At 45.0% G+C, this 72,089-nt stretch overlaps 1 protein-coding gene, 1 long non-coding RNA gene and 2 pseudogenes across 2 annotated transcripts; all 4 read right to left on the bottom strand.

Annotated features, from left to right (window-relative positions):
- Nucleotides 1–14,178: 14,178 nt before the first annotated feature.
- Nucleotides 14,179–18,412, bottom strand: LOC123059302 (disease resistance protein RGA5-like; annotated as a pseudogene).
- Nucleotides 18,413–21,733: 3,321 nt separating this feature from the next.
- On the bottom strand, nucleotides 21,734–24,703 carry LOC123183139 (phenylacetaldehyde reductase). The gene is made up of 6 exons (XM_044595879.1): nucleotides 24,405–24,703; nucleotides 24,139–24,308; nucleotides 23,829–24,014; nucleotides 23,261–23,423; nucleotides 22,505–22,694; nucleotides 21,734–22,392 (listed from the first exon to the last, which is right to left on the bottom strand). The coding sequence occupies exons 1-6, from the start codon at nucleotides 24,514–24,516 to the stop codon at nucleotides 22,188–22,190; spliced, it is 1,026 nt and encodes a 341-aa protein (XP_044451814.1). The 5' UTR covers nucleotides 24,517–24,703; the 3' UTR covers nucleotides 21,734–22,187.
- Nucleotides 24,704–26,072: 1,369 nt separating this feature from the next.
- LOC123183144 (cinnamoyl-CoA reductase 1-like) lies at nucleotides 26,073–29,969 on the bottom strand (annotated as a pseudogene).
- Nucleotides 29,970–30,768: 799 nt separating this feature from the next.
- On the bottom strand, nucleotides 30,769–31,429 carry LOC123183149 (uncharacterized). The gene is made up of 3 exons (XR_006492457.1): nucleotides 31,276–31,429; nucleotides 31,155–31,197; nucleotides 30,769–30,833 (listed from the first exon to the last, which is right to left on the bottom strand). It is a non-coding gene; the product is annotated as an uncharacterized lncRNA (long non-coding RNA).
- Between the last annotated feature and the right edge of the window lie 40,660 nt (nucleotides 31,430–72,089).

The following is a 72,089-nucleotide window of genomic DNA, read 5'->3' on the forward strand; positions in this document are numbered from 1 at the left end:
AGTGTCGTAGCTTCCGGGATGCCATGAATACCGCATATGCAATTTTTTGCTAATGTGGGTACCGTGATTTGCATGGGGTGAGGACCGTGGACACATAGTAAACCGGCTTTTGAAGGGGGAATTTGTGTCCGTCCGTTTCCCGCTCGACGACGAGTACTGCGCTGACAACTTGATGGGTTGCTGCAATGTACAACAGCATTGGTTCGCCGATGTTTGGCGCGGCCAGGACAGGGTTTGTGGCCAATATGGCTTTTATTTCCTCGAGTCCGGCCGTGGCGGCATCCGTCCACTCGAAGTGTTCGGTGCGTCGAAGGAGGCGGTAGAGGGGTAGCGCCTTTTCTCCCAAATGGGAGATAAAGCGGCTAAGAGCCGCCACGCATCCGGTTAATTTTTGTATTTGTTTGAGGTCCTTTGGGATATCCAATTGTGACAAAGCTCAGATCTTGGATGGATTTGCTTCGATTCCTCTACCGGATACAATGAAGCCCAAGAGCTTTTCGGCTAGAACACCGAAAACGCATTTTTCCGGATTTAGCTTGATGTCATATGCTCGGAGGTTGTCAAATGTAAGCCTCAAGTCATCTATTAGAGATTCGACAGGTCTTGTTTTTACGACCACATCATCCACGTATGCCTCTACTGTTTTGCCGATCTGGTTTGCCAGACATGTCTGAATCATGCGCTGATATGTTGCGCCGGCGTTTTTGAGCCCGAAAGGCATTGTGTTTAAGCAAAATGGGCCGTATGGGGTGATGAATGTCGTTGTGGCTTGGTGTGACTCGGCCATCTTGATTTGATGGTAACCGGAGTATGCATCGAGGAAGCACAACGAATCGTGTCCTGCAGTGGCGTCGATAATTTGATCGATGCGGGGGAGGGGGAAGGGATCCTTTGGGCAAGCCTTGTTAAGGTCTTTGAAGTCAACGCACAGGCGCCAGGATTTGTCCTTATTTGGTACCATCACCAAGTTTGCTAGCCAGTCCGGATGTTTTATGTCTCTGATGAATCCGGCCTCCAATAGTTTGGCTAGCTCCTCTCCCATTGCATGTCTCTTGGGCTCAGAGAAACGCTGAAGGGCTTGTTTGACAGGGTTGAATCCTTTTAGGATATTTAAGCTGTGTTCGGCCAGCCTGCGTGGGATTCATGGCATGTCTGAAGGGTGCCAGGCAAAAATGTCCCAGTTCTCCCGTAGGAATTCTCGCAGTGCGGCGTCTACATCGGGGTTTAATCGTGCCCCGATGGAAGCTGTTTTATTGGGGTCCGTTGGATTGACCTGGAATTTGACTATTTCATCTGCTGGTTTAAAGGAGGTGGACTTGGATCTTTTGTCGAGTATCACATCATCCCTGTTTACCGTCGAGCGCAGCGTAGTCAGTTCCTCAGCCGCTAGGGCTTTGGACAGTGCCTCAAGGGCCAATGTGGCTGTCTTGTTTTCGGCGCGGAGTGCTATGTCCGAATCACTAGCGAGAGTGATGATTCCGTTCGGCCCGGGCATCTTGAGCTTCATGTACCCGTAATGGGGTATTGCTTGGAAGATTGTAAACGCTTCCCGCCCCAGCAGAGCGTGGTGTCCGCTACTGAACGGGGCCACTTGGAATGTGACCTCTTCGGATCTATAATTATCCGGCGTGCCGAACACCACATCTAGTGTGATTTTTCCTGTACAGCGCGCTTCCCGACTAGGGATTATTCCTCTAAAGGTTGTGCTGCTTCGCTCAATGCGGTTCCAGTCTATTTCCATTTTTGAAGGGTTTCCTCATAAATGAGGTTCAATCCGCTGCCTCCGTCCACGAGTACCTTGGTGAGGCGAAAGTCGTCCACTATAGGACTGAGTACCAATGCGGCTGGTGCTCGAGCTGTTCAGAATTTAGGTTCATCACTGGCATTAAAAGTAATAGCCGTGTCACTCCATGGGTTTATTATTGCTACTTGATGGACTTCGGCGAGGCTGCAGAGTGTTCTTTTTCGCATATTATTTGATGCGAAAGTCTCGAAGACTGTTAAGACTATACTGGAGTCCCTGAGGCGGCTTTCTGCTACCTCCGGAATTAGGAGATCTTCGCCCCTTTTGGCCACCTGCCAGAGTATCCAACATGCTCTAAGGCTATGAGTTGGTGTGGCGTCCTCTGTACTATGAATTTTACAGGGTCCATTAAGCCATTCCTCCAGTACGGTTCCATGCCCTGTAGAGGGTTTTGGTTTTTTGATTTTTAACCCGGGTGTCTGATGATAATGCACCCTTTTATTTCGGACGAGGTTTCTATTCAGGGCCGGATTGTCCCAAAATTTAGTTTTGGTTTTCCGGGCGCTTTCCATCACACAGTACTTTTGTACTATGGTTGCCAAGTCAGCGAAGCGTGTAAGATCACGACGACCTGTGGCGTTGAGGATTCCCTGGTCCGTGCAATTATTGCAGAAGATTGAGATTGCGTCTTCCTCGTGGCAGTCCTTTATCCTGTTCATAACCAGGAGGAACCTTGCCCAGTAATGGTGTACTGTTTCTTCGGGCTTTTGCCTGATTTGGGATAGATCGCTTATGTTCGGGTGGGTGGGTGGAATTAAATCCGGAACTTCACCCAATCTAAGACTTAGAGGCCAAGAAGTTTCCGAACTCTGAAGTTTGGATTCTTGGATGTTGTCCAGTGAATCTAGCCCGTTGCCTGATTCTAAATTCAGGTCTTGAGTTATATACTCCCCTCCGCGGGTATCCGACTTGGAGGGATCAGGAATCCGGACGTAGCTAGTCCTTAAGATAGATGAAGGGACGCCGCACTGTGCCTCTACCACGGCAACGTGATGGGTGACTTGGGGAGAATTAATTTCTCTTAGATCGGGTTTAAGCCCAACCTGGTCATAATCCGTAGTGACCCCCAAGGCGGCGATGCGATCCAAGAGCTCGTTTACGGAAGAGAGCTCCATTGGATCTAACTGCTCGACGAGTTCCGAACTGACGTGAAGATTGTTTTTGATGACCCGAGAGGTCACCGTCGGCGCAACGGCCGAACAGGCGGTCATGAGAAAACCGCCTAGCCGGAGAGTTTGGCCGACAGCCAAGGCTCCCTTAGTAACGGCGCCGTCTTTAAAGACGGGAAGAGGCATCCTTCCTGATTGCGACGGCACAGAGGAACTCTCAATGAAAACACCAATGTCGGTGTCAAAACCGGCGGATCTCGGGTAGGGGGCCCCGAATTGTGCGTCTAGGCCGGATGGTAACAGGAGGCAAGGAACACGATGTTTTACCCAGGTTCGGGCCCTCTTTATGGAGGTAAAACCCTACGTCCTGCTTAATTAATATTGATGATATGGGTAGTACAAGAGTAGATCTACCACGAGATCAAGGAGGCTAAACCCTAGAAGCTAGCCTATGATATGATTGTTGTATGATGAAGTTGTCCTATGGACTAAAACCCCTCCGATTTATATAGACACCGGAGAGGGTTAGGGTTACACAAAGTCGGTTATAATGGTAGGAGATCTTGAATATCCGTATCGCCAAGCTTGCCTTCCATGTCAAGGAAAGTTTCATTCGTACACGGAACGAAGTCTTCAATCTTGTATCTTCATAATCCTGAAGTCCGGCTCAAGGTATAGTCCGGCTACCCGAACACCCTCTAATACAGGACTCCCTCAGTGGGCCTTGAGGTTGAGGCGGAGCTGCCCCGGACACCATTTTCTTGGGTGGTGGCTGTCAGTGTTGCGGCAATACATGTGTGGTCTCTGCGGTGCCACCTGCATTATGTATTTCAGTGCCAAGTCAGTATGAGACGGCATGGTCGGCCGTGCCGGTAAGCGGAATGCCGGTCCGCTCACCTGGGGCTCACTGCTTTCGGCCATGTGCGGATGTGCCCATGCCCTTCTCGGCGCGCAGCCGGATGCACGCCTAAATGGATAGGCATGATAGGGCTGCACCGCACGGAACGCCGTCGCCATGCATCGTGGTGATCGACATGTACGCCATGCGCACCGCGCTCAGCCACGCCCAGGGAGGTGCTCGACGAACGTCATGGCACGAGGGAGGGACTCATCGAAGCGAGATCGCACGGAGTCAGACGCCAGGGCTGCGTCGTCGTCGACATAAATATGCTCAGCATTGCCAGAAGCGTGGACAAGCTAGGCGGTGGAGCTCGTCGCCGCGGTGCCGGTCCGGGTCCTTGGAGCACGATGCTGCACTCACCTGGGGCCCGCCGCTCTTGGCCCATGTTAAGCGTGTGATGCTAAGGATGTCCGACCGACGTGGTCGTCGGCGAAACCGATTGGTGACTACGTACGTGCTCCGAGGGCCTGGTCGAACATGTACGCAACCGAGGGTTGGCACGGCAAAGGCAGGGTACATCCTCGCCGGCCGACATCGTCGGTGCGGTTGGCGAGTTCCAGCCAGATGATCAAGTTGTCGCCAACAGAATAATATGCTATGCAGTTCGACTCATAGGACACGGCCACTTTTGGGAAAAAAATAGCTACAGAGGTATATTCAGACAATTCAGTTACAGAGATGTATGTATCTGACCAGTCATCCTTTCTGTCGTCAGTTCGTACTAGCATCAGTATCACAGTTGGTCTTGTTAGATTTTAAAAAATATATAACCTTTTTAACAACAAATTACAAAAATATATGACATAATTTGTAAATTGCAAATATATGACCCGGTCGGTTTCTTGTAGGCCGAAGAGGTTGTCTTCGGGCTTCTGTAGGCCGAAGAGACCATTTCAGCCGCGCATGGGCCGAAGAGACACTCTTTACCGAAGTTACTATCTTCAGCTCTTATCTGGCCGAAGAGTGCGTGGAGTGTCGAGAGGTATCACTGCAAATGCATGCATGCACAAATGCGAGACGAGACACTCCATAAAAGTGCGTGGAGTACAAGCTAGCTAGTCATGGCTGATCGATGAGCCTGTCTAGATCTCTCTCTCTCTCTCTCTCTCTCTCTCTCTCTCTCTCTCTCTCTCTCTCTCTCTCTCTCTCTCTCTCTCTCTCTCTCTCTCTCTCTCTCTCTCTCTCTCTCTCTCTCTCTCTCTCTCTCTCTCTCTCTCTCTCTCTCTCTCTCTCTCTCTCTCTCTCTCTCTCTCTCTCTCTCTGGTAAATCCGTGCGTAAACGTTTTTAGAACAACTTTTTCACCACTCCTCTCCAGAACATGAAGGCCGTGCGATCAGCTGGTGAGCACTGTTAAAAATAAATAATCCTGGCAGTTATTACGGGATAATCCATAACTAGCTAGCTTGTACTACATGTGCACGGCCGTCGACCAAACAAATTTATGGAGTGTCTCGTCTCGGGTTTGTGCTTGCATGCATGAACAGGACACTCCACGCACTCTCCGGCCAGATAAAAGCCGAAGATAGTAACTTCGGCCTGAGAGTGGCGTTACTGGTAGGGGTGGCATCTGAACATGTTATCCTGGCCATAGGTCCATCTCTAGGGATTTGGACTTGTGGGTCCATCTTTAGGATATACGGGTGTAAGAAAATGCAGTCATCTGACGTTATACTATGAGGAACAGTGATGTACGATAGCCCGCGGGCTCGTTTATTGAAATCCAGGTTACCTTGACGAACTGAGCCGTGGCTCGCCTCCGTAACGAAAAGTTGTGCGGGGATCAGAAACGTATGCGCGCCGTTTGCTACAAAAACATCGCCGTCAAGGTTCAGTAAACGCTGACGGCGGATGAAGCGTGGGGCAGCAAAAATATCTCGGACAGCTTTAAGAAAAAAAAAGAGACACCTCGGTTCCCATCTACTCAGTTGAGTCCTTCCCCCTAGCTCGACGGCGGAGGGCAAATAAATGGCGGCGGCGAGCAATATGGCGGAGTTTGCGGACCTACGCCACAATGGGCTCGGATATCTGCTGGATCTGATTGACAGGTAATTTCTTCACCGTATTATTCTTTTCGATTCGATCTGAAGATGCGTGAGCAGAAATAGTCAATGACTGGTCTTCGGTTTGTTGAACATGCCATAGGCTCCCGCTCAGAGAGGTCACTGCGGATGTTGAGCAGCCAGATCCATTGGTGTTGACGTCTGTTGAGCCGTCCGCACCGGCAAACGCTGACTCGTCGTGCGCGGGTGTGGTTGGACTACTTGGCGGCGTTGCTGAGCAGAACGATCCCGCTGGCAGGAGGAAGCAATAGCAAACCTAGCCCGTGAGTCGACCGGGAAGGTGAACCCAGAGGCACCTGGGTGAACCAGATGGTATACATAAAATTCAATGTTCTTTCTCTCTGGATTCATGTTTTTTTAGTGCCTATGTTGATAGATGTCCAGGGACATTACTACTACTGTCAACTAGCTGACCCCCTGATTTTGGTCGTCATCCTCATCCATGCGCGTAATTAGCATACATAGCGGTTTGTGGACAGATCATTACGTCCCAATGTGCTGATGCACAAAAATCACGGCCCCACTGTTTATATGTGAAAGGATTGCATCATCTCAAAACTGTGAATTCAATTTCAGATTAAGACTTAAGAGTAGGACGTGACCCTCCGGACAGGGCACCCTATCCAGGTATAGTCACTCCATTAGAAGAAACAATCAGGAGGTACGCTGATAAACTCTCAGACAATGTAGTGAAGCCAGAGATTGGGATGAGTTTTGACTCACTCGGGGAAGCATAAGATTTCTATAACCTGTATTCTTGGGAGCTTGGATTTGATATACGATATGGCAAGGGATGGCTGAACATCGAGCAAACAAAGTGTATGCAGGAGATTGTTTATGGATGCTCGGTTAGCACTTAAGAGTTAAGAGCCGAGAAGAAAAGATTTGGCAGTTTTTTAACATATTGATTGCACGGGAATTCATTTTTAAAATTTGACACGGAGAAAACATTTTTTTGCAGGGGAAGTCTGAGCAGCAAAATAACCGATCTTGCCGGTGCGAGTGCCCTGCAATGATGAGATTACTTACAGATGCAGACAATGATGGCTCATTGCTGAACACTGGTCAAGCCACAACCATTCATTGTCTCTTACTTGCGGTGAGAAAGTTCATTGGCCATCCACAAACACATAAATGTGTACAATGTGAACTTGAACAAGGCACAACATGTTGGCAGCTTCTTTGGTTCAACCCAGAATGTGCCTTCAACAAAACAGACGCTGCGCAATCTGTGTGGCTGGATAAGTCAAGACCAGACTGACGATGATGGAAATAAGACACTAGCTGTGTTCAAAGGGATACAACGGAATGATCCAGAATTTACCTACCGAGTACAAGGTGATGAGGAAAGAAGGATCAAGCGAGATACCTCACGAGCTGAAGATGTTCTTCCTCCCCTGCCTCCCTCGAACACTGGAGCTGTTGTTCGGTCGCCGTCCACATCCGAAAGGCCCCCATCAAGATCCTCCAAGAACGAAGGACTCCAAGAGAAAAGCCTCATCAAGATCCTCACCAAGGTATTCCCATCAGAATTATGGAAGCGTTCAAATGCTAACGACCTCAAAAAATTTCAATTACACATGCTTTAGCATCTCAAAAGGCACTCAAAAATGTAACATGTACATGCTTTAGCAAATACATATCTTTTTTCAAGTACCATTACATGCTTAAGAATTACTCTGAACTTCTGTAGTGTGAATTGCATATGTAGTGTCTGTTTTCAGAAAACAACCTTGTTTATGTGATGGTTCAGTGGTCAAATGATATTATTCTTGGCTAATTTGTTTTCTAGAAACAAACGATTCTGCAGTCACAAGTCCTAGAAAAATCAACAAGGCAGTATTGGTGATTTGTGAGAACTGAACCATTGAATCCAGTGAGAACCAGGATGCTGGTATTTTGAGTCCAGTGAGAACTGAACCTTTGAATCCTTTTTTCAGGGCACTGCTCAGATTCTTTTGATAGGGTCTAGTTAGTGCTAAAAGCATACAAGGTACTTGTCATAAAGTTCCTGTCATCCCACTCCATTCAAAAAACAATTGTAGATTTATACAGCTGTTTAGACAGTAAACTTTGCTAATTGTTCGCGGATGGACAACTTGACAGCTTGCTCTTTCCTTAATCATTTCATTGCAATTGCTCGGGAACTTGCACAACATACAGTAGATTTCTATCTCGTATCTTACTCAAGTTTTCTGTATGACTTCTTAAAGCTGCTGGGAAATTGTCAAACTGATAGCTAACTTAGAAAATAGTAAGATTGGAATCAGTACTTGCTAATGCCCGACACTTGAGGGGGAGGCCAGTGTTCTGAACTTAATTGCTTTTCGCACCTAACAGGTAAATATGTGAGAAGTTTAACTGTCCATATCAATCCTAGTCATACTTGTAGAAGTCTTTTTCAGGTAGTAGCCATATTAAGCCACACATCCTTTTCTCTTCAAGAATAAGTGCAAACCTTTCAAATTATACAGCAATCGATCTAAAAAAAAGATATACACGAGTTAAAATATAAGATCCTAGTACACTTTATTCAAAACTCTTCTGCTAATTAAACTGCCTTTTGTGAAGACATAGTATAGTCGAGCATTCATATGGTGATTTCCAAGTACAGAATTATCTCTAAATTCACATCCTAGAAGAGAAACAATCTCCAAGCCTCATGCTCGAATTAAATTTGGTTTGCACAAATAATTATTTACCATCTGGATTCAAATATGTGAGCATGACCATCTGCCTACAATATTTTCGATCATGCCAATAACCATCTGCCAATGCATCAGTTCTCTTGTTCATCTCACTGACAATCAACCTATTTCCATTTTGTGCCAGGCCAAGTCTTCCAAGCAAAACAGCAGGAAGCAAGAAACTAAGCAGTAGTTTGTAATCCTGTTGAGTTTACTGATTGGGCATCCTGTTTACAATGCTGATTTTACTGAATGGGCATCATGTTTCAGAATAATTTTGAAGGTTCTCTGGCTGTACACTGAATCTTATGTCTTGTTTCTTTCTGTACACTTTTTGAATGAGCAAGAAACCAAGCAAAACATTGAGTTTACTGAATCCTGTGTCCTTTTGTACACTTCTAGTAATCATCGGCTAATACACACTGCTGTAGTTTGTGTCTTTCTGTTAGACAAGCATCGTCGGCCGCGCTAATTCTAGTGTTGTGCACTAGTTTGGTTGATTCACTAATTTGGCTGCACTTGTTCCCTGTCAAATTGGCCTACGTGGGTGTATGTGGCCTGTGCGCACGATGAAGAACAACCGGCAGGTAGCGGCGGCGGCAGGGATGGATTTTTCTCGAGTGTGGAGGGGTGGGGACTGGGACCTACGATTACTTATCCACCCCACCGGCTGGTAGGTTGCCGTTCGCTGCGTCCGTCAACACGCAGTGTCGCACCGGAACAGGGAGGCGCAGGAAGAAACCTGATCCATCCACGAGTATCCTGTACCGGTCTGACGGAGTGGCTGAGCAGCAAATTAATGTGTGGGCCCTGCCCTGGAATACTATGGCAATACGTTTGTCGCATACAGTGTGGAATACAGAGAACGCATGCATCCCCAGAAGAGCCATCGAACGTGATTTCAGGATCAGCTGTGCTCAGGACCAGATGCGAATTTTCCCTTCGGCCTGGTAAAAACCGAAGAGTGTCTCTTCGGCTCAGGCGGGCTGGTCTTCGGCCCATCATGCCTGGCCGAAATGAGCTTTTCAGCCTATAGAAGCCCGAAGTCGACCTCTTCGGCCTACACGAAGCCCAAGGGGTTATATATTTGCAATTTACAATTATGTCATATATTTTTGGAATTCGTTATTAAAAAGATTGTATTTCAAAAAAAAAATCGTCTTGTCATTCCTGTGACACAATGCGGATAATGCTTCTGCACTGAAGTACAACATTACGATGATGATCTTGCTACCATTATGATCACAAATATTAGTACAAAGCAGCTCCAGAGCTACATTTCCACTTTCTCAAGGAACATATATACTCCCAAGTCTGGAAGTGTTTCCTCTTTTTTTCTTTGGAAGAGTAGGTTGAAACCCCGGCCTTTGCATGACACAATTATTTTTGTTAGTTATTAAGCAGGGTACAAAACAAATGTGATCATGATCAAACCATTACAAGATATGAAAAACATATACGTCTAAGTCCACTTTGTCCGTAGCAACGCCTTTAAGAAGAGATAATCGTCCTTGTGCCATCGTCCGGCCAGAGACCGACAAGACAATGATTTTCATCCTGGTTGTCGAGACCGGCCAATGAAGACCAGCACAACAGCGAAGCAAGTAGACAACGCCTTCAACAAGGTAACGACACAGGTTCATCGCTGTTCAGATCGTCGGCACGGCACGGCACGGGACAGCCTCATCGAGATCGTCGGGGTGGTGCACGAGCTCTGAGGCGATTGAAATGCTGTATGTAACCTGGCTTGACAGGAATGCAGAGTCTCAAGCTTGACGGTGGGTCATTAGTCTGCGTTCTTCTTCAGGTTCAGGCTGCGGTCTGAGTCAAAACCATCACCTTCATGCTCATTTATACCAAGAAACAGACACAAGACTGAACAATATGAGAGATCATATACCGTCAGCATGCCGGGTCTTCAATCCAGATGTTCTCACGGACAGAATAAGATGCAGTTCGACTCATGGGACAGGGAGACTTTGGGGGAAAATGTGCACTGTTAGCAGCAGCAGCGGCAGCTTGTTTCTTCTGTTCAGCTGCTACAGTCTTTGCGTCGGCTTCGTCTGCTTCCTTCTCTACCTCATTTTGCCTCTGCAGATCCTGCTCTCTTCTCTGAAGCCTCTGCTTAGCTACAGAGACATTCAGAAAATTCAGTTACAGGTCTATTCCTGAACATGCAGAAAACTATATCAAAGAGGTGGGTTACTTATCTTGCTTGCACTGATCAATGTCAGGCTTTCACATGTGCATTCCATTCCTGGAGATATCAAACCAATTAGGAGTACTAAACATACATCTCGAGTAGTATATCATACCGATTACTAATACTCCCTCTGTACCTAAATACTTGTAGTTGGGGAGAACTAACTACAAGTATTTAGGTACAGAGGGAGTACTCAACATGCATGAACTGGGCTAAGCGTTCCATTGTCAAGATTGTGTCACAGGTTTCAGACAGAGACATATATATTGCTTCAGAGATATACCAAACCATGCACACTCACAGCAAGAAATTTCTGCTGTGATTTCATAACCGAAAGATCAACAAGGATCACGTATACAAGACTCGACAATATGAGCAAAGCCTCAGGTTATGAACAACTGACAGATCAACAATAGGAACAAAGCCCCAGGTTATGAACAACCGACAGATCAACAAAGATCACAGGCACAAGAATCAACAATATAATCGGGGAAAGCCAGAAAAGCAAACCGATGGAAAATCCAGTAATACCGTGTCAGATCATATCAGGATGCCTGTAAAGACATCTTCAGGAAGACTCATAGTCATAGGTATACAACCTGCAGACTGCACTTGTCAGCAAAACCGTCACTGTGTTGCCCGAACTTCACCTTCCACAAAGAAAACCTCCAAATTAAATGGGTTTCCCAGCAATAAATAAATGAGAAAAGGGAGACGCACTCGGATATATATGAACAAGAGAGATACAAATATAGAGACTCAAACACAAGACCAGACAACATACTATCTGAACATGTCCCAGGTTTCAACAATCAGTCCGCACGGAGATCATGGGGCGGACTCAATAACCAAGCCCCTATATCCGGGGATGATTTTGCCCCCATGTTTCACCACTTGGGTGAAAGTGACCTAAGAACCTATGTATGGGTGACACGTGCATTACTTTGGGACATGGAGAGGTAGGATGTGGTGCGTGGACATAGTGTTTAGATGCAAATTTTCTCAACGTTCTTTCCATCAGCGTGTACAATTACGGGTGTGCGTTGCAATTTTTGTTCACCCTATTTCTCACTAAATTTTTTGTTTGAGATTTTTTTTTTACTTTTTTCACAGCCTATTAACCGCCGTTTGTTTTTTTTCTCTTTCTTATTTCTTTCTCGCGCATTTGCGTTGGTAGGCCGGCCTGTTCCTCTTGCATGTTTTGGTGATCTGCTCTGAGGTTGTCATGAGGGGCGAACCAACCTGTAGTTGAGATGGTTAGATGGACAGTGGTATCCCCAACCCATCAGGGTTCAAATCCTGGCTGGAATAATTCCAGAATTTCCGGTGATGCGTTTTCAGTGGGAGGAGACGTTCCCGTCGACGACGAGACGTCTACGGTGACTTCGTAAATCTCAAGATGATATGTCGGCTCAGTCTTTCGAAGGTGCTCATAGGGGTAGGGTGTGCGTGTGTGCGTTCATAGGAATAAGTGTATGCGCGTTTATATGAGCGCTTATGTCTGTACTGATGCAAAAAAAAAAGAGGTTGCCACAAGGGTGACCGATCACTACTTGGCTTCGTTCTACAGCACGTGCACCCTCGTGATCGGCTTCGCATATATAGGCGGTCACCGCTTTGGTCGAGGCTTCTGGGCATTTCGGTCCCAGGTGGTTGTGCTCCAATTGGTTCTTTGTTGTTCTTTGTGTTTCGGTTTGGGCTACTTGCTCATTAGTGCCCGTACTTATTGATGGCTCGTCGTAGTTGGTACCACTGCCATCACTATCCCCCTCCCCCTCCCCCCCTCTCGCCCCCATCGCGCCCTGCTGCCACACCGCATCGGCCGCCGACATACCACCTGGACAGCCAAGCGCCACCGCCATCGGCACCGACATCTCGTCACCCTGCCGTCATGGCGGCGATCTTCATGTAGGTACCACTTCCGACGGCAGGGCCGCGCGCCGCCGCATTTCCCCTGCCTGCGCACGCGCTCCCTGCACACGGCCGCCCATGCGCCGCGGCCTGGCTCCCGACGTGTCGGTTCACCTGAAGGTCAAATCACATCGTCTTCCATCTCTGCAGCTTCTCGCCGCTCAGATGTCATGCCTCACCTCGAACCTCCTCCAGCTTGTTTCCTACTTCCAACTGGTCGCTTACACCATTGACGGATGCCCAAGGCTACCAGGACCATGCGGGCGAGCACCGGCATGGTGAGCCTCTCACTGGTCACTGCTCCTTCCTGAACTTTTTGTTTCTCTTTGTACATGGGTTTCTCTTTGTACATGGTTGGCTGGATGGTCCTCTGTCGCCAAAGTCCTAATTTTCTGAGTTTAGATGATGATCTATTTCAATGTGTTTTACAGGTTTGCGCAGCGCGGAGGCCAGGCCAGTGGACCTGCCGCCGCCGCTGCCGCTGTGGCCTCCTTCGTCTCCTCAACCCTTCCGACTCGATCAGGCGTCGGTTGCTGCCAGGGTCCTCTCCTCGCTCCGACATCGGTGAGAAAACGCTGATGCTTCTCTCATGTGGCTGGGTTCATACTTTTATAGCAATCGATTGATTGATCCACATTGTGCATCCATGTCTTGGCACTGCACCTGCAGTCACGCATCGATATGTGACCAATGTACTTGGAGCCGAGTGTTCGTGGTACTGCGAGATGACCTCGCGTTTGGACGGGCACCGTGGCGGCTGCGTCGGAGGAGGAGAGATCAAGAGCGCCAGGGCTTCTGTTCTGCAGGGAGAGGCAGCGAACCAGCAGCCGGTACTTCTGCTTTTGCACAGTATGCGCGACCGGCGCTCTCCTTGCTCGCGTGCAGGTGAGCCTTTGGATTTGAATTTTTAATCTTCTGACCATTTTTCGTTCTGGTTGTTTCATGGTGTCAAAGTAAACCAATGAATTTTTGGATGGGGAAGATACAGAGTAAATTTTTCGTCTAAATGTACTGATTTTATACATAAAGTTATATCTGGTGCGACACTATTCCTGTATGATGTTGAGCAAAGCTAGATTCATGTGTGATATGAATGTTCACATGTGAGGGCATCTCTTTCCAACTTATCTTCTTATGTCCACGGTCTTACCTACATGATTCTGTTAGCTTAGATATTAATGACAATTACAATAAATGTTAAACACACTTCATATTAACAATTACAATACATGATTCTTTTAGCTTATGATTCTGTCGCTGCAACCGCCTGACCGGTAACGCTAGTATAGATTAGTAGAATGTAGCCAAAAGGTTTATACACACGACTGAATCTTAGAAGCAGCAATAAATATGGCAGGGCTTGTGAATAATAACTATCCAAAACATTACAACGAGCATCAATCACCACTGTCCAGCACCGTAGACTTGGCATCCATCGACTGACTGCAGGACCGCCCGAAAAGCAGCCAGGGTAGGTTGCATCGAGCGCTGTAGGACCAAGCTCAACCAGAGCCGAGGTTCATTGGAGCCTTCCTTCTGATGGCAGCTTCTCTGTCAAGAAGTAAAAAAAGAACAGAAGAACAAACTTGAAGATATATCATTCATTCATCATCACGCAAGCATAAAAGATTGTGGCATTTTACATTCCAAGCAATGTTCGGGGCAGCAACTATGGCCAGGACAAAACCAACATCAGGTTAATGATTGCTGCATATTCACAAACGTTATTTCTCTATTCTAATTCAGATCCATGACTAGCAACAAGAGTTTATTAGGAAAAGAGGCGAAAGATGATTATACGAAGTTCACTAGTACATCTCAAACTGTAATTCTTGAAACATAACTGGAAGTTAAGCATCAAACATGAATAAAATGGTATTGCTAATGAAGAAAGATAACTGTAACATAACTGGGCCATTACCTGCTTCAGGAAATATGCAAAGTGAGCCTTCCACAAAACTCAGGATTTTCTTTACATTCCTTTCACATCAGTCTCCATACTTTGGCAGCCAGCTGAAGAAACAATCACACTCTTCCTACAATGATGCTAACTAGCTCCCTGCTGGTGCTCTACAAGGTCATGCAACTCACAGCATATCCATCACTAATAAAAGGCTATTGAGCAGCTCATTGTTGGTAAAACAGATTGGTCGCACAACCTGATAAATTCCAACTGTTTGTGACTATTATATTCAACGGAAGGGTGGTTGGGGTGTAATGATAAGGCATCCCTGAACGCAGAAAGTATGGTTGCATCATGGGAGCCAACCCCACTAATAAGATAGATCTTCCGTAGGCGTAGCAAGTATAGCCCATTCTTTAGAGATATGTGACGGACTGAATATGAGTTTAACGAGGGAGGGAAGCTCTCCAAGAAGACGAACCTCGTCAGTTGAGGTCTCCTCCACACGCAGGTAAAGGATGTGAAGGCAATGGAGAGTGGAGACCACCCATCCATATAGGAACTCTAGGGAAATTCAACATGAACACATGCAATTTCTCCATGTGTTGGAAAGGATTGCATAATGAGTCCATCTGGCTATGGATTTCAAAATAACGCCCATCGAATTGAAGATACTTTAGGTTACAGAGCTTTCCGATGGAGCAGACCAAAGCATCAAGTGCTGGCTTCTCCAAAGACCACAAATTGATTGTTAGGTCCCTGAGATTGGCTAGCTCACTGAGACTTATAATACCGTTCTTCCCATTCAATTCCCTTTGACCGGTCCCCATGCCTACCGGTATTCTCAGACTGTTCAGTGATTTCATATTACCAATCCATTCAGAGAGTAGTCCATGGTTGCAATAAAGAATATAAAGATAGGACAAGCGGGACAAGTGGACTATATCTAAGGGGATGCTCTTCAGCTCTGAATGTATGTGCAACGTCTCCAAGTAAAAAGGGTCCTTGAAGTTCAGCGAGCTGTACGGCATTTGGTCCCAAAACATACAAATACCTCAATTGAAATAATTGGCTAATACTGGTGAGGTCAAGGGTGTCCACGTTTACCCAGGCGCTGCCATCAATCCTGAGCACCCGCAGATACTTGAACAACACGAGAGGAGGCATGGAGTTCCCCAACAGTGTAAAGGACCGAACTTGTGATAGCTTAACATCAATATATAGTTGGTCCATATGTTGCTCCACCACCAGCCATCGAGCTCAACGATAATCGACGGACCTTATACTTGCAGCCATGCAGTCTTGCCATGCCTTCATAACTGTATGCCACACTTAAAAAGTTATTTCTATCACACTTGCTTAGGATCAAATCAAGCATGATATCATGTACGCTACAAGACAACACCTCTCCATAATGTGTTTCACAAGGCCGAATCATGCTTCTATTGATAAGTTCATTGAAATAATTTCTACCAACAGCCTCCAAATCTTGCACGTGCAAACTACCAACAAGCAAGCCTTCAGCTATCCATTGCCGGACCAGATCATCCCTTAAGATCTCGCGATCCTCAAGATACATACCAAGGTACAATAAACATGCCCGTAGCCGAGCAGGAAGATGCATGTAGCTAAGGTTTAATATACTCTTCATCTCTCTCAAGGAGGGATTTGCAGAAGTCTGTGTGCCCAAAAAACCCCTTATACTCTCCCAGGCGTTCCTTGATCTTTCTTCACTGGCTAATAGGCTAGCTATTGTGATAACTGCAAGTGGCAATCCATGACACTTCTTCAAAATCTCAGCCACAACTTCTTCAAGTTGGAATGGACAATCATGTTCGGATCCAAATATTCTATTAAGTAATAGCATTCTTGAGTTTTGTTCATTGAGGGGTTTCAGTTTATAAATGCCTTCACAATCATTCTGGCAGGCTGCACCAGCCACACGTTCCACTCGTGTTGTAACTATTACTCTACTTCCATTATCATCTTCTCGGAAAGCACAACTAATAGTATTCCATGCTGATTGATCCCACACATCGTCAGCAACAATAAGGTACCTATTCAAATGTTTGCAGAGGTCAAATACATTATAATATAATTAATTAATTATAGACAAGATCATCATAATTTTCACAAAATAAGTTCCATAATAAATAGGAAATTTTCTGAAAAGCTATGAATTATCATATTGAATGGAAAAGTAATATGAAAACATATAACCATTTAGCACATAAGGATCACATAGGCATTCCAAAGTCTTTCTTTTAAAAGAGCTCTCTTTTTACTAAAGGCATAGAGCAGTGCCAACATTGTTTCTAAGACAACCTAGCAATTTTTACGCTAGATGGAAAATATACCAAAACTTCAACCAATCATTCTAATGATTGTATCTCTGCTACATTTTTTTCTCTATAAGTATCCATGTGTATCCCAAAGACCCAAAATAAGAAAACAATCACAAATCTCAAATGCACGGACAAAAATCAGTACTGTGCATGTGAATGTGACCTCATAAATCAATCTTTAGGTTAACAACTTTCACCAGAAAAAAGGAACATAGGGGTATGTTTAACCCTAAATGTACAAACTCTATCAAAACTTCAGACCGCTTTAGCACATATGGGCCAAAAAGATATTTGAAGGCCTTTCTTTTGAAAAAGCACTTCTCACTAATGTCCTATACTCCCTCCGTCCCATAATATTAGAACATTTTTCAAGATAAAACAACTTCGAAAACTTTCTTATATTATGGGACGGAGCGAGTAGCAAATATGACACTAGATGGAAAACATACCGATGCTTTAACCGATTTTTCGAAAGATATATGTTTTCCACATTTATTTTCTTTCTGATTTTCAATTTCTGTCTTAAAAACACAAAGAACAAAACAATCAACGTGCGGCTTGGATGGACAAAATTCAGCATCAAATATATATACGCTAACCATTTACTTAGCTCACATTTAACACGAGTAGCTCATGCAAGTGACTATCGACAAGTAATACCTTTTCTTTTTCAGATGTTCCCTTAGCTCTTCAATGATGTCGTCAACCTTGCGAGTACGAGATGAATCAGGATCCTTCATCTTAAGCTTCAGTTGTAAATTGTTGAGTAGCTCAGTCATATCAGGCCTTTGTGAAACTGAAAAGAATGCTTTGCAATCGAATTGTGAGCTAATCTTGTCATACACCTGTTTGGCGAGTGTAGTTTTACCAAGACCACCGAACCCAAAAATGGATACCACCTTGAATTTCTTCCGACTATCCAGCAACCGAGTGGCGACCTCTTCTCTTGGGCCATCAATGCCCACGAGAGTTTCTGCCTCCTTGTAGACCGCTTTCAGCCGAGGGTCAACACGCACGGGACCAGAGGCAGGCTTCCAGTCATCAATCTTATACCTCTCGCGCCGAGCATTTGCCTCTATTGCAAGGGTCTTGAGCTCTTCCATCCGGTGGGCTATGCGAAGGCGTTGTCGCAGTCGCAGCTTCTTGATGCGTCGAGCAGTAATCTTAATGAAGCCCGCCTTGGCATCATCGACCCGACAGTGGCGCATGAAGGCATCGATGCAATTCTCCATGTCGTAGGCCATCTGCCTGACATCGTCTCTCCATTCCTTGACCGACGGATCGAGCTTGACATTTGAGCTCGAGCTCATCATCCATGAGGTCGAGCTTGTGGAGGGCGGCGTTCATGGCGCTGAGTTCCTTCTTGAGGAAGGAGGCCTGCTTCTTGACCCCTTTGAACTTGTTGTACTCGTCGCCCATGAGTGTGGTGAGCTCGCCGATGAGGGGGTTCATCACCCCGCTCGCCACGGTCACGATTCCGCCGGCCATCTTGCATGCTCTCTTGGCTTGGCGGCTGACTGGCTACAGACAGAGTGAAGCAGAGGTTAGTTGGTGTCATAAATAAAGAGATCAAAAAAAGAAATTAACTGGTGCATGGCGAGGGGTTGGGATCCTCTGCAGTGGCGATTGGTCTGTTACCTTGATATGGTGAAGAAATGAGATGTACGGGGAGGTCGCAGATTGCGCGGCAGCGAGCCGGAGGCGGTCGGGGGAGAAGGAATGTGGCGGGGAGGACACGGATCCGGCATCCGGGTGCTCTATCTGTGTGAAGCAAGAGTTAGTTGGAAGCAGCGTTTTGGGTCATACTACTATATGATCCCATTATCCAGACCATAGATTCAGCTGTTTGAATGTGTCATGTCGCCATGTAATGATGCATGTGCGAGCGACAGATATTGGGGTATTCGGCTTTTCTGCGTATGCGTAGAAGTACGCAGAAGGTCGATACGTAGGGTGGGTAGACGCAATAAAGCACCCACATGGCAGGCCCAGGCACCTGGTTATTTGATGAGACGGATGGTCTGTCGGTACGGGAGATGCCTCATAGCAGGACCAGGTACAGACCATTTGTAAACTGCAACCGGCAATGTTTACACAACACAGGCCATAGATTGATTACAGATTATTATTATTTTGCGGGGAGATTGATTAAAGATTAATAATACAAAAATCTGCATGATAGTAATACAAAAACTATCAAAAAATCATGTAGGCAAATTGGGGTATTCTTTATTGTAACAAAAGTTTCAAAAAAAAATTGTATGCTGTATGATAACAAGAAGCAGGGGTTAAAAAAAGCTAATTCAAATCTATACAAAACAGGACCCGATTTCTTGAGAAAAGGGAAAATAATCGAAAATTGGAAAGAAAAAAGAATCAGGAAAGAAAAGGAGAAAGGAACGGGAAAAAATAGAAACAGAATAAAGAGAAAAAAATCAAATGGGCCGGTCCAGTGTTGGGCATCCTGTGCGAAGCTCCAGCTATTTGATGCTTCGTGCGGCAAATAGGCTTTCGCAGCTGCCTGGGCAGATAAACAGGTGGGTTGGCTTGGCCGGGCCAGAGCGTGCGCGGTCCCTGTACGAAGATTCTTTTTTCTTTTATAGCAGACGAATGTACAAAAATTGAGTATCATCTTGGATAGAAAAAAAACTTTACGTCGGTGAACGGATAAAAAAATCGGAGAAACGCAACTTGCTTTATTTTTTTGAGCATCAGTACAGACACAAGCGCTCATATACACGCGCATACACTCACCCTACCCCTATGAGCATCTCCGAGAGACTGAGCCGGCATATTATCTTGAGATTTACGAAGTCACCGTAGGCACACCGCATCGGCGGAAATCCTGAAATAAATCCAAGAATAATGCGAGCACCAGGATTTGAACCCTGGTGGGTTGGGGATACGACTGTCCACCTAACCAACTCAACCACAGGTTGATTCGCCACAACTTGTTTTATTAGTAGGTATAGATATAGATATAGATATAGATATAGATACGTACTTATACTCCTACATTTTTTCCCAATTATATGGAGCTCAGATGTACATGTACATGTACATCGATGCAAGAAAAGAACATAGATGTAAATCCGTCAGCACTTTGCCGTACGTACGTGTAATGGACACCCTGCCACTCTCGTCATGTACATGACTAGTAGAAAAAGGATCTGTAGTCCCGGTTCGTAAGAGCTTTTTGTCCCGGTTCTGGATTGAACCGGGACTAAAGGGACAGAAAGTCCTGAGACTAAGTTTGTACCGTCTGTAGCTTCTTCCTATTGCTTCTTGCACTGAAAAAAAGAAGAGAATACTCTGAATAAGCTTCTTCCTATTGCTTCTTGCACTGAAAAAAAGAAGAGAATACTCTGAATAAAACAAACATTCAAACCATAGTCAACCTCAATGCAATGCATGCGTGTCTCAACGAAGGTAAGTTTCAGAGTAATATAAAGTACTGAAACAGAGAAATAATTGCCCTGGTAAGAACAACCATGTGAGACCATTTTGCTTCCTCAAGACATAATTGATTTTAGCAATGAGGGGTATCTTAATTAGCAAGTCATCGAAGAAAATCATAGAAGATGATCGCTCTGCTTGAATATTCTGTTCATGCTCAATGAATTCTTCAGTTCCCAGCTCTTTGAAATTGTCAGTTAACATCTCACATAAGAAGCACAATGATAAAACTACTTCTGCCCTTGTGAGTTAAGTTATCACATCAGAAACATACTGAATAAAAAGTACGCGCGTGAGTTCACATCTAACATTTTTTTCAGGAAAGGAGTTCACATCTAAAATGAGTAACTTAGCAAGATATATTCTTATTCGGAAGAGGATGCCTAACCAAAGTGATGACGGCGAGCAGACCAGTAGCGCACAAACTACGGGCAGCAGTGGGCAAAAGTCACTGAGATATAGTCATGGACACAATCAGCAAGGGCGACCTGGTGGCAGTGTGCACCATGGCCCCGTCAACTGGGAGCGCCCGCGGTACTGGAAGAGTGATCAAATGACGATTCAGTTGATTCGATAGATTAAGGGATAGTTGGAGAACTACTACCAGCGTCCATGAAGCCCATCCTCCACTGTCGACTAAAGCCCATCCTCTGCATCGGTATACAGGATGCGTGGATGCGCCGATGGTACTGTGTGGCATCGCGGCGGCCTCCCAATTCATATGAGAAGCACCCGGCCGCCCGGTTGCCCGATGTCCCACTTCAAAAATCATAAAGCTAGGTTGTCAGAGAAGGCAGATTCCAGCTGCCAGACCTGAGGCAGCGCGGGCTCGATGCCTCATCTTACATGGAGTCTTCAAGATTTCGATTGGAGGGAAGATGGGGCGTTTCCATCTGCGATGTAGTAGGGCCTTGTTCTTCATCTTATTGGTGCGTGTAGCTTGGCGACGGCATGTCGTAGGTCGGGCCGAGTTGACGCTTGAACGCCGTCCATGAAGATAGCGAGGTTGCGGCTGTAGATCTCCCAAAAATTGAAAAGATGCTTGAGCACATACTCGAGAGAGATGGGACAACACGATTCGCCTGTTCGGCAGCGGCTCGATATCAGGCCCATGTTGCAGCAGAAGTGAAAAATGGCCACACCGGAGAGAAATAAAAGATTTGACATGGTATTCTCAAAAGAAAGAAGGAAAATCGACATCGGTGCCAATTGATCAGTGTTGGGCTAATTTGGTCACACACACGCTGAGATTGCCCTAGGTGCCCTAAGTAGCAGTCGGCAGTGACCACAGTGATGATGAGAGATGAGACTCGCCTTCTTATAAAACATTTGGAATACATTTTGCTTCAATACTGAAATCGGAAATCGGGGATCTACTCTTTTATTATCGACGAGGGTAAATGTTCTTAACAACATCTTCATAATCATCCTTGAGACCTCGACACAACACAGCAGAAAATAAGAAGATACAATCCGGAACCGAAAAGTTATCTACGGTAGGCAATGAGCAGCTTCACTCTCTAGCCTCTTATCATCTGCCCTTGAGATTGAAAGCATCAACATATCATTTATTATTTCACATAACATTCAGCAATTCACAACCACAATGACTTATGTACTCCCGCCGTTCCTAAATATAAGACTTTCTAGAGATTCCAATATGGACTACATACGGAGCAAAATTGAGTGAATCTACACTCTAGAACACGTCTATATACATCCGTACGTAGTCTGCATTGAAAACTCTAAAAAGCCTTATATTTAGAAACAGAGGGAATAGAAAGCACTGAGCACTGCCACCCTCCACTCACTCTTCGGCAGCTTGATAATGGCGGAAAATATCAGGAAGGCGGTAGGTCTGTCCCTCGACATCCTGCAGAATTCCCATCTTTCGGTAGTATTCGATGCTGTCCAGGAGCGTCTCCTCCAATGCCCTCGGATTCCAGCCCAGATTACTCAATTTTGCCGACGAAATCGGCGTGACAGGAGAGTTTTGATGTGCATCGGCCTTGCTGCAGAAAGCAGAGTGAGAGAGTTATTCAAACCAAATAAACAAGCACGGGGTTCAGGGCAAATGTGCCATTTGATACATACAAGGAACACATGATAAGATAAGAGACCCACCATTTTACATAGTTGTAGTCAGGGTACGTCTTCTTTAGCAGCTCCAGCAAAGCCTTTGTGCTAATGTAATTTGGTGCGCAGATATATCTCCCGGATGATTCTGGTTTCTCATATATCAGAAGCAAAGCATCGGCCACATCACGGACATCGACTATTTGCAACGGCGTGTCATTCAACACATTAGGACCCCCTATAATAAAATTTTCATCACTCCCAGCCGTCAACAATACATAACAAGTAGATCTCTAGCATGCAATTAATTGGATGAGGTAAAAAATAATTGTGCACAAACAGAAGAAGCGATACAAGACACTATTAAGAGTCACATTAGTCCAATCATATTTAAGAACCATCTTCAACAGCACAAATGAATTGTGTAGTTCTTACATAAGGGCCTGAATTGGAAATTAAGGGCATTTTGGAGCACAAGATTACAAAATGGTAATGCCAAAAAAAATTGTATGTTCTGGCTTCTCGAATCATGAAGCGATAAAGGGAATTTCTATAGGAATTTTACAGGAATTCAAGAAGAGAGAAGGTCGAGAGGAAATTTTCCATAAGGTCTAAGCTCATGGAAGAAATTGGATTCAGTTATTATATAGAACGTCCAAAAGAATCCATAACAAATTCCTAAACCCTACATTACCAAGAGAGCCTTGCAAGTGATTACTGCATTTTTTCCACCCAGAGACATGAACTTTTTTTGTGAGGTAAATGATAATCCCAGGGCAAAAAAAAAAAAAAAAACGAGGGCACCTTTTATGACGTAGATGAGGAGTTCGCTGGTGGTGTTGACAACAGGTTGCAATTGTGGCCCAAAAACAATACAAGGACATAAAGTAACCACATTGAGCTCATTCTTCTCTGCATATTCCCATGCTGCCTCTTCAGCAACAGTTTTAGCAAGACTATACCAGGCCTGCCAACAAAAATTGTAGGTTTGAACTCAGTGCTCAGATGTTGCAACCATTTTTAGTTTCTGAGTAATTACCGATTAATGATGAAGTGAACTACTAATATGTTAGGAATCAACAAAGAAAATCAACATGTTAAATCTTGATGCAAATAAATTAAAGTATATGCTTAGCAAGTTAGCATCCGCAAGTACGTTGCGACTGAATTCCATTGTTCTATCACCTCACAGTTCTAGTTTACTCCCTCCGTTCCTAAATATAAGTCTTTTTAGATTCCAATACGAACTACATACGGATGTATACAGACATATTTTGAAATGTAGATTCACTCATTTTGCTTCGTATGTAGTCCGCATTGGAATCTCTAAAAGACTTATATTTAGCAACGGAGGGAGTATAACTTTACTAACCTCCTTCTCCATGCATATTTTTCTGTCGGACCAGCAACTCTCGTCTTTGGGTTTACCCTGAGGCCAGTTGGGGTTAGAATGAACAGCAGCAGTGGATGACACCACCACAACCTTCTGAACCTTCAGAGATGAACAAACTTCAAGAATATTTAGGGTGCCCTTCACGGCAGGCACCATGATTTCTGACTGCAGGGTTATATTTAGCACAACATTAGTAACAGACCATCAAGAATCTGCATTTTCAAATACTGAGATTTCAACGAGATTCTGAACTTTTGTGGACCAAGTGAATCGACAGATGTGTACTAGCCTCAGGGTCGACGGTCTTATCCGCGGGAACAGGGGAGGCGACATGGAAGACGCCCTGGCAGCCCTCGACGGCGGCGGCCAGCGCGGCGCGGTCGAGCACGTCGGCCTTGAACAAGCTCAGGCTCTCCGCCGCGCCGTCCAGCTGCATCAGATGCGCGTTCTTCTGGTCACCTGAAACGGCATCCCGACATTAATCACCAACCGGCGAAGCAGGCAGCAACAGCAAGAAGAGAGGAGGAGCGGCCGGATCAGGCGCGCCGTGCATACATGGGTCGCGGACGGTGGCGTGGACGGCGTAGCCCCGGGAGAGGAGCAGCTTGACGAGCCACGAGGCGATGTACCCGCCGCCGCCGGTCACGCACACCCGCGGTGGTGCCATCCTCCTCCTCCTCGCTTACGGGCTGGCTCGCAGCTTGCTCGGCTTTAACAATTTCTCCACCCACTCGCCGGTAGAGACTCCACGGCGCAGATCGACATCCCCTTGCTCTTTATGCCGCGGTAGCTACGCGGGCACACAGCCGCTGAGGCCATCTGCCGCTCACTCTCCAGTTCATCAGGCCCTCTCTATTAATGGCACATAAATTTTAGCCGGTTGGCATCTCCAACGCCGACCTGCCCGTCTGTACCATACTGGCTGCATCGCCGAAGTCACGGTTCTGTATCGATCCAGATTCGAATATGATTTTTCCTGTAAACCGGAAACAAATATGAGATGTTTGCGGGAGTCCTCCGCCCCCTAGCCCATCCAAAAGGAAGGCAGAGTTCGTGCTTTTGTAGCATTTCGCATTGTTTTCGTGCCAAAATCTCTCACTTTTTTATTTCACTCTCCGTCCCTCTCAATTCAATTCCCGCTCTTTTCTCCCATCCTCTCTTTCCCTCTACCGTCGACGTATGGAACCGTTAGAGAATATGTTGCAGATGGAGCCGGCGGAGGTGCTTGGGGACTCGAGCATCACGCTCGCCCGGAAGATCAACTCGGAGACGCGGCAAAATCGTCGCGTCAAAGCAGGCCGCAAAGGAGGAAAAGGTGAAGAAGCGGCTGGCTGGTGGTGGTGGCGATGGGCATGGAAGGCGTGGCGGACGCCACTAGACGGGCGTGCCCAGACGGCATCGTGACCGGAACCTTACAAGCCTCTGTACTAGTATGCCACCAAGCAGCTCGCAACCCCCGCTGATATGGTTCCTTACATCGTGGACGTTAACCCTGCATCGCTCTTCTCCTTGAAAAAGGTCGCGCTCGAGAAAAAGAGGGTGATAATACAGACAGTCCTTGCAGACATGGAGCGTGTGAAAGAGCATATTCTCAATTTCAATAGATCGATCAAGGGTCATCGAGTGCTCAATCGGGACAGGGTATGGGGCCATTTGACACTGACGGATGACTACTTTGCCCCCATTGCTCTATTCGCTAACAATTTTCGCTCGCGCTTTCGGATGCGAAAAAATGTCTTTGATCGCCTGTACCATGACGTTGGGTCCTTTGATGACTACTTCATCTTGCAGAAGGTGGCCATAGAAAGGATTGGATTTGTTGGTTACCATAAATGCCAAATTTCATGGCGTTTGGACGTTTGAGGAGCCCGTGGCAAAAAATAACAAATCTGGCTTCTCAAAGAAACTTTCAAAAGGTGCACACCGTAGACCCGATTTTGTTAATTTTACCCCAAGCTTCTCAAATGTCCAAACACCTTGAAATTTGGCACGCTTCTAGAAAACATTATAAACTGTTATGTGTAAAACTTTCATATTTTTTGAAATTGTTTGCTATTTTTTTGTATTTACTGTTCATCAGATGCAGATGAGCCCGGGGACTGAATTGAATTTTCGATCATATTCAAAAATGTTCTGCTTAGTTTAACGTTCAGCTATTTTTATTTATCGTTTGTGATCTCAAGTTGTAGATTAAAAAATAAGTTCCGCACAACACAGCTCAACAACCTCAAACATAACCTCAATTGTTCGGCTAAGAAATCAAACAGACACACAAGTTGCATCTGCATGCATCCATCCTGGATGACCCATGGGACCTGATCCCCTCCTTATTTTTCCAAAACACATTCAGTGATGTCTCAAGAAAAAATAAAAATCAATGACTAAATGGTGCTGGCTCATTCCACCAAAGGTGGCATGCGGTAGAAGAAGGGAAGCCGGCAGGGTTCGCCATCTGAAACATGAAGAAGCCCTGCCTTTTCATACGACTCAACGCTGTCTGCCAGTGTATCCTCTAATTTCCTTGGTTTCCACCCCAAATTCTTCAGCTTATCCGAAGTCAGTGCACCCTTGTAATCCACGTCGACCATCCTGCAAACACCAAAAAGTGGTGGTTAAAATCCTTCGTAAATCGACTCTAAGGCAAGCTATGGCATGACGTTTGATACAATGGCACTTACTTGTCTGCATAACTGTAGCTAGGGTACATGCTCTTCATTATCTCCAGCAATTCCTTCAAGTCCATTTGGTCTAACGAGCATATGTACCTCTCATGTGGCCCTGCCTTGTTGTACAACAGGAGCAACGCGCCGGCTACGTCGCGGACGTCTACTATGGGCCAGAACTTGTTGTTCATCGTATCAGGGCCTCCTGCATCCAAGCAGTAAATCATATGCTCAGCATGTTGAACTTTGTTGGGCTGTGTGTTCTCAAGTTACACAGCAACAAATTGAAATTAAGACAAATCCCTAGCTTTTGTTTCAGTAGTACTGAATCTACCATGCACTTCCCAAAATATTGTTACCCTAGTGATAAATGCCAAGAACAACAGAGTTACAGAAAGCAAGAAAGAAATGCTGCATATTGCACTTGAATTAGGATTGCAACCTTTTATCATGTAGAGGAGGACCTTGCTGCTAGTGTTGAGCACCACATGCTGCAACAGAGGGCCGAAGACCAGACCAGGGCAGAATGTGATGACATGCAATCCGTTCTTGTCACCGTATTCCAGGGCTATCTCTTCAGCTTCGGTCTTCGCAAGCGAATACCAGCTCTGCCAACACAAACAAGTGTACATATTGTCGAGTTAGCGCTACCTCTCAGCTATCATCTCATCTTCAATTTAGAGCTCACTAGCTAGTGCAATGATTAAGAAGATGTCCCTTTCTTTGCATAATAGGTACTCCCTCCGTTCCGAATTACTTGTCGCAACTCGCAAGTATGGATGTATCTAAATGTATTTTAGTTCTAGATACATCCATTTTTACGACAAGTAATTTGGAACGGAGGGAGTAGATTTTAATCTCTTTGGAAACTTGGTGGTGGATGTACTATTGATCAGCAATTCCGAGTGCTCACCTTATTCTCTTTGCAGAACTCTTTGTCTGACCAACAGCTTTCATCTTTGACTTTATCTTCTGGCCAATCTGGATTGAAGCAAATACTGGCGGCAGATGAAACCAGAATGAGTTTCTCAACGTTCATAGCTGAGCAGGCCTTGAGTACATTCATGGTTCCCTTGACAGTAGGATTCATCATCTCTTTCTGCACAGTTGAGCAAGTTTATGAGTAACAGCAGAACAGCTAGCTTCTTAGTGAAAATAGAAGAACAAACAAACTAGTATTTTTTTACTTTTGGGGGTAAACAAACTAGTATTACATGCACATGTATTTTTTTAAGAGATTTCTCTCAGTTGTACTAATTAACACCAATTCTCTACACCCTACCAAACAACATACTCCCTCCATTCACTTTTGTAAGACGTTTTAGACATTTAAGACAACACCCAAAATAGTTCAATTTCAGTTGTCTAAAACGTCTTACAAAAATGAACAGAGGGAGTAGTTCATTTCCATTTACGCCACTCCGTTAATTTTTCATTCAAATATCTCCTTTAATTGTATATGAAGACTACTTGTAATGCAATTTCTACCATACCATGCAAAATATATACTAGTTCCACTTCCATCTTACCACTAAAACCTTTGGAACTTAAATTTCAGCTACTATAAAAAACGTTGGACAACAAAAATAGGACATGTTCAGGCCTTATGCAATAGTCATTTCGAACTCATTTTCTGGGCATCAAAATCCACTACACACAATTAATGTTAGGAAAAAACTGTAACGCAATTTGATGTAAATTTACTATTTACCAACTATCATATATCACAACCATAAACATTTCTATGGTGTTGTGGACGAGAAACTTAGGTCCGGATGGCAGCAAAGCCTAAGTAGAAGTGACAAGAATGCCGAAAGAAGTGATCAAGAATGAAGGCCCGATAAGCCCAAATCCAGATCATTTTTCTCTAGAGTTGATCAAACTTAAACACATTTGGCTTGGGACAAATTCAGAACTTCAATTAGGAGTATTTTGGAACGGATGTAGTACCTATAAAATTAGTCAACCGTAGCGCACGCTACATACATCCGGTTTGGATGACGGTCCAATAATAAGATATGTGTGCAGACATGTTTTTCTATTTTTGCCGATTGTGGCATTCTGTCCTGTAATTTTTACCTCTACTTTTTTCGGATCTTTATTCTACTCCTATAAAAATCTGAGTTGGTGATAATGGTGTGCCTGCCATCTTTCAACAGTAGCCGTTGGATCTAGATCTGACGCATACAAAGCAAACTGCTACAGTTTTGCAAAAAGATGCCCGACACTTGTTTTCATATTTACAAACAACTCCTTGTCTCTCACAATCAGCCTTATCTCTTCCCCACCACATCCAGAAGGCCACGGAACAATCTGTTGTGATGGCCGCTGCCATCCACCCTCAATCTTGGTGCTCCGTGCAATGCACGGGCATCTTAGACTACTCACAATGGGAGTAACATAGATAGTAACATCACATATATCTAGATAAAATAGATGATGTGGCAACCAATAAATGAAGAAAGAGAGAAAAGTAGTAACATAGCTCGTTACTAGTACTATGAGTAACATCACACATATCAATGCAAAATGTGTCTATAGCCTAATAAATTAATTGGTGTATGTTATCACACATATGTTACTCCCCACTGTAGAGGTAGTAACATAGACTAGTAACATGTTTATGTTACTAGTCAATATTACTACCCATTGTGGCTAGTCTTACTAGTTTGAAACTTGAATATTCGGTTTGCATTAATAAATAGATGTGCACATCATGTGATGCAGAGGCCCGGGTACTCATCCATTTTGTAAAAAAAAATTGACTTAGAATAAGCCGAACTTGTAGATCTCATAACTGAACAATTAACTCGTCCAATGCACTTCTTTCCGTCTAAGTTAATTTTTGTTCTTCAGATCTGCTTGAGTCGCTCGCATTAGTCCTCTTTGGAAGGGGAGGCTAGAAGTCCAGAACTACCTCCCACATTACTCCACTCCAGTGAGTGATAAAAGTACGACTAGGAGAAATCCTACACTGACAAGCTGGCCCAGGAGATGGATGAACACTTGCCTCGGGGTCAACCATCTCCTGCTCGGGCACCGGAGTGGCGATGTGGAAGACGCCCTCGCAGCCGGCGAGCGCGGGCGTCACCGCGCCGTAGTCGAGCATGTCGGCCTTGAACACCCGCAGGTTCTCCCGAGCCCCATCCAGCTGCTCGAGGCACGCATTCTTCGGATCGCCTGGAAGACGAGCAAGAAGCAGGAGGTGAGCGTGCAGCCGTTACAGTGGCTACTAAGCTAGTGGCTACGTACGTGGGTCGCGGACGGTGGCGTGGAGAGGAGCAGCTTGACGAGCCACGAGGCGATGTACCCGCCGCCGCCGGTCACGCACACGCGCGGCAGTGGCGGCGACGACGCCATCCCCGGTTGCCCTGTTGATATGTGGATGAAGAGCTTAAGAGCGAGAGGCACTGCATACAAGGTTCAGACAAGGTCAATAGGAGATGGAAGACGGGAGACGGGGGGAGTACAGCTCAAGATTCCTCATTGCTTTAAGGTTGCGGTAGATTCCTCAAAAAGAAAAAAAGTTGCGGTAGGTGGAAGCATCTATGCACTTGACGCGGCTCACTCCACCCAGCCCGCCCGCTGACAAGGATGGCCCACTCCTCCACGTGCAAGAGCAAGCACGCCCATCGAGATCGCCATGGATTAGATTAAACCAAGGTGATGAATTAAGTATACATACACTAGACTGCAAGATGCAGAGACTGACCATGCTCTAGCAAAAGACCAGTTAATTGACAATGCCTTCAATCACAGACAGGTCTGACCCAAGGGCGGTGCTAGCAGTAAGAGCAAAGATAATAGCACAGCCGGCTGCTGGCTATATAGCAATGCCACGTCATCATAAAGCCTTCTCTCATATAGTAGTATGGCGTTTTGGCTGGCTATTAGCATGGCTCCATTTAATATGAAGTATTTATTGCTTGCAGGTGCATATGATCTGCTGTGATCTACAGTAAACAACATCTTTGTGGCCATTTCAAAGAGCATACATATACATGCCATCCATGCAACCAGGAAATAGGAAGATTGACTGGCATTTAGGCAACAAACATATGTCATACAGCATCATAGTACTCCAAACATGTCACATCAGCATCATACTACTCCATAGCATCATGAGTAATTACTTAAGATTACATAAGTCTTTAAGAAAGCATTCAGCAAACATAATAGATAACATCTCCGGCAAACAAGCCGTTCACGACCACAAGCAACAATCATAGTTTTGATCTGGACGATCACAAAAGTCATAAAGCATGGAGGGTACTTCGCTGGAAAGGAGCAACCACTCATTTGCATCAATAACCTTCAACCACTGTATGGAAAAGGAACCGGGTCAAGCTTAAAAATTTAGCCAATGCAAACTTACAGCATGTGACATCAAGAAGTAACACTGAGTAGTAATGCTGGAGAAAATCACTTCTATAAATCCTGTATAGCTACACAGGTTCAGTAAAAACAAATACTGTAACAATACGAAGAAGAACAAGCTATAAAGAAGACCTCACTCTCTATACAAGCATGTTGGCAGATCAAAGAAATTTCTTAAGCAATAATACATTCACACTGACTAAACTATAGAGTACAGAACTATTTGGTTAACGAAAAGAACAATTTAAGATCAGAGAAAGTATACCTATAAGTAACAGCTGCCGCAATCACCACATCACAGCTCACTCCTGAAATAAAAATGCATGTAACATATCAAGGTTACAGTAAAAAAAAGGAATATGAACATGCAGATATCAATATCCCACCATGATTAATTATGATGGCTGTTTTGAAACTTATGCCAGATATGCTCGACTAAATCACTTTTAAGTTGGGCATGCTGTGGACGAGCACGAATAGTAGCTTTTCTACGCAACACATCTGCGAAACATAGATTACCACCAACATTCACTTCGGGAGGTAGAGTAAATGAAGCCCCCGGAATCTCATTCAAGTCAATATGAATTTTTGCCTGCTCTCTCTCATCTTCGATTATCATATTGTGGAGAATCACACAAGCCCTCATGATCCTTCCAACACTCTTTCTCTTCCATAGACGTGCAGGCCGACGGACAATGGTAAAACGGGACTGTAATACCCCAAAAGCGCGCTCGACATCTTTCCTTGCCCCTTCTTGCTTCTGGGCAAACAACTTGTGCTTCTCTATTTGGGGAAGTGGTATAGTCTTCATGAAGGCAGCCCATTCTGGGTATATACCATCAGCAAGGTAGTAACCTGTGGTATACTCATTCCCATTGACAGAAAATTGGACTTGAGGGGCTTCTCCTTTCAGTGCATCAAAAAACAGTGGGGATTGATTGAGCACATTCAGATCATTATTTGACCCAGCAACTCCAAAAAAAGCATGCCAAATACGAAGGTCCTGGGAAGCAACGGCTTCTAGGATCATCGTTGGTACTCCATAATCGCCGCGGGTGAATTGCCCCCTCCATGCAAGAGGACACTTCTCCCATCGCCAATGCATGCAATCAATACTTCCTAGCATTCCAGGGAAACCTCGAGACTCGTTAACCTGAAGAAGACGCTCAACATCCTCCCATGTGGGGCGTCGCAAGTACTCCCCACCAAAAACCTGAATCACCCCCTTTGCAAACTTGTCCAAACACTCTAATGCAGTGCACTTCCCAATCTTCAAGTACTCATCAAGTGCGTCTGCAGGGGTGCCATAGGCTAGCATGCGCATGGCTGCTGTACACTTTTGCAATGGCGAGAGCCCTATTCTACCAGAACAATCTGCCCTATAAGTGAAATAGGGGGACCACTCACCTAGGGCATTCACAATGCAGAGGAAGAGACCTCTATTCATACGGAATCTTGTACGAAACATACTCTCGGGGTAGAGTGGATCTGCAGCAAAGTAATCCTCCACCAGACGCTCGTGAGCACCTTCATGATCCCTCCGAATGACCTTCCTTGGACCGTATCGTCGCTGCAATGATCCATATCCGAGCCTAGCCTTTATTTTTATCATGAGCTTCTCAGCAAAGGAGTCTAGGACGTTTTGCTCAGCAACATAGGCTTCCATGATTTTGGATGGGGCTAGCTCATCAGAATCATCTGTGTATGATGATGAATCGGACATGGTGGGTGAGGAAGATGGGTCGGTAGGCTTGGTAGGAAGATGAGAAGTAGAGGAAGGAAGATGGGTTTGGGTGGAAGAGTTTGAAGAGGAGATGGAGCATTATATGGATGTGTCTTGTTTACCTGGGCGTATAATTACTATGGACTGCATAGAAGTTAAGTGTAATTTGACTATTGACTACATGAGTTTTTCCACTCCATGGTTATCTGGAATGCATAGAAGTTAAGTATAATTTGACTATTGACTAGATGAGTTTTTCCACTATTGCATGGTTATCTGGACTGCATTGACTACAATGTAACTAGAGTACTGGACCATTGACTACAATTTAAGTACATGGCCACTTTTAATTAAGACAACGGACAGTAGGAAATACCTTAGACCATTTTGCCAAATAGTTTCTCCCTTAAACACTTCAATGCCAACACATGCTCAGATCTCACATCTTCAGGCATCCCGGTTGTGTCTTGCATCACCAATGAGCGATATGTTTCTAGCATGACCGACTCTTTGTGATCTTTTGCCGCAAGGTGAGCAAGCTTCCGTGCTTCAAGATTCTCAGCAGAAACACGCCTTTGGGTCTCTAACATCTCTTTGCGGCCTTCATTTGCTGCATTCTGGGCATCTACAAACTTTTGAAGCCCATCTTCAAGATCTATTATACAAACTTCATCCTTTCTTTTTCGTTTCTGCTTCTCCTTAGCTTGCTTGCCACCCGGTGGACGTTCATCTTCATCATCATCATCATCTATAGTGGAATGCTTCCCTACTTCATCATCAACACTAAACTTCCTCTTGTCCGGCTCCAGATCTTCTAGGCGTTCCAAATATGCGTCCCATTTTGGTTCCTTTTTAAGAATCTCCCAGCAATGCTCAAACATAAACGGACCATCTTTTTTGTGATCTTCCTCATAAGTTTGCATTGCCCTCTTCTTTAAATCTGCATCAGATTCACCACTAGCATACAAAGCACTAGCCTCCTTATAACTCGCACAAAACCATGCAACCCTTTTCTTAATTCTCCCAAAGCGATCTTTCACTTGCTTGACTAGTCGTTCCCTGTTTTTTGGGGTGGTACTATTGTAGACAGCAGTAACATCTTTCCAATATTGTTCATTCTTCTTGTAGTTTGATTGGATTGGGTCATTGGAATTATTCAACCAAGCACTAACCTACAATATTATCAGAAGGGGTTAATTGAATTTGCTAGTAATGAAACACATGGAGCCAGCATGAATGCAAAAAGAGACATACCAATCGAAGATCTTCTTGTTTTGTCCATAGCAAGCGTTTTTCGGTCCTTCCACAATCACCACCATTTGTGTCATCGCCAGCATTGACTGGTTGTGGTGAACTCCCATTGTGCATAGGTTGTGTGGGGCCTGCCGTGTTCTGAAAGTAACTAAGGTAACCACCAGGTGGGTGAGAATCCACTCCCCTGCTCAACGACATAAAGAAACGAAGAGCGATCAGCACCGAACTACATGCAAGTATATACTCAAATTTGTAAAATCTGAATACAATACATTTGAGATGCATACTAGTTGATCACAGCAACTATTTAAAGGAAAAATAATCTGAATTGATCACAACAACTATTTAAAAGAAAAATCTGAATTGATCACAGCAAGTATTTAAAGGAAAAATCTGAATTGATCACAACAACTATTTAAAGGAAAAATAGTTTATGCAGTCATATATCATACACACTATCATGTGGAAACTGAAAAGTTACACTACACTGCAATCCAAGATTCAGCAAACGAGAAGTCACGTGCTCCTGTACATCAAAGAAAGATCATCTAGCAGAAGAAACTTTTCTTTTTCTATCATTATTAAGCTACTAAAAATGAACTCTGAAAATAGACAGTAGAGTAGTAGATAGATTTTTGATGTTGTATCATCTAACTAGCATATCATACAAGTGTGTCAGCAGCTCTAAGAAATGACACCACGATCAGAGTTGAGATAAGCAATGGAGAAAATTCATACCATACTTGTGGATCAGAGTAGTCCATATTGCCAGCCATGTACCAAGGTGATGTAGAGTCACCGATGCAGGCAGGCGGTGCCCAACAAGGACCTTGAGCCGTAGGACCCGATTCACTTGGTTGCTGCAGACTAGCCGCCAGAGACTCTTGTGGTCTTGGGGGGATCCAAGTGCTTGTTCTCTGCTTTGAAGGGAAGGCCGATGGGATCCCCGGCGGCGGGGCGGACTTAGGCGCCGGCGAGACCAGGAGATGCGCCGGCGGCGGGACCAGGAGATGCGCTGGCGGTGGGGTGAGCAGAGGCGCTGGTGGAGGGGCTTCACGAGGTGCCGACGCGCGCGTCCGTTTGGACTGCTGACCCATCTCCTTGATGTGCGCCGGCGACAGTTCTAGGGTTCGGGAGAGGTGGCGATTTGGGAAATTTTGGAAGGCTTGATTTGGCGCGAGGAAGCTATTTGGGGCGACGGCACGGGCTGATTTTTGCGCGCGAAGGAGGAAGGAGAAGCGCGGGAGGCGGGAGAGGCGCAGGGGATCGAGAGCGCCGGCTCTAGCGCTCGCCACGGGCTGCAAGCGGGCGCAAAGCTCTCGTATCTTGTGCCGCAGCCCGGCGCTTGACGAAGCACCCGTTCGCTTCTCTCTCCCTCTTTCTCTCCCCTCCAGATGTGATTTGGCTGACGTGGAAGGGCTTATAGCCAGCTGAGTCAGCCTTATTATACTTGCTCTAATACTCCCTCCCTCTCATAATATACTAGTGTCGAAAATGTTCTTATATCATGAGACAGAGAAAGTACTTAGTACTACAACCGTTCATTTCTAACACGATTTTCAATGCCATCAAACAACACGACGAGGAATCTTTCGGTATGGAATCTTATAGTAGAACGAACCTTGGCGCGATGTTCGATTGCATTGTTGGAGTGGACGTTGGATCTAAAGCCGAACTGATGTGTAAAAACTTAGAGAATGAAAACAGGCTAAACTCGAGCGTTGAAAAAAATGGTGCTCCAAAACTCAATATTTTTCTCGGTTCATTTTTCTTTTGCTTTACTTTTTTTAGAAAAAATTTCGACCTATTCATTTTCAATCATGGCAGTACAATAAATACCAGAAATAATAAAAATTACAGTCAGGCCCGTAGACCGTCTAGCAACGACTACAAGCACTGAAGCGAGCCGAAGGTGCGTTGCCATCATCACCCCTCCGTCGCCGGAGTCGGGCACAACTTGTTGTAGTAAACAGTCGGGAAGTCGTCGTGCTAAGGCCTTATAGGACCAGCGCACCAACAACCGCCGCAGATGAAGAATAACATAGATCAGAAAGATCCAACCCGAAAACACACGAACGTAGACGAACAATGACGAGATCCGAGCAAATCCATCAAAGATAGATCCACCGGAGACACATCTCCACGGGCCCACCAACAGTGCTAGACGCACCGCTGGAACGGGAGCTAGGCGGACAGACCTTTATTTCATCTTTAGAGAGCCGCCGTCATCTCGTCTTCCTGAACAGGACACAAACCCTAGCAAAACTGAAAGAAACAATTAAAAACGGAGCCCTGCCGCGGACCCTTGCCGAGATCCACCGCGCCCCCATGGCCCTAGAGCCACCAGAGAAGAGGCGGATCTGCGGCAGCACCGGCAGGAGGTAAAAACCCTAGCTCTTTTTGTGGACAAGGAGGAGGCGGCGATTTTTTTATTTGCTTTACTAGTAACTGAAATGCATGTTTAGGAATTAGGAGTGGTGGCGTGGCTCCATTAGTTCATAGGTTGATGTCAATTAATCTTACATAGACAACGGTGTATTTTGATGAAGGTTGAATATCAATGGTGTTTTTACTGTGAAGTATATGTATGGAAACAGTGTTAATATTCAACCTATTTTTCATAGACAACACACACGGAAAAAAAAGGCTGCTGTCAAAAACAAAACAAAACTGGCAGGCTAGTAAAAATATTGCTTTTGTTATCATCAGGAAGTAATTCATCATTTCTCTTTGTCTTGCCCGTTTGCAACTTTGATTTGGCGCACATTTACAACTTTAATTTGGCACAAGATTTATGTTGTATATAATTTGCCTCAACCAAGTATATCAAAAAAAATTGTAAACTACTGTAATTGGGTGTTATTCACCCAGAACTGAAGGGACTAGGATATTAGATTTGTTGTGTTGTGCTAAAGATGAAATTAGTTACTGATGGTTAAACGATTAGGATGTTATGCATCATCCACTATTTGTCGGATTTTGGGTTCCGGTAAAACCCTTGAGGTTCGAACTCTGGGGTGCGCACGAAGATCTCCCCTCCCCCCCTCTAGCTCACGCTCTCATCGCAATCTTAGAGCTAAGCGTGTCAAATTCGTAGAACAAAGGGACACAAGATTTATACTGGTTCGGGCCACCGATATGGTGTAATATCCCACTCCAGTATGGTGTGGTGGATTGCCTCTTGGGCTGAGGATGAACAGTTACAAGGGAAGAACAGCCTCCTGAGGAGAGGTGCTTTTGTGCTTGGTGAGTTTGTGTGGATGATGACGATCTGAATGGCCTCGATTCAGTTTGGATCCTCCTTCCTACTGTGGTGGCTAGCCCTATTTATAAAGGCCCTGGTCCTCTTCCCAAGTGCTGGCGGAAAGGGATGCCACAACGGCCAAATTTGAAGGGAGACAACTAGTACAAGTTATCCTGACTAAGGATGGTCTTTGCCCGCCAAAGGCTCTGGTGGTGACGCCGTCCTGGGCTCCACGGTGACCTCCGTCCTGCCATCCTGCTGGTCTTGGTCTTGTTGCACCGATATGAAAACCTTTGACTGATGCCTCAGGACTCCTCGCCTACGTCTGTCCCTTTAGCACCAAATAAAAGTGATATGTTGCAAAAATAATATCACTGAAAACAAATACTAATTCAATGAAATATTTTTCGATGACATGCATTAACATTTTTGCTAACCAAATATGTGGCCAAACTTTGACTCAAAATACAATAAGGACTAATAAACAAGTAGCAAAATCATTTTTCTGTAAAAGAGGATTACCCTCGGCCTCTGCATCTGAACAATGCATGCAACCATTTTATTAGTTATTCACAAAGACCTTATAAAGTAGTACATCAGGTAGTCTGAAACCACCATCTTAGCAACAATTGTCGCTACTCCTATCCACTTGATGAAGGGGTGCCGATAGTCCGAACCTGATACCAAATAGACATCGCACCAAAGCCTAACATCTAAAGCCGGAGACCCCAACCAAGCCAAATACTGGGTTTTGGGTACAAACTGATCCGATGCACTCTCATGTGTTGTCGCCCCCGCCTTCCACCAATCCATCTTCAGAGCAGAAACTAAAGCACCGACCTGGCCATGCCTTTTTATCATCGACGGCACCATGACGCCAGACAGCGTCCTCCTCCTGTGCGAATCTATCTCCGTACATCGGACGCCGAGTCTCCACTGCGCCATGCCGCCAAGATCCGCCGCCATCAACGAGTAAGATGAAACACCGCTCCACCAAAGAAGCCGTCCATTGGTCCCTCGAGCACGTGTACACCTCCAAGAATGGCGCCCTCAAGGGGGAAACGACATCAGAGCGCCACCGTCATCTGATCTACTAATCTAGGGTTTCCCTGGGAGGTAGCGGATAGAGGTCTGGAGCTTTTCCACGGCGATGCCTTCAATAAGGTAATGACACAAAAGAGCGCCGCCATCACCGGTCTTCGCAACAAGCGGAGAATGAGGTTTTCACCCAGATCCGCTCGATGAACCTCCACCTCGCATCATGCACACGGACCACCACCGGTCTCTCGCACACCACAAAGACATGGGACGAAACCCTAGTGCCTCCGGAACTCTACTCTAGATGATGGTGGTATGAGCTTGTATGACGAGTGGATCAGCTGAGAGCGTGGACGTCAGAGTTGAAGAGGGCACCTCTAGTATGGTGTCGTAGTGGTGTGCGGTGGTGGCGTGTGTTGGATGGAGCCATGACGCCGAATTAAAATTTATGAGTGGACGAATTCAAACTTTATGAGTGGATTTGGGCTTCCTTGTTGTGGCCAAGGTCGACAACCAAGCGTGGGAAGCTTGGAGGCCAACGCAGTGGTTCTGGAGATGGTCATGGAGGTGACATTTCGAGAGCAGGGTGGCAGGACCCTTACAACATTGTGGATCTATGCTGACATGCTTGTATTAGCACATGAAAGCAATAACAACGACTCTGTGATGTGGTGGCTTTGGTTCAATGTTTATCTGTTGGGGAACGTAGTAATTTCAAAAAAAATTCCTACGCACACGCAAGATCATGGTGATGCATAGCAACGAGAGGGGAGAGTGTTGTCTACGTACCCTCGTAGACCGACAGCGGGAGCGTTATGACAACGCGGTTGATGTAGTCGTACGTCTTCACGGTCCGACTGATCAAGCATCGAAACTACGGCACCTCCGAGTTTTAGCACACGTTCAGCTCGATGACGATCCCCGGACTCTGATCCAGTAAAGTGTCGGGGAAGAGTTCCGTCAGCACGACGGCGTGGTGACGATCTTAATGTTCTACCGTCGCAGGGCTTCGCCTAAGCACCGCTACAATATTATCGAGGATTATGGTGGAGGGGGCCACCGCACACGGCTAAGAGAACGATCATGAAGATCAACTTGTGTGTCTAGAGGTGCCCCCCTGCCCCCGTATATAAAGGAGTGGAGGAGGGGAGGGCCGACCCTCTCTATGGCGCGCCCTAGGGGAGTCCTACTCCCACCGGGAGTAGGATTCCCCTTTTCCTAGTCCAACTAGGAGTCCTTCCATGTAGTAGGAGTAGGAAACAAGGAAGGGGAAGAGGGAAGAGAAGGAAGGAGGGGGCGCCGCCCCTCCCCTAGTCCAATTCGGACTAGCTAATGGGGGGGGGGGCGCGGCCTGCTTCTCCCTCTCCCCTAAAGCCCAATAAGGCCCATATACTTCTTCCCCCGTATTCTCGTAACTCCCCGGTACTCCGAAGAATATCCGAACCACTCGGAACCTTTCCGATGTCCGAATATAGTCGTCCAATATATCGATCTTTACGTCTCGACCATTTCGAGACTCCTCGTCATGTCCCCGATCTCATCCGGGACTCCGAACTTCCTTCGGTACATCAAAACTCATAAACTCATAATATAACTGTCATCGAAACCTTAAGCGTGCGGACCCTACGGGTTCGAGAACAATGTAGACATGACCGAGACACGTCTCCGGTCAATAACCAATAGCGGAACCTGGATGCTCATATTGGCTCCTACATATTCTACGAAGATCTTTATCAGTCAGACCGCATAACAACATACGTTGTTCCCTTTGTCATCGGTATGTTATTTGCCCGAGATTCGATCAACGGTATCTCAATACCTAGTTCAATCTTGTTACCGGCAAGTCTCTTTACTCATTTCGTAATACATCATCTTGCAACTAACTCATTAGTTGCAATGCTTGCAAGGCTTTATGTGATGTGCATTACCGAGAGGGCCCAGAGATACCTCTCCGACAATCGGAGTGACAAATCCTAATCTCGAAATACGCCAACCCAACATGTACCTTTGGAGACACGTGTAGAGCTCCTTTATAATCACCCAGTTACGTTGTGACGTTTGGTAGCACACAAAGTGTTCCTCCGGTAAACGGGAGTTGCATAATCTCATAGTCATAGGAACATGTATAAGTCATGAAGAAAGCAATAGCAACATACTAAACGATCGAGTGCTAAGCTAACGGAATGGGTCAAGTCAATCACATCATTCTCCTAATGATGTGATCCCGTTAATCAAATAGCAACTCTTTGTCTATGGTTAGGAAACATAACCATCTTTGATTAATGAGCTAGTCAAGTAGAGGCATACTAGTGACACTTTGTTTGTCTATGTATTCACACATGTATTATGTTTCCGGTTAATACAATTCTAGCATGAATAACAAACATTTATCATGAAATAAGGAAATAAATAATAACTTTATTATTGCCTCTAGGGCATATTTCCTTCAGTCTCCCACTTGCACTAGAGTCAATAATCTAGTTCACATTGCCATGTGATTTGACACCAATAGTTCACATCATTATGTGACCAACACTCAAAGGGTTTACTAGAGTCAGTAATCTAGTTCACATCGCTATGTGATTAACACCCAAAGAGTACTAAGGTGTGATCATGTTTTGCCTGTGAGAGAAGTTTAGTCAACGGGTCTGCCATATTCAGATCCGTATGTATTTTGCAAATTTCTATGTCAACAATGCTCTGCACGGAGCTACTCTAGCTAATTGCTCCCACTTTCAATATGCATCCAGATTGAAACTTAGAATCATCTGGATCAGTGTCAAAGTTTGCATCGACATAACCCTTTACGACGAACCTTTTATCACCTCCATAATCGAGAAACATATCCTTATTCCACTAAGGATAATTTTGACCGATGTCCATGATCTACTCCTAGATCACTATTGTACTCCCTTGCCAACATCAGTGTAGGGTATACAATAGATCTGGTATACAGCATGGCATACTTTATAGAACCTATGGCTGAGGCATAGGGAATGACTTTCATTCTCTCTCTATCTTCTGCCGTGGTCGGGTTTTGAGTCTTACTCAACTTCACACCTTGTAACACAGGCGAGAACTCCTTTTTGATATTCCATTTTGAACTACTTCAAAATCTTGTCAAGGTATGTACTCATTGAAAAAACTTATCAAGCGTCTTAATCTATCTCTATAGATCTTGATGCTCAATATGTAAGCAACTTCACCGAGGTCTTTCTTTGAAAAACTCCTTTCAAACATTCATTTATGCTTTGTAGAATAATTCTACATTATCTCCGATCAACAATATGTCATTCACATATACTTATCAGAAATGCTGTAGTGCTCCCACTCACTTTCTTGTAAATACAGGCTTCACCGCAAGTCTGTATAAAACTATATGCTTTGATCAACTTATCAAAGCGTATATTCCAACTCCGAGATGCTTGCACCAGTCCATAGATGGATCGCTGAAGCTTGCATATTTTTTTAGTACCTTTAGGATTGACAAAACCTTCTGGTTGCATCATATACAACTCTTCTTTAATAAATCCATTAAGGAATGCAGTTTTGTATATCCATTTGCCAGATTTCATAAAACGCGGCAATTGCTAACATGATTCGGACAGACTTAAGCATAGATACGAGTGAGAAACTCTCATCGTAGTCAACACCTTAAACTTGTCGAAAACCTTTTTGCGACAATTCTAGCTTTGTAGATAGTAACACTACTATCAGCGTCCGTCTTCCTCTTTAAGATCCATTTAATCTCAATGGCTCGCCGATCAATAGACAAGTCAATCAAAGTCCATACTTTGTTCTCATACATGGATCTCATCTTAGATTTCATGGCCTCAAGCCATTTCACGGAATCTGGGTTCATCATCGCTTCCTCATAGTTCGTAGGATCGTCATGGTCAAGTAACATGACCTCCAGAACAGGATTACCGTACCACTCTGGTGCGGATATCACTCTGGTTTACCTACGAGGTTTCGGTAGTAACTTGATCTGAAGTTCCATGATCATCATCATTAACTTCCTCACTAATTGGTGTAGGCGTCACAGAAACCGGTTTCTGTGATGAACTACTTTCCAATAGAGAAGTAGGTATAGTTACCTCATCAAGTTCCACTTTCCTCACACTCACTTCTTTTGAGAGAAACTCCTTCTCTAGAAAGGATCCATTCTCAGCAATGAATAACTTGCCTTCGGATCTGTGATAGAAGGTGTACCCAACAGTCTCCTTTGGGTATCCTATGAAGACATATTTCTCCGATTTGGGTTTGAGCTTATCAGGATGAAACTTTTTCATATAAGCATCACAACCCCAAACTTTAAGAAACGACAACTTTGGTTTCTTGCCAAACCACAGTTCAGATTGTGTCGTTTCAACGGACTTAAATGGTGACTTAGATGGTGCCCTTTTAAACGTGAATGCAGCTGTCTTTGATGCATAACCCCAAAACGATGTTGGTAAATCTGTAAGAAACATCATAGATTGCACTATATCCAATAAAGTACGATTATGACGTTCGGACACACAATTATGCTGTGGTGTTCCAGATGGCACGAATTTGTGAAACTATTCCACATAGTTTTAATTGAAGACCAAACTCGTAACTCAAATATTTGTCTCTGCGATCAGATCGTAGAAACCATATTTTTCTTTTTACGATGATTTTCCACTTCACTCTGAAATTCTTTGAACTTTTCAAATGTTTTAGACTTATGTTTCATCAAGTAGATATACCCATATCTGCTCAAATCATATGTGAAGGTCAGAAAATAACGATACCTGCCACGAGTCTCAATATTCATCGGACCACATACATTAATATGTATGATTTCCAACAAATCTGTTGCTCGCTCTATTGTTCCGGAGAACGGAGTCTTAGTCATCTTGCCCATGAGGCATGGTTCGCAAGCATCAACTGATTCATAATCAAGTGATTCCAAGAGCCCATCAGTATGGATTTTCTTCATGCGCTTTACACCAATATGACCTAAACGACAGTGCCACAAATAAGTTGCACTATCATTATTAACTTTGCATCTTTTGGTTTCAATATTATGAACATGTGTATCACTACGATCGAGATCCAATGAACCAATTTCATTGGGTGTGTAACCATATAAGGTTTTATTCATGTAAACAAAACAACAATTGTTCTCCAACTTAAATGAATAACCATATTGCAATAAACATGATCATATCATATTCATGCTCAACGCAAACACCAAATACCACTTATTTAGGTTCAACACTAATCCCGAAAGTATAGGGAGTGTGCGATGATGATCATATCAATCTTGGAACCACTTTCAACACACATCGTCACTTCACCCTTAACTAGTCTCTGTTTATTCTGCAACTCCCATTTCGAGTTACTAATCTTAGCAACTGAACTAGTATCAAATACTAAGGGGTTGCTATAAACACTAGTAAAGTACACATCAATAACATGTATATCAAATATACTTATGTTCACTTTGCCATCCTTCTTATCCGCCAATCACTTGGGGTAGTTCCGCTTCCAGTGACCAGTCCCTTTGCAGTAGAAGCACTTAGTCTCAGGCTTAGGACCAGACTTGGGCTTCTTCACTTGAGCAGCAACTTGCTTGCTATTTTTCTTGAAGTTCCCCTTTTTCCCTTTGCCCTTTTCTTCAAACTAGTGATCTTGTCAACCATCAACACTTGATGTTTTTCTCGATTTCTACCTTCATCGATTTCATCATCATGAAAAGCTCGGGAGTCGTTTTCGTCATCCCTTGCATACTATAGTTCATCACGAAGTTCTACTAACTTTGTGATGGTGATTAGAGAATTCTGTCAATCACTATTTTATCTGGAAGATTAACTCCCACTTGATTCAAGCAATTGTAGTACCCAGACAATCTGAGCACATGCTCACTAGTTGAGCGACTCTCCTCCATCTTTTAGCTATAGAACTTGTTGGAGACTTCATATCTCTCAACTCGGGTATTTGCTTGAAATATTAACTTCAACTCCTGGAACATCTCATATGGTCCATGACGTTCAAAACGTCTTTGAAGTCCCGATTCTAAGCCGTTAAGCATGGTGCACTAAACTATCAAGTAGTCATCATATTGAGCTAGCCAAGCGTTCATAACGTCTGCATCTGCTCCTGCAATAGGTCTGTCACCTAGCGGTGCATTAAGGACATAATTCTTCTGTGCAGCAATGAGGATAAACCTCAAATCACGGATCCAATCTGCATCATTGCTACTAACATCTTTCAACACAATTTTCTCTAGGAACATATCAAAATAAACACAGGGAAGCAACAACGCGAGCTATTGATCTACAACATGATTTGCAAAATACTACCAGGACTAAGTTCATGATAAATTTAAAGTTTAATTAATCATATTACTTAAGAACTCCCACTTAGACAGACATCTCTCTAGTCATCTAAGTGATCACGTGATCCAAATCAACTAAACCATGTCCGATCATCACATGAGATGGAGCAGTTTTCAATGGTGAACATCACTATGTTGATCATATCTACTATATGATTCACATTCGACCTTTCGGTCTCCGTGTTTCGAGGCCATATCTGTATATGCTAGGCTCGTCAAGTTTAACCTGAGTATTCCGCGTGTGCAACTGTTTTGCACCTGTTGTATTTGAACGTAGAGCCTATCACACCCGATCATCACGTGGTGTCTCAGCACGAAGAACTTTCGCAACGGTGCATACTCAGGGAGAAAACTTCTTGATAATTAGTGAGAGATCATCTTAAAATGTTACCGTCAAACTAAGCAAAAATAAGATGTATAAAAGATAAACATCATATGCAATCAAAATATGTGACATGATATGGCCATCATCATCTTGAGCCTTTGATATATCATCACCGGCATGACACCATGATCTCCATCATCTTGATCTATATCAATGTGTCGTTACATGGTCGTCTCGCCAACAATTGCTTTTGCAACTATTGCTATCGCATAGCGATAAAGTAAATCAATTATTTTGCGCTTGCATCTTATGCAATAGAGAGACAACCATAAGGATTTTGCCAGTTGCCGATAACTTCAACAAAACATGATCATCTCATACAACAACTTATATCTCATCACGTCTTGACCATATCACATCACAACATGCCCTGCAAAAACAAGTTAGACGTCCTCTACTTTGTTGTTGCAAGTTTTACGTGGCTGCTACGGGCTAAGCAAGAACTAATCTTACCTACCCATCAAAACCACAACGATAGTTTGTCAAGTTGGTGTTGTTTTAACCTTCGCAAGGACCGGGCGTAGCCACACTCGGTTCAACTAAAGTTGGAGAAACTGACACCCGCCAGCCACCTGTGTGCAAAGCACGTCAGTAGAACCAGTCTCGCGTAAGCGTACGCGTAATGTCGGTCCGGGCCGCTTCATCCAACAATACCGCCGAACCAAAGTATGACATGCTGGTAAGCAGTATGACTTATATCGCCCACAACTCACTTGTGTTCTACTCGTGCATATAACATCAACACATAAAACCTAGGCTCGGATGCCACTATTGGGGAACGTAGTAATTTCAAAAAAATTCCTACGCACACGCACGATCATGGTGATGCATAGCAACGAGAGGGGAGAGTGTTGTCTACGTACCCTCGTAGACCGACAGCGGAAGCATTATGACAACGCGGTTGATGTAGTCGTATGTCTTCACGGCCCGACCGATCAAGCACCGAAACTACGGCACCTCCGAGTTTTAGCACACGTTCAGCTCGATGACGATCCCCGGACTCCGATCCAGCAAAGTGTCGGGGAAGAGTTCCATCAGCATGACGGCATGGTGACGATCTTGATGTTCTACCGTCGCAGGGCTTCGCCTAAGCACCGCTACAATATTATCGAGGATTATGATGGAGGGGGGCACCGCACACGGCTAAGAGAACGATCATAAAGATCAACTTGTGTGTCTAGAGGTGCCCCCCTGCCCCCGTATATAAAGGAGTGGAGGAGGGGAGGGCCGGCCCTCTCTATGGCGCGCCCTAGGAGAGTCCTACTCCCACCGGGAGTAGGATTCCCCTTTTCCTAGTCCAACTAGGAGTCCTTCCATGTAGTAGGAGTAGGAGACAAGGAAGGGGAAGAGGGAAGAGAAGGAAGGAGGGGTCGCCGCCCCTCCCCCTAGTCCAATTCGGACTAGTCAATTGGGGGGCGCGCGGCCTGCTTCTCCCTCTCCCCTAAAGCCCAATAAGGCCCATATACTTCTTCCCCCGTATTCCCGTAACTCCCCGGTACTCCGAAAAATATCCGAACCACTCGGAACCTTTCCAATGTCCGAATATAGTCGTCCAATATATCGATCTTTACGTCTCGACCATTTTGGGACTCCTCGTCATGTCCCCGATCTCATCCGGGACTCCGAACTTCCTTCGGTACATCAAAACTCATAAACTCATAATATATCTGTCATCGAAACCTTAAGTGTGCCGAACCTACGGGTTCGAGAACAATGTAGACATGACCGAGACACGTCTCCGGTCAATAACCAATAGCGGAACCTGGATCCTCATATTGGCTCCTACATATTCTATGAAGATCTTTATCGGTCAGACCGCATAACAACATACGTTGTTCCCTTTGTCATTGGTATGTTACTTGCCCGAGATTCGATCATCGGTATCTCAATACCTAGTTCAATCTCGTTACCGGCAAGTCTCTTTACTCGTTTCGTAATACATCTTGCAACTAACTCATTAGTTGCAATGCTTGCAAGGCTTTATGTGATGTGCATTACCGAGAGGGCCCAGAGATACCTCTCCGACAATCGGAGTGACAAATCCTAATCTTGAAATACGCCAACCCAACATGTACCTTTGGAGACACCTGTAGAGCTCCTTTATAATCACCCAGTTACGTTGTGACGTTTGATAGCACACAAAGTGTTCCTGCGGTAAACGGGAGTTGCATAATCTCATAGTCATAGGAACATGTATAAGTCATGAAGAAAGCAATAGCAACATACTAAACGATCGAGTGCTAAGCTAACCGAATGGGTCAAGTCAATCATATCATTCTCCTAATGATGTGATCCCGTTAATCAAATAACAACTCTTTGTCTATGGTTAGGAAACATAACCATCTTTGATTAACGAGCTAGTCAAGTAGAGGCATACTAGTGACACTTTGTTTGTCTATGTATTCACACATATATTATGTTTCCGGTTAATACAATTCTAGCATGAATAATAAACATTTATCATGAAATAAGGAAATAAATAATAACTTTATTATTGCCTCTAGGGCATATTTCCTTCATTATCGTCATGTGAGTAGCGGGCGCTAGATAGTCTTTGTCCAACCGATCTTCTGGTGGCGTAAGATGGTGTGATGGTTGATGCAGTCCTGATGCGAGACGTGGCAAGTTGTCTACTTGTCTTTGCACTTATCAAACAATGGCATTGGTTGTGGATTTTAGGGAAAAAATTCTTGCATGTCCTATATTGTTCCAGAATCCTCGGGCAGCATTTCCTTCAACAAGCTATGCCTTGGAGTCACGGATCCTTGATAATTTGGGTCAAAATCTAGGTCCATCTTGGTGGATTGAATGACGGGTGTATCCAACACCGCTCATTTCTTAGCAGTGTTTTCATGGATATGTGAGTGACCTCCCTGCGTTTTGACTTTCGGTTTGAGATTTTTTTTTTCGCCCCAGGCCGAGATGGCCAAATTTTGGCCATTTTAAAAAACTTTGGCCAAACTTTGACTAAAATTTGACCAAAATTTATCAAATTGGACCGATTTCGGTCGAAGATAGATTTCGCCCCAGGCCGAGATGGCCGAAATTCGGCCAAAATCCGCTTATTTCGGCCGAAAATCAAAACACAGTGACCCCCTGGTTGGCACATGAGTTGATGTCAGTAGGCATTACTGGTAGGGGGTCAAGGCCTCCAGGCTCATTGTGGAGTGGTTGCTTATCCTTTTTCGACAGAGTTGGAGAGGAACAAACCAAGTTCTCTTTGGCTCTCTCTCTCTCTCTGTCTCTGCGTGTGTGTGTGTGTGTGTGTGTGTGCAGAACCCGTAGTTTGTTGTGCTCAATGTTTAAGTGTTCATGTCTTGTCACAGCGATCCCCGACCTATTTTTTTCTTCGCAACATGTTTGTGGAGTCGTTTCCCCCTAGTTTTTTCTACTTGACTGAGTTATAAGTTTTCATGATTCATTCCACTTGTAAAATGAATCAGTTATGTTATATTTGTGGAATCGCATGAACCCTTGACTTTTTATGAGGTCCATTAACAAAATCCAGCATTGCTAATGCATGTGTTCTCGTTTTTTTAACCTTGTACAGTAGAACAATAGTTCTTCCGTAATATATTAATAATAATAAAAATTACAAAGCCCATACAAGTACATGTCATTCAGCAATACCCTCTCTCTCAAACATGATCAACTAAATTACAATTTGTTCTCTAACAAGCATGTGTTCTCGTTATATGACCAAGCCAACTATTTACTATCAACAAAGAATCAACTAAAACCAATGGATCCCACAAACCCATCAAACATGCAAAGTTCCTCCTATGAACATTTTCTCATCTTCATTAAGTTTTGGTAGATTAATAGCAATTGCGGTATAAACACGCTTTAATTTCTAAATACCGAAGTTTTGCATAGGCTAGATCCACAAACTTGTGTGGCCCCACCTACTCACTCGGCATTGTCAATATATACAGAGTTGTTCGACTATGCACCTATTTAGTTGAAGAAAACATATCATTTATGAAAAATCATGATGTGAATGCATGGTTGAAATTTAAAATATCAAAAGGTTTAGGGAAATTACCCTCTACAACTACAAGTACAATGTAGCTCCTGTGGTCAATGAAGAGGCACAAAGCAGATCCTCTGCGCTTGAGCAAAATTCAATTGACTTTCAGGGGAAAACAATATAGTGAGTTCGGGGTTGACATTACCAAACCCTTACAAAAGTCTCCCTACAAGTCTGAGACCCAATTGGACGTTCATGGCCGGCCGACAACCTCTAAGTAGCTCCTTTGCATAAATAACCGATTTGGAGTAAACTTTTCAAGTGAGCGTGAGATTGGAATTCTGATCAATGAAATTGTACGAAATAAACTAATTACATATTTTTTTTGTGAGAAAACTAATTACATCTTTGACAACTGACTCCCCAAACAAATATAACGGAATTGGAACGTTTGAGGATCAAATGTAATCTTCTATTAGAATAGGATTTGAAATGCTTTAACAATTAAAAGTACTCTCTGCAACATTTAATGCTACATCAAGTTGTTTTTTCAAACTATAAACCACACGGTGTTGGCACTACGCCAATCTCGTGCATGCTCTAATGTGGCTTCCTAGTATAAGCGTCGCTCACTCACCATTGGCCATTGCACTGTCCATGGATAAGAACACAATTATATGTGGTACCCTCGAGGAAGATAAACCCATGGGGGGATGCATCACTTGAACAGATGGGAGGATGCTTTCACGCGTGCTGGTGAAGCCTTTTGTAATCGGAGGTTGACTGAACTGGCGAATAGAGCTTCAAGCACTGGAATCAAACTGACCTGCCAAGCAAGAGACGTCTCTGCCTGCCAACTTGCACCAAAGCCTTGTTTAATTTATGCTCCTATTTGCCAGGAAGCAATCAAGCAATCCGGAGGTATGTGCGTGCATGCTGAAACATTATATTTCCTCCGTTCCTAAATATTTGTCTTTGTAGAGATTTTAAATGGACTATCACATATGAATATATATAGACATATTTAGAGTGTAGACTCACTCACTTTGCTTTGTATGTAGTCACTTGTTGAAATCTCTAGAAAGGCAAATATTTAGAAACAGAGAGAGTATATCTTTTGGGGATGAAAATTTTCACGGCCGGTAAAATATGGTTCTGTTTGAAGTTTGAACGGCTGATTTGCACAACTAAACAGTCACTTGGCCCCTGGATGTTTACATGTATTTGGTAGTTTAGGATTTGTAACCCGCCTCATACCATATCTCTAGGAGAGGCTTCTTGCCCTTCAAGTTTGTACTTTCATATATACTCGCATGTGAGGCTCAATACAATATCCAATGCATTACGCCAATTCTCTCTATTCCCTTAGCCTAACCGATCCAAACCTTAGCCGTCGCAGCCGCTTCCACTCTGCGCCGCCCCCGGGGCGGTCGGTCTCCATGATCGCCATCTCGTGCCGCCCGTATCTAGGGTTCGTTCACCGATCCAGTTGATCGGCTGCCCTAAAGAGTCTTTTTCCTGATCCTTTGATCGGGATCTTCTTTCTGCCGGTCGTCTTGGTCGGCGTTTTGTTGTTGGTTTTTGATCTACAGATCGGTGTGCGTCGCCCGCCACCACCGTCGACCCCCGCGCCTCTACTCCGACACTGGTGCGACCACCCGGCCTCTTCTCCGACTCGGTGGCCTTGCATGACGCGGCGGCCCGTCACGACCGTCGTCCGCGCGTCTGCCCGCCATAGCCGCCCTGCTCCGAACGGGACTCATCCATCACCTCCCACCTCCGCTGTGTATGTATGGCCGCCTCTGCATGGCTCCGTGTTTGCCGTGACGCTCCTATTGTTAGCAACACCACCGCTACGACTGCGGGGGGCGTTTACATGTATTTGGTAGTTTAGGATCTGTAATCTGTCTCCTACCTTATCTCTAGAAGAGACTTCTTGCCTTCAAGTCTATACTCTTATATATACTCATCTGTGAGGCTCAATACAATACAACATCCAATGCATTACGTCAATCCTCTCTATTCTCTACTTACAGTGCAAATATAATACTCACGTTCTGGACCATCACGGCCAGTGAACCGTCTCCGAACCCGTAAAAAAAAGGTCACTTATCTCGCTGGACTAGTTAAACTGATGTTACACACCCATCAACATCTCCCATAACCTCCATTGGACAAGCAATTAAGCATTCAGGCTCGGTTTTCGATAACCCTGCTTTTGGCTCAAGTGGTGTCATATGCATTGCATATGGGCTTAGGGCAGCTGTCCCTGCCAAGCAAGAGACGTCTATCCCTGCCAACTTGCACCAAAGCCTTGTTTACTTATGCTCCTACTAGCTAGGAAGCAATCAAGCAACCGGGCCGTACGTACTCCTACGTGTACTCTGCAACGATTATCTTTTGGAGATGAAAATTTGCACGGGCGTTCAAAGTTAGTCTTGAAAAACGCATTAGGCCCTATATAGATGGAAGGAGGGAGTAGAACATATCTCCAACAGAGACAAGGTTGGCTCTTGCTTGCCGCCCGGTGATTAGGTGGCAAGATTGATCGCGGTCTACTAGAAGTGCAGGCCATCAACTGTACAAGGACCGTGACAGACGATACGAGATCCTCTCGACCACCACTGCTACAAGCTAGTGCGAGAAGAGAGACGAGGCATCACTAGCTAAGTTGCCCATTGGTGGGAGCATGGGCGGCGCTGGTCGGAGCCAACTGGTTGCTGCAAGGCGGTTTATTTAACAGTACTGCACGTGAGAAGGACCGCCGATCCGTTACTGATCCAACGGTTTAGTCCCAAATCAGATAGTGCTTGAGGTGGCCAATTGGGCACTACGATTGCCCAACGCATCGCTTGAACACCAATTCTAAAAGCTCATGAAAATAGCATGCATCATGTGAAATACTCCCTCTGTCTCAAAATAAGTGTCTAGACTTCGTACTAACTTTAGTACAAAGTTTTAATAAAGTTGAGACACTTATTTAGGACGAAGGGGGTAATTAAGACAAGATAGTGTCCCTATAATAATACACGAAACGTACACATATAAACTTCATGCTAGTTGTAGACAAATCATCATATGACATACATTAGCATTAGTGCGGAAGTTGATCGATTGGGCGCTACGGTTGCTCAACACAACGCTTGAACACGAATATAAAAGGCATAAGGAAGCAACATCATGTAAAATAAGACAAGAAACTCTTGTTAAAATAATATACTAAAAAGGACAAATACCAGCTTCATGTTATATATTAGCATTAGTTGCTCCCAGGTAGGTCCGTCATCCAACATGAGGCATATGCAAAAGGTATGCCTATATGTGTGGTCGTGTTTAACATATTGCCCAAGTATCGAACCTTAGAGCTATTTAAATGGTAGGCCATTGCTTTACCCGACCAATGGAACAAGACGATTTCTTTGTAAGGATGAAATCCAAGACACTGAAAATAAGGAGAGTTGTGGTTGGAATTCTGAGGCAAGTCCGTGATGTCAATAGAGTTTTCATCATCAGACTCCCATTCGAAATCATCTTTTGACACTACTTCACCGTCATCATCCATGAGGTTGACGTCGTTTTGTAGCAACCGCTCCATTTGATCACGCGATTGTAAGATCCATGGTCCATCTTTAGCTTCCACACTTGAATATTTTGTTACCACCGGCTGAAGATTGAGTTCATTCATCAGTACCCACTGCATCTGGCCAAGAGATTCATCAAGGAACCAAATTGCATATTTGCACTGTTGATGTGACATTGCACAATACACCCCTTTTTTCGATTTTCCTAAACGTGGTTTTCCTTTGTTTCCTTTTGGGAGCTTAATTAGCTGGTACTTATCATTAGATAAGTTTATTCTGCTAAAACCAAACCCCTCTTAATATTCAAAACCAAAGTCATTTTGGCAAGAAAAAATAAATAAAGAATATTTCGTACGGTGCGTCTGTGGTGTAAGTACACATACCTCAAAATATAACCATCTAAGTCACCAGGGACATAGAGCGCCATTTGCCAGTATGCAGAGTAGAACAAATACATTGCAGGGGGTTTCAGTCGGCAACCGTTCCGGTCACATCACATTCTCGCGCAAACGACCTCTCTTTCCAGTATCAAGTCTTTTGGCTAGAAGACATGAGATGACGTATGACAATGGTGGCCATTCTGTCGTGCCCCGGTTGATGATAAAAAGTCCGAGGGATCCATACCACCTCGTAATGCGGCGACACAGTAGGGTCATACACAAGGCAGAGGGTACTACAACAACGTGCAGAATAAGGCCACCAACATGTACGTGGTGATTTGGGCAACAGTGCCCACTACCGCGTGGCAGGCTTGACCACGTAATGACACTATCGCAATCGAAGTAAGAGAAGGCCATTGCAACAGTCATACAATGGCCAACCCAGGCTGCCGGCGTCGAGGTATTCGGGGCTGCTAGTGATCTTGCATGCAGTGGAACGCTGGGCAAAGAGCCTCGGGGTGTCCTGGTCTGCCTTCTTGTACATAACTCCGTCTAGCGAGAGTGGGAGGAGGATGGCGCGCAGAAGACGGTGGTCGTCGAGGTATGTGTAAGTACAAAAACCCTAACGCCTGGCAGACGCAGCGAGAGGAGACCAGGCTGCACGGCGGAAGGCCGCGAAGGATGTCCACCAGAACGTTGCGCACAAGATGTTCATGTTGACAAGATCTGATCGGCCGGCGGCGGCTGAGGTGGTAGACGATGGTGCGATTATCTAGGGCATGAAAGCGGCCGGCTTGGTATGGGGATGGAGCAGGCAAGTCTCGTCCATATTTATCTAGGGCATGAAAGCACGGATGGGAGCATGGGAAGGGAGCATGCAAGTCTCGTCCATATTTATCTAGGAGCGATCAACAAGCCCTAGCTAGTCCCCGACTCATACGTCCACGTCATCCTGTGTGGCACATGGGACGGATCAAAACGTGCTTTTTTTTAACCCAGTACACATGCAAGCGCTTATTTTCGTGATAACTATTCTGGCCTTGGGAATTGGGAGCATAAGACCTAATGCTAGTTTTACAGATCTAGAGCACGGAAAGTCCGGTGCCACGAGGATGTGGATAGAGATATGGGAGACCACTTCTTGTTGAACGCTTCTTTTTCTTATTGCCATATATGTATTTAAAATGAGCCCAAACACATCACGGTATTCAAGGAATATGTACTTGTGAACACATCATATACCCTAGAATTCTCTATTTAGTTGTACATAAATTTGATGGACATTATATTCATAAAATAGAAATATTTGATGATGTTTTGTAGATATTTATAGAAAATGATGAACACAATATAAGACCTTAAGGAGAGTAAACTAATGTGGATTAACTACTCTGATACAGTTTGTTTGCTTTCATTTGGTAGGAAATTTTGTTACTTCAGAAGAAAAGTACATTGCGATAGTAATGATGCAAAAATTACATTTTGTTTTCTTGGATTTAGAGTTAAATCCATTGTAACATTTTTATTATATTAAACATAAAACAATAGACAAAATATTATCTTAATTTTGCAAAAGAAAATGTGTGTTTCTAATAATTATTATTTAACGAATGTGTATCTTTACACACACACACATGTTATGTTCCTGAAAAATAATATACCCACTGATGTTCCAATAGAAACAACAAACATTGGGATCCAAGATGAATTACAACCAGATATAAAAGTTTGGTATAAATGATCTTTACATACCAACTTCATGTGCGCCCTCGCCGACCGCGGCACCGCCGGCACTGGGATCCTTTCCGAATCCAAGTGCCAGTCCTGTGGCAGGGTGACATTGGGGTAGGGGAGAGGCACGCGGTTCTCCCAGTGCCATTTTGCCTGATGCACTAGGAAGTTCACGCGCTGCCTCGGCCGACGGGAAGAAGCCGACGGGACCGGGGGTGGGGGGAGGCGGGGGAGAGGGGTGGCGGGCTCCTTGCCCTTGCATTTGCCTTTGCCGGAGAGTCGGCGGGGGCCGGTGCAGTGGCTAGGTTTGCTGCCACCGGCGGGGGAGCAGAGTGGTGGCGAGATCGGGACGGGGGGCTTCTGGAACGGATGAGGACGGCCCCCTGCACGCTTGGATTAAAAAAGGCCGACCGCCATCACTAACTCGTGGGCCCGAGATGGGCGGTCGTCATAAATTAAGCTGACCGCGGTAGTTAGACGGCCGCCAGGGGGGGACGCGGCGGACGCCGAGAAGGCGCGTGAGGCGTCCGATTTGGACCGCAAATGCGTCGGCACGGATGCGAAACAGATGCCTTTTACGAATGGGTCAGCGCGTTAGGCCTTCACTTTTGTCCGCGCCGACCTAAACGGACGGCGACGAAAAAAATGGATACCTGCGTTGGAGTTGCTGTAATGTCTTATAATATGTGACGGAGGGAGTATTATATATGTCCAACAGCATCGGCGCGGTCGACCTGCGCAAGAAGTTGTTCGACCTATGCCATGGGCATGGCATGATCTACGCACCCACGCGTCCATGATCTTGCCGGGCCACACGACGCTCAGCCATAGGTGATCCAGAAACGGCTTCAGCTCATTCGGCGTCCTCTCCAGCGTTATATCATGAAAGAATTCCTTATTTGGCATGAAGAAATATTTCTTCCCTATATAACATGAAGAAATATTTCGTTTCCCTATTTAACACTAAAGAAATTTTCTTCCCTATATAACACAAAATTTAAATTTTGTTTCCAATATAATACATCCGTTCATTTTTTGATCTAATGGTGTTAAATGACACATGAAATGACAAATTTACCCCTGGCACTAGAAACATCTAAGTCAAGTCAAGGTCACTGTCAGGAACACCGATGTTGGAATTGAATCCAACGTATGTATCCGTGTCCTGTACGTATACACGTGTATGCATTGAGTTCGTATAGGACTAGAGTTTTATACCGAATAGGCTAGCTTATGTTGGCAGCTGATATACATAGGTAGGATGGAACACTAGCCACCGTCAGGAGAGACCATCTTTCAGCGCCGTCCTCCGGCGGCTCCCCTCCGCCGGCGACCTCGGTCGTCGGTGGTGAGGGGGGTCGCCGGATCCACGTGCGTGGATCGTTTTTACTCCCTTGTAGTCTAGGTTTTTAGGTTGTTCATCGTCTTGGCTTCGGCGGCGAGATGACGGCGCTGAATAAAAATTATTCATATCCTTCCCTGACGAGGCCATCGGTCCTATGGTATGGAAACCAGTCTGCTCAAGCAAGGATGGCATGGCGACGGCGGCATCCTCGTGGTGGACCTGTGTCCTCGGGCTCCATCATTGCGACGGCGTTTGCTCCAGCGTCGGCGTAGAGCTTGGGAGGTAGTCCAGGAGCTGATGCAGATTGTGGTCTGCATCGATGACATCTGGAAGACGGAACGTGTGCTGGGTTCGTGGTTCGTGGATAGTAGGTATGGTTTTCTCCTTCGGCATCTTAGTCGTGGTGGGGTGCAAAATCTGGAGTTCAATGGCTTGTCCGGGATGTTGCTCCGGTCTGATTCGTTCAACGGCAATGGCTTCACTTTTGGTGAGCCACATTGGAGGTCCGCAAAGCTATATATCAGCGATGGAATCGTGTCGAGCTCGGGTGAGGAGGTGATCCGTCATTCATTTCTTCGGTGGCTGCTGTGGTGGTGTCGGAGACAGGTGACGGGCGTTGGTGTGAAGCTCAAAGATGTTTTACTATCTTTTCAGTTTTATCATGTCGGTTCTTACGTGACTTGTACTTTGTTCTTTATAATATAAATGAGACATGTATAACCATAAAAATGATATATATATATACATATATACATATATATATATATATATATATATATATATATATATATATATATATATATATATATATGCCGGGCGTTGGTGTGAAGCTCAAAGATGTTTTACTATCTTTTCAGTTTTATCATGTCGGTTCTTACGTGACTTGTACTTTGTTCTTTATAATATAAATGAGACATGTATAACCATAAAAAATGATATATATATATATATATATATATATATATATATATATATATATATATATATATATATAGGTAGGTACACCTTGTAAAACCGTGACCGACCCCAATCAGAAATTAGCAATAAAAATCCAAAGGCACCACATGGTCCTTTTGCGATCAACTCGGTGTGTCCTCGTATTGTTTTCTTTTTAACCTAGTATAGATGTAAGCGTTTATATACACGCGCATACATTGACTGAGCCGGCGTATTATTTTGAAATTTACGAAGTTATCGTAGGCTCCTTGTTGTCGATGGAAACATCTTCTCGCACTGAATACGCATCGCCGAAAATCCTGACTTGAATCCTGATGGGCTGGAAATACCACAGTCTCTCTAATCATCCAACAACAAATTGGTTCACGTGTCCTCGTATTGTTAGCGTGTGCGTTGTTTCGTCGAGTTGAACCCATCAAGCAAGCCAGCGGCCGGCCGTGTCGTTTCATCCGTGCGTGTGCAAAATAGCTTAAGAAATGCATCCAGCAGGGAGTTAGCTTGCTTGGTACGTGTGATCTTCAGAAATAAGACACCGGCTTATACTGTTACATTAAACGTGGACTCCACTCTTAAATAAGACACCGAAATAAAGAAGGACGCGTCTAGCCGACGGCTGTCCACTAGCATTCCGTGGTGGCCGGCCGAAAAAGATAAGTTTTTGTCTTCCTAATTCATATTAGAAAAAGTAAACAGGTGTGGACATATGTGAAGAGGATAAATAACTGCAAAGCATCCATGTGAATAGATGTGAACGCATTTAATTTGTGTTTTTAGTTTTTTTAAAAACCATAACTTTCAAACCGCGCGTCGAAATTAAGATCCGTTTTCATTTTTGGAACCCTCGTGGCGTGCTCTTCGAAACTAGATCCCGCATGGCTATGTTTTGACGAAAAAAAATTGTGCAATTTTCTCCCCGTTTTATGCAACTGCATAGCCGTCGGTGTGCAACTACCTGACAGGGATGTGCAACTTTTCTCCTATACCGTAAACATGCAGATTTCAATGATGGTGCAAAACTAAATCCTTCCAATGAGATGTGCAACTTCGTCTGTTACCCAGGCCAACTGCATAGTAGTTGATCTGCAACTTTTCCCTGCCCATGGATGTGCTTCACTATTTGCTGCATCGACCAACAACCTAACAGTGGATGTGCAACTTCGTATACTGCCACAGCCAACTGTCTAACTGTGATTTGCAACTTTCTCTCGTACCCCATGGATATGTAGTTTTCCTGCTAGCACATAGCCCAAACCACCCCCTTAGTGAGTTTTGCAACTTTAGCACTCTGTTTGTATGCAAACTTTTTACTACCCTCATGAATGTCAATTTTTTACCATTCAACTGTCCCTGCCTATGAGATGTGCAACTTTGTATATTGCCCCTGGCCAACTACCTAGCAGACTATGTGCAACTCTGTTTGTTGGTCCCGCCAACTGAAAATACAGGTCCACAAATAGAGAGCGTAAGGAGTTGCACATTGACTAATAGGCAGTTGGCTTGAACAATAGACTAAGTTACACATATCCCTTGCAGGGGAGGTGGGGGTAGGGTGTGCCAACAGTGAAAAACTACGCATCCACGAGTAGGGAGGAGGGTTGCACAACGACTACTAGGTAGTTGGTCGGGACAGTAGACTAGTTGCACCATATAGCATGAAAGTTGGCATCGAAAAAATTTGTCGAAACATACCCATGTGGGATTTAGTTTCAAAGATCTCGTCACGAGAAATCCAACGGTGAAGACGGATCTAAATTCCGACGCATGGTTTGAAAGATATGATTTTTTAAAATTTTGAAAAAAAATCCGAAATAAATAGGCGTGGATCTGTTTTTCGTCACATGTGACAAGTCTGACCGCATTTAATGCTAGTAGTCACATGCACTAGCAGACAATACATGCATGTATGCATGCGAGTGACAGAGCGGCCGCTCCTTCTCTCCAACAAGCGCGCGCACTTTTAAGATTTCAGGAATAAAGAAAAGGATTGAATAGATGTTTGAGGGCAGAACAATCATTTCATGTGCCATTTAACACTATTTGCACAAAAAATGGTTGAAAGTGTTATATTGGAAACAAAATTTGAAGGCTATGTTAGATAAAGAACTATTTTTTAAGGGTCAAATAAGAAATAGAAGTTTTAGACAGTATTAAATAAAGAATTCTTTCTTATATCATAGCCAAGTCAGGGTCAAACTGCCACACACAAGTACAACATGGCGCGCAGCAATGTCCACACACAAGTCAATATGCCATTGGCGCGGCCAGAGGCGCGTGCACACGCGCACAGGCACAGCCAGGGTGATCCAGAAACGGCTGTGGCTCTTTTTCCCAAAATGTGAATGCCGCGTCCCCTCCTGACAATATTTCAGAGATCGTACTGTCACACAGCATGGCGTCCAGCACTGTCCAGGACTATGACTACCGATCAACTATTTGCCATGACATATACAACCCATCATAATTTCATAAGGGAGACCAGCCGCCCCCGCGTCGCCCTCCCTGGCGACATGGGGAAAGCTAGATCTGCGCCGCCAGCCTCCCTTCCACCCTCCCCATCGCTCGCCACCGCCGGAGGAGCGGCCGGCAAAGCTCGCGCCTGCTCCGGTGAAGGTGGCGGCGGGGCCCTTTCATCTTCCTCGACTAGGAGCTTGGCGAGCTGGCTGCCATGGCGGCGCGGGGCCGCGCGTCCGCGACGGAGTGGCCCGAGGTGGCGCGTGGCTGGAGGCTTGGGCGTGGCAGGCGCGCGAGGAAGCACGGCAGACGCGCGAGGAGGCGTGCGGCTGGGCGCGGTGAGCGGCTGCCGGGCGCGGCGTGGTGGTCGTCGTCAGATCAAGGGCGGTGCGTGGGCAGGGTGCCAGGCGCTGCTCCCCGCGCGGATCTGCGGCGCGCGGGGCGTGGGAGGCGCGCCGATGGCGCCCCCAGCGCGGATCTGCTGGGTGGCAGCCGGTTGTCTTCGGCGGCCGGTGGTTCTCCGCATGACAGAGGCACGACGTCGGTTCTGCTGGAGGCGTGAATTCCGCAGGCAGCAGGGCTCGATCTGGGTTTCTGCTGGCCGTGCGGGCGAAGTGGTGGTAGATGAATGGCACCTCGCCTGGTGTTGCATCCTCCTGTTTGGTGGTTCGGTGAGCTCGACGCTGCTTCGGATGGGAGGACGAGATGGAGGTGGCTGGAGGGAGAGGAATGGCCTCGTTGCGGTTGTTGCATCCTTCGCCGGGAGAGAAATGGCCGGCAGGCGTTGCATCCTCGAGGAGACGAATGGCGTTGTGCTTGGTTGCATCCTTCCGATGGGAGACGAATGGCGCCGCTAGGGGTTGCATCCTCCGTCCAGTGGGGATGCGGATGCAAGGTTGGAAGCATGTCGAGCTCGCTGGGGAGGTGCGGTTGGCCGTGGAGGCAGGGATAGTGGTTCGGTGTGTAGGTTCATCGGATCCTGGGTTTCGGGCTATGCAGGTGAAACTGCCGGCGAAAGTCGTACTCCGGTTCTGGCCGGAGTCATTGATGGCGGCGCTTTCAGGCGTCGTTCCCTCGTTGGAGGCATCGATGTAGCTGCTCTCACCTTGCCTTTCCTGACGTGCTCCGGGGGAAACTCTTGATCTAGTTTTAGATTGGACGATGGCGGCGTCTTTCGGCGTCGTGTTCTCTCTTGGGGGCATCGTCCTAGAGATGGATCCGGTCACAGGGACCCGTGGCTCGTGGGGATATGTGTGTTGTTTGCCGAAAGGCGCCGTTTGTATGGTTTTTGGGTCCGGTTTCCCTCATAAACTGGACCAACCCTCTTTCTCCTGATCAATGAATTTGGTAGATCAACTACCAACATTAAAAAAAAAACTATTTGCCATGACGGCTCGACGTTGGCCGCTGTTCTCGACACGACAGTGTACGCCTGCATGAAGAGTCAGTTTCAGGCCAATGTATGTCCACCTGCGGACTGCAGTCTGACTTTCGGCAAATTTGATAAATTTGACCTGTAGACGAAATCAAATTACAAAATGAACTGCTCGTGAAACTATTTCACGTGGGTGACCTTTTTGTGTGACGCCCGACACGAAGGCGTCACACTACATTGTGCAACGCCTCACAGATAGACGCTACACGCCTGGCCAACGTTGCACCCCAAACTGCCTAAAAATTGCTAAGTCATTGTGCAGAGCCTACGAGCTAGGCGCTGCACTGTATAGTGTGGCGCCTAGCTCTCAGGCGCTGCACTAGTGGTTGCACTACAAAATGAAGCAACCACTAGTGTAACGCCTAGAAGCTAGGCGCTACACTGTATAGTGTGACGCCTAGCTCTCAGGCGCTGCACGCTGACTTAGTAATTTTCGGATCACATGGATGCGATGCTGGCCAGGCGTGTAGCGTCTATCTGTGAGGCGTTGCACAGTGTAGTGTGACGCCTTCGTGTCGGGCGTCACACAAAAAGATCAGCCACGTGAAATAGTTTCACGGACAGTTCATTCTGTGATTTGATTTTGTCCATAGGTCAAATTTGTCAATTTTACCCTGACTCTCAGGGGCATCATTCTCAGCAAAAACAAAACCATCACTGCTCTCCAGAAACTTTACCCTCCAAAAGTAGAAGAGTTTCAGACACAAACTTTGACAGAACACTGAACAATAATATACGTATTTGAATAATCACTGAATTGCAGCTGCTACATTTAATTGCTGCTGTGATCTGGCACTGGCATGAATCAACAGTTCAACACTTGCGCCTGACGGTAACTGAACAACTGTCAACTCTGAACGTATCTTCGGGAAAGCCAGAAAAGAAACTGGTGCAGAATCTGTTATTACAATAATGTATCATTTCGACAAAAAATACCAGCTTTCCGGGAAACATATCTTCAGGAAGACTCATAGGCCAGGGCTAGTTCTGCAAAGAACATCCACTATGAAACATTTCTTGCGTTTAGCTGCTACTTTCTCTGTTTGCCTCGTCTTGTTCTGCTTCCTTCTTTGCCCGTGCAAATTTTGCTCTCTTCTTCATCTTGGCAGAAAGTTGCTTCTTTTCTTGGTTGTGCCTTCGACTCTATTCTTAGATGATGTCACTCTTAGCAGATGTGGCATTGTTATATTAATCTTGTTGATATATACGTATTATTTAGTCATGCATTAGGTGAGTCATGCATGTAAGAGTACGGTTGAGTCAGCCAGCGGAAGCTGCGGCAGTGTGTGCACATGTAGAGATGCGACCACTTGTGTACATGCAAGTTTATGGCTGGTTTAGCTAGAAATCACTGAACGTGGTTAGTTAGTAGTGAGGATAAATGGATAAGCATGTGTGTGTGCATCGAGCGTGAGACTAGCTCTAGGAGTTTTTTTTTTTTTGCGGGGGAGCTCTAGGAGTTTGTTAGCTAGCCATATGCATGTGCATGCTGGCCGGGTCATTTGGATCATGGGTGAGTTGGTTAGTGGCCGAGTATGCCGGCCAAGTTAGTGCGTGAGTACATGGGTTATCGTCCGGTTTTTTTCGTCTAATTTTTTTCGTGAAAAAAAAAGTTCGTCAAAACCTATCAACATGGAATCTAGTTTTGAAGATCTCGATGCGAGGAATCCAATGATGAAAAACGGTTCGACATTTGGACGCACGGTTTAAGAGATAAAACGTTTTGAATAAACGGATCTACGAAAAAAGGGAAAACTCCCAGATTGCGACAAGTGGCGCGCTGCATGTGCGTCACTTATCGCGACCTGGGAAAGTGGAGTGTTCTTTGCAACGAGTACTCCTTAATTAGTGATTTCGTGAGTAGATGTGCATCCGGGAGCAGAAAACTTTTCTTCGGGGAACCAAGTTCAGTTCTGTCACATCCCTAGTCTGGTATGACCTAGGCTAGTTAGCCATTTGTGCATCATATTTAAATTTCATTTAAATTTGAAATGAGGATTGGTGGAACCCTCAGAATCATTTTTGAAAATGACCCAAATAAAAATTTCTCCAAAAGGGTCCAAGAAAATGCTCATGTTGCCCTCTGAAAATATTGGTCAGAGATAAAAATCAAAACAATATTTTTAGGAGCTCATGGACATTTATTTTGGCCATTTGGATTAATTCGATAAATATTTGCATTGGAAATATATTTCTATATATATGAAATATGGTCCAAAAATTATGCCAATTATAAAAGAGCTCTGGAATAATATATCTAGCCCCTGCAAAAATTGGCATAAGGAAATTAAATGATTTAATATATTTATTAAATCAAACAAATGTCAGAAAATTAGAAAAGAAAACAGAAATAAAAGAAGGAGGGGCTTACCTGGGGCTTCCCCTGTGCAGCCCAGCCGCAGCAGGCCGGCCCAGCCCACCTGGCCCCCCCTCCTCTGTCGTCTTCCTCCCCGACAGGGGAACGGCGTGTGCCCGACGCTCGCCGGCACGCGCGCGCGCCACCTCCCCCCCTGCTGGCCACCTCCTGCTTCCCCGGACTCCCTCGATGCCCCGGACGAAGCCACGCAGCTGCCCCGCACCGCTCTCACTCTCCCCTCGCCCTCCTCTTCTCCCCCTGCTCTCTCTCCCTCTCACCCGAGAACCGCCGCCGCCGCCGACGGGCATCACCGTAGCCACCAGCCTCCCCTCGCCTCCCTGAGACGCTTCCCAGCTCCGCCTCGACCCCCTCTACCTCCTCGTCAAGCCATGCACCTCCGGACGCGCTCCATCGCCGACGCCGTTGTCTTCTTCACCACCGACGCCGGAGATCGACCTCGCCGCCATCACCGTCAATTCGCCGGACGCAGGACGTCCCCGAGCACACCGGCCTGCTCTGCGAGTCCGCCGTGAGCCTCTCTTCCTTTCCCCTCACCTCTCTCTCTCGCGCGTGCCCTGTAGCCGCTGCCCCACGAGCGCCCGAAGCCGCCGTCCGCCAGGGTCGGCGAGCTCCGTGCCCCCGAGCACCTCCGCCTCGCGTAGATAGCTCGATGTGCTCCTGCTGCCTCGTAGCTACCGCCTGTGCCCTCCGTTCGCTCGAACGCGAGCTGCAGCCCCACGCCCGCGCTATCCCGAACTCCGGCCGCCGCCCCGAGCTCCGCTCCGGCGCCCCCGCAGCCCCCCATCAGCTCCCCTGGTTGCGGACGAAGACGGGCTACGCCCCGGTGGTCTTCGCGCGATCAAACGCTGTCTGTAACGCAAGTCCGGCGAGTCGCCGCCGCGCTAATGGTCGCCGCCGGCCAGAACTCCGGCGGGCTGACGTGGCTTAGTTAATTAGTCACTAACCCCCCACCTACTGACGCTGACAAGTGGGCCCCAGGGCTTAGTCAAAGCTAACCAGCCCAGGTTTGACTCGGGGTTAACCCCCTGTCACTGACGTGTGGGTCCCACACGTCAGATTTGACCTGGACAGCCGCGTTGACCCGCTGATGTAGTGATGACGTTATGCTGACGCAATTATACATTTTCTGGAATTAAAATAATTCAGAAAATCCAGAAATTGATTTAAACTTCAAAAATTCATATCAATTCAACCGTAGCTCAGATTTAAATAATTTATATATGAAAAATTATCAGAAAAATGCAACCTTTCCATCTGTACTAGTTTCATGCATGAAAAACCAACTTATACATGCTGAATATGGGAAAACACATTATGGCATATATAAGAGACCTAATTTAGAAATGCATTTGAACCTTTGGTTCAAATGGACTTCAAACCAATTGAACACTAGTTGCATTAGCTCAACAGCATCACATCTACGTGCCATGTTCATGCATCATATTGTTGCATATGATTGTGTATTGATTGCCGGCACCATTCCTTCTCGATAGGTCCTGCTCCGGAGACGTTCCAGAGTACCTGTCTGTGAAGCAGTGCCTCCCTTGTTGATTTACCAGGCAAGCAAACCCCCTTGTTCATTTCGATAAACCCTACTCTCTCGCTCCTGCTCTCAGTTATTGCATTAGGACAACAACGATTCATCTGCTACTTTGTGCTGCGGTAGTTAAACCCATTCCTCTACATGACCTGTCATTGCCACAGTAAATAGTTGAAACCCACTAGCATGTGTAGGAGTTGATTGAAGCCACTGATGTGTTCCTACCATGCTATGCCTGCTATTGCTTAGAGTTGTGTCAGGTCTGATTCATTGGGAATGAATTGGAGTGTTACGATATGTTCTGATGCTGAGAGTTAAGTGTGTAAACACGATTTGGTAAAGGTAGCGGTGAGAGGCCATGTAGGAGTACATGGTGGGTTGTCTCACTGGAACCGTCCTTAAGCACTGAGTTCTGTGTATGTTGTCCAATGACTCGATACTACCACACATTGGGTTCCGGTAACTCGACCCCTCTCGGCTTATTAACCAACTTGGTCTCTGTCCAGGAGTCGCAACTAGTTTCTGGTGTTTGTAGGTAGTGTTAGTAGTCTACCAAGTGGCACCCGGCCAGGTGGGCTTGGGACAGACTAGGCACCAGTGGCACGGTGTACCAAGCGTAGATCCATCCGGCGAGGTGGGCTTGGGAACCCTGCACACATTGTTTTGGGGCCGTGAGTGAAACCCCGGCCGGATCTCCTTGCGGATGGAACCCGAATAGGCGATAAACCTGGATTAGAGTCTTGTGTGGTTAGTCAGGTCGTGGCCGACACCCTCGCCAGGCTTCCGCTTGAAGGTTGCCGAGATACATGACGTGTACATGGCGGTAAGTGGCGAGAGCGTGTGTGAAGAAGTACACCCCTGCAGGGTTAACATGATCTATTCGAATAGCCGGGTCCGCGGTTATGGACTTCTTGGATGCTTACATGGTACATAGACAACTTGAAGTGGATACTCTAAAATGCTCAAGACAAGTGTGAGTGCTATGGATGGCCTTCTCGTAGGGAGACGGGGATGAATCCATAGTAGTGTATTGTGTGGTGTTTAGTGGACTCGTGTACGTTGTTCCACCTCCAGAGTTTCTGGTAGTCGTAGAACAGGATAGCCACAGAGTCAAAGCTGGCTTGCTGCAACCAAACCCCACATTACCCTCTTGGTACAAATGCATGTATGATAGGATCTGATGTAAGTCTTGCTGAGTACCTTTGTATTCATGTTGCCTTATTTATGTTTTTGCAGCGGAGACTTCGGTCTTACTAGGGTTCTCATGGACTTCGACTAGTAGCTAGTACCTCAGCTACGATCTTGATCGGATGTTGTAGATAATCCGGCTTCCAGCCTTTTTCATTTATAGATGTCTGTACCCAGACATGTAATGCTTCCGCTTGTTGCTTGTATGCTCTGTATGACGGGTCTTGTGACCCCTGTTTGCAATAAATGCTATGATGGCTCTTCTGAGCCTTTATCTATATAATTGTTGAGTTATGCTGTGATGCCATGTTGTACAGCACATACTTGCATGTTATGCGTACGTGTAATGTGTAGTGCTATGTGTGGGATCTGACTATCTAGTTGTTTATTCTTAGTAGCCTTTCTTACCGGGAAATGTCTCCTAGTGCTTCCACTGAGCCCTGGTAGCTTGCTACTGCTCCAGAACACTTAGGCTGGCCGGCATGTGTCCTTCTTCGATCCTGTGTCTGTCCCTTCGGGGAAATGTCACGCTTTGAGTACCGGAGTCCTGTTAGCCCGCTACAGCCCGGTTTACCGGAGTCCTGCTAGCCCAGTGCTACAGCCCGGACCCACTTGCTGATGACCGACACGTTCGAAGCTGGGTCATGGATGCCTGTCCCTGTAAGTCTGTGCCACTTTGGGTTTACGACTAGTCATGTCAGCCCGGGCTCCTTATCATATGGATGCTAGCGACACTATCATATACGTGAGCCAAAAGGCGCAAACGGTTCCGGGAAAAGGTAAGACGACACCCGTGGGGATACCGTGCGTGAGGCCACAAAGTGATATGAGGTGTTACCGGCTAGATCGATGTGACATCGAGTCGGGGTCCTGACAAGTTCGGAGGCTTTTCAACGGGTAGGCTGCAGAGGCAGGGCCCTGGGCCTTTTGGACAGCAGGCCCATAGAAGCAAATTGCTCCGGTAACCAGCAGGACCATGCGGGAAAGAAAATAAATCTCAAACTGATCACTAGACATAGGCGGCTAGGGCACAGCCAGGATTCACCCAAACCACGACTTCCCCATCAATCTACCACCCCGGCCTTCCATGGTCTATAGCCCGCTCACCAATAAGCCATCCTTCCCAATCCCAACTAAGGTATCACGAATTACTGTACTTTAATCCTCTATTCGACTATTAGCGTGAAAATTGTTCTTCTAGAATGGTTAAATTTGTTCAAAATAAAATTTCCATTTTCTTGTGTGAAATTTCTATTTTGATGTACCTGTTATTGAACCTTCCTATTTGATGATGTATTTTGTGATTTAGAATTGCCTAGATTTTTATTTTATTTTTTGCCTAAGTCGATTTGCTATGACCTGTTGGATAAAAAATGAGGGGCAGATGAGTTTATTATTTCTTCAACTGCTCACCGCTACTCATCTTCGTCGAGAAAACAAGCGAGATTTCTTCTTCCTCAAATGATCAACTCTCTTCCTCTCCTCCGACTGCGACGACGCACCTGACTAGCACTCATCACGCCGTCTCGAGATCCCATGAAGGTTATGTTAGATAATAACGAGATAAAAGAGACACGAGAGCACACAGATTTTTACGTGGAAACCCTTGCGGGAAAAAACCACGGACGCACGAAGGCGCGATCACTATGAGGAGGAGTATTACAAGCACGAGACGACAGGCCGTCTGAGGTGCGGCTACATGGGGTATATATAAGGGACAACACATAGAAGTCCTTGTAGGACAAGTAAACGAGTTGTACTCGTACGCGTCGGTACCAACGCAAAAGGCCCACACCGTATGTACTACGTCTAGTCCAATACGGTACTAGAATTTGGATCACAATTTAACAATCTCCACCTTGAGCCAAATTCCCTCCAGTAGTCGAAGAAAGTGAATAACTCCATCCAAATCAGCTTAAACACCTTGTGCGTTAAAGTCCATAGGACTAGTGAGAAATACCAACTAAGCCTGAGCAAAGCTCAAAATTATTGGTCGGAACTGGCTTTGTCATCATATCAGCTGGATTATCATGAGTACTTATCTTGCATACCTTTAAATCGCCTTCAGCAACAACATCTCGAATATAGTGATATCTGACATCAATGTGCTTTGTCCTCTCATAATACATTGGATTCTTTGTAAGATATATAGCACTTTGACTGTCAGTAAATACGGTAGGGCAAGATGAGTCTCCACAAAGCTTAGTGTACAAACCTCTCAACCAGATAGCTTCTTTGCATGCCTCAGAAATAGCCATATACTCGGCATCAGTAGTTGAACAAGCCACAATAGACTGCAAAGTTGCTCTCCAACTCACAGCACAACCACCAATGGTGAAAACATAACCCGTGAGTGATCTTCTCTTATCCAAATCACCAGCAAAATCAGAATCAACAAAAGCAACAAGTCCATCTCTAGTTTTCCCAAACTGTAAATAAGCATTAGAAGTACCTCGCAGGTATCTGAAAATCCACTGAACTGCTTTCCAATGTTCCTTTTCAGGATTAGCCATGTATCTACTGACAACACACAATGCATATGATAAATCCGGACGAGAACAAACCATGGCATACATAAGTGAACCAACTGCACTTGAATAGGGAACTCTAGACATGTACTCAATATCGGCATCTGACTTAGGACATAAAGCTGATGATAATTTGAAGTGTGCAGCTAACGGAGTACTTACTGGCTTGGCATTATGCATATTAAAACGACGAAGAACTTTATCAATATATCCCTTCTGACTTAGATATACTTTTCCAAACGGTCTATCTCTGGATATTTCCATGCCAAGTATTTTCTTTGCTGCACCCAAATCCTTCATCTCAAATTCATTACTCAATTGCTTCTTTAGTTCATTAATATCTGACATACTCTTTGCAGCAATAAGAATATCATCAACATAAAGGAGCAAATAAATAGTTGAACCTTTGATAGTTTTCAAATAAACACAACTATCATAATTAGACCTTTTGAAACCTTGAGAGAGCATAAAGGTGTCAACTCTCTTGTACCACTGTCTAGGGGATTGCTTCAATCCATAAAGAGATTTCTTTAACTTACATACAAGCTTTTCTTTTCCAGGAATAACAAAACCTTCAGGTTGTTCCATATAAATATCCTCTTCTAATTCTCCATGTAAGAATGCAGTTTTAACATCCAATTGTTCAAGCTCAAGATCATGCATGGCAATAATACTGAGTAAAGTGCGAATAGAGCTATGCTTCACAACAGGAGAAAAGACTTCGTTATAGTCAATACCTGGAATTTGACTGTAACCTTTAGCAACTAACCTTGCTTTATATCTTGTCTCATCATGAGGAGAAACACATTCTTTCCTCTTGAAAACCCACTTGCAACGAATAGGTTTCTTCTCCCTAGGTAATCTTACTAAATCCCAAGTGCCATTCTTTTCAAGTGATTCCATCTCATCATGCATAGCAGTCATCCACTTATTACTATCACCAGAAATAATAGCCTCGGAATATGAAGAAGGTTCAGCATTACCTTCAATTTCTTCTACAACAGATGAAGCAAAAGAAACAATATTGCACTCTTCAATTAACCTGTCAGGTTTATTAATACCCCACCTGACTCTGTCACGTGCGAGATTCCAACTAGGTGGAACAATAGGCTGATTTGGAGTGGGAGTGACATGATCATCGTTAACGACGGGTTCATCATGTGCATCAACAATTTCATTACTAGATGTATCACCCGAGTCAATAACATGCTCCACCTGAACAGTAGGCTGCTGAATAGGAGGCTGTTGTTCACTCTCAACAGGAACATTAGTAGATGAAACATCATGTAACATAGCAGATTCATTAAAGATAACATTTCTGCTAATAATAATCTTCTGGGTTTCAGGATTCCACAATTTAAAACCTTTAACACCAGACTTATAACCAAGAAAGATGCACTTAACAGCCCTAGGCTCCAATTTTCCATTATCAACATGAGCATAAGCAGTGCAACCAAAAACTCTCAACTGTGAATAATCAGCAGGTGAACCAGACCATACCTCAATTGGAGTTTTCTTATTAAGAGCAATAGATGGTGAACGATTAATGAGATAACAAGCAGTGGAAGCGGCCTCAGCCCAAAAACGCCTATGCAAACCTGCATTGGACAACATGCAACGAGCTCTGGAAATAATGGTCCTGTTCATGCGCTCAGAAACACCGTTTTGTTGAGGAGTATAAGGAACGGTGTAGTGTTTAACAATGCCTTCAGACTTGCAATAGTTTTTAAATTGCTTCGAACAGAATTCCATACCATTATCAGTGCGAAGTATTTTTACCTTCTTTTCAGTCTGCCTTTCAATCATAATCTTCCACTCCTTGAAAGCTGAGAATGCTTCATATTTATGCTTCAAGAAATAAGGCCAAACTTTTCTCGAATAATCATCAATAATAGTCAGCATGTAACTAGCACCACCTAGTGACTTTCTTCGATATGGTCCCCATAAATCAGAATGCACATAATCAAGAATACCTTCAGTTGTATGGGTCGAAGTATTGAACTTCACCCTCTTGTGTTTGCCGAAGATACAATGCTCACAAAATTTCAGTTTACCAGGTTCATATCCATCAAGAAGACCTCTCTTATTTAACTCTGCCAAACCAAGTTCACTCATATGTCCAAGACGCATATGCCAAAGGTTAGCAGCATCACAATCAGAATTCTTTGAAATAACTGGAGTAGCGTTACCTGAAGCGGTAGAACCTCGAAGGTAATAAAGACCATTGGTCGAACTTAAGTCACCTTTCATCACAACAAGGGAACCTTTGGTGACCTTCAAAACACTATCTCCACCTGAATATTTGTACCCCTTTGCATCAAGGGCACTCATAGAAATAAGATTTCGCTTCATCTTCGGAATATACCGAACATCTGTCAAAGTTCTGATTATCCCATCAAACATCTTGATTCGAATAGAACCTATGCCTTCAATCTTGCATGGTGAATTATCAAAACCCAAAATGGAACCAGCAGAAGTAGTGGAATCAAAATTATTAAACCAATCTCTATGCGGGCACATATGAAAAGTACATGCAGTATCAAGTACCCACTCATCATTGGTCTCAGCACATCTAGCAATAACGACAAGAGCATCATCGGAACTATCATCACGAGCAACGTTAGCAGAATTTTCACCTTGTTTGTTAGCTTTCCTCTTTTCTTTATTCTGCAACTTGAAACACTCAGAGATGTCATGCCCATCTATTTTGCAATACCTGCAATACTTGTCTCTGGATTGCGACCGGCCCCGGTAGCCGTTCTTACTTTTGCCTCTGTTTTCATTATTGGAGTTCTTCTCCTTTGTCCTGCCACGAACAGATAATCCCTCTGCTTGGGATGAACTTGAACCATCATGAGGCACCATTAATTTCATCTTCTCCTTAGAGTTCAAAGCTTCATAAACTTCATTAAGTGTGAGAATATCACGATTGTATAATATGGTGTCTCTAAAATCGGTATAAGAACTTGGCAGTGAACAAAGTAACATTAAAGCGGTATCTTCCTCTTCATACTTAACCTCCATTGCAGCTAGATCAGATATAATCTCCTTAAATTCTGAAATATGATTCAAAACATTACCTCCCTCGGGTAACCTGTGCAGGAATAATTTTTGCTTCAGATGCATCTTGCTGGTGAGATCTTTAGTCATGCAAATCGCTTCCAGCTTTAACCATCACTACTAGGAAAAGGGCTATAGATGGAATTGACACTAATGGCGCACCAGACATGTGGTGCGCCATTACTATATACTAATGGCGCACCATGTGTTGGTACGCCATTAGTGTCCAAATACTAATGGCGCACCACATCCACGGTGCGCCATTAGTAAAAATATTTTTTTTAAAATTTTGTTCAAAACTAATAATGGCGCAACTAGTAATGGCGCACCACTCCCACGGTGCGCCATTAGTAAAAAAAAATTTAAAACTTTTTTTTGAATTTTTTTCAAAACTACTAATGGCGCATCGTGGGAGTGGTGCGCCATTACTAGTTGAACTAGTAATGGCGCACCATGCCACGGTGCGCCATTAGTAACTTGGCCACCACTTCCACCGAATGCACCCCTCCCCCCCCCCCCCCCCCCCCCCGTGGATCGCCTTTTCAGTTTTAAAAAAAATAAAAGAAAATGATGAAAATGTCAAAAAAATAAAAGAAAATAAGTTTCCCATGTGATATGTGGCCTAGTTGTTGGGAAAATTTGCAAATAT

The sequence above is a fragment of the Triticum aestivum genome, chromosome 1A (genome assembly GCF_018294505.1).
Source record: "Triticum aestivum cultivar Chinese Spring chromosome 1A, IWGSC CS RefSeq v2.1, whole genome shotgun sequence".
Lineage (NCBI taxonomy): Eukaryota > Viridiplantae > Streptophyta > Magnoliopsida > Poales > Poaceae > Triticum > Triticum aestivum.

Coding starts and splice junctions, on each gene's coding strand:
- LOC123183139 (XM_044595879.1), bottom strand. CDS start 24,516: ATGGCACCACCGCGGGTGTGCGTGACCGGCGGCGGCGGGTACATCGCC. Junction 24,015..24,138: donor ATAAGACCGTCGACCCTGAG/GCTAGTACACAT, acceptor ATAACCCTGCAG/TCAGAAATCATGGTGCCTGC. Junction 22,695..23,260: donor CCTCATCTACGTCATAAAAG/GTGCCCTCGTTT, acceptor ATTTTATTATAG/GGGGTCCTAATGTGTTGAAT.